The 60269-nt window shown below is 41.4% G+C and overlaps 3 protein-coding genes across 3 annotated transcripts; 2 read left to right on the plus strand and 1 right to left on the minus strand.

Annotated features, from left to right (window-relative positions):
• The first annotated feature begins 1867 nt into the window (after positions 1-1867).
• LOC136768002 (uncharacterized) lies at positions 1868-8981 on the plus strand. The gene is made up of 5 exons (XM_066722065.1): positions 1868-2030; positions 4988-5270; positions 5887-5955; positions 6384-6485; positions 7167-8981. The coding sequence occupies exons 2-5, from the start codon at positions 4991-4993 to the stop codon at positions 8441-8443; spliced, it is 1728 nt and encodes a 575-aa protein (XP_066578162.1). The 5' UTR covers positions 1868-2030; positions 4988-4990; the 3' UTR covers positions 8444-8981.
• Positions 8982-15596: 6615 nt separating this feature from the next.
• Positions 15597-38143, minus strand: LOC136768088 (nuclear RNA export factor 1-like). Its single transcript, XM_066722143.1, has 22 exons — positions 38041-38143; positions 32418-32611; positions 27955-28105; positions 20212-20311; positions 20097-20142; positions 19897-19980; positions 19604-19708; positions 19403-19483; positions 19199-19268; positions 19007-19095; positions 18759-18866; positions 18541-18650; positions 18278-18314; positions 18114-18182; positions 17954-18009; positions 17424-17779; positions 16949-17064; positions 16760-16802; positions 16521-16593; positions 16229-16411; positions 15988-16048; positions 15597-15907 (listed from the first exon to the last, which is right to left on the minus strand). Exons 1-22 carry the CDS (start codon positions 38141-38143, stop codon positions 15872-15874), a joined length of 2271 nt encoding a protein of 756 aa, XP_066578240.1. The 3' UTR covers positions 15597-15871.
• A 7043-nt stretch (positions 38144-45186) lies between these two features.
• On the plus strand, positions 45187-45702 carry LOC136768089 (zinc finger protein ZFP2-like). Its single transcript, XM_066722144.1, has one exon. It carries the CDS (start codon positions 45187-45189, stop codon positions 45700-45702), a length of 516 nt encoding a protein of 171 aa, XP_066578241.1.
• Positions 45703-60269: the final 14567 nt, after the last annotated feature.

Consider the following 60269-nt stretch of genomic DNA (forward strand, 5'->3'; position numbering starts at 1 on the left):
CACAATCAGGAAGGCTGTGTCCATTGTCAACGTTAGAAGGCACAGTCTACACCCCTGTCTGGTGGCCCAACACTGCGTGGAGTTCCAGGACCCTGAGAGTGGGAAACACAGGATTATAGAGCTTCCGGAGGGAGACAACATCCTCACCCAGGAGAAGGACCTTACAGAAGAGTTTACCTTCAAGATGCACTTCCAAATGGGGGTGTTTGAAGACATCACGGAGACAGAGGTAGTCCTACCTGGGGGGGAGATGAAGCACATCACTTACAATGAGCCCTTATTTAAGAAGCTGCTGGAGAACTTCTCAGAATGCATTAGTCAGGCAGTGCTCCCGACGCTGGCCGTCTTCAAGAAGGTTCAGAGGGAGAGAGACTTATTCTGAGCCGTTTCAGGAGATGGCCATTCCTGACTTTGCAGGAGTTCCCCTGAAGACGGAGAGGTCTGGATAGGGTGCACTACTGCCCTTTTTTGACACTAAACATATCTTATAAGAATTCTGCCTAATGGTTCATTTTTCAATTTTTGATTAATTACTATTGTACAATAAATGAACACGTATTTCCGCCCATCCTCGTCTTGTCTGTTACTTAAACCAGGCATGAGAGGCCCGGCAGTGCTTGACCTACCCCCCACACTGTCACACTGTGTTATATTGTTTTTTATTCTATGAAGTGCTCTAAGGTAACCTTGCATAGGGTGCTATAACAAACAAAAATTGATGGATTGACTGATTGATAACAATGCAACGTGGAGTTGTAATCTCAGTTTTTAATAAAGCATTTTAGAAAAGACTTTGCCATACTTCCTCTATGTTGTGCTGTTTGACTGTCTGAGCCATCCATTAGCAGAAAAGCATAGTTCATGTTTATTTGGGACAGCAGAAAATAGGTCCATTCTGAAACATTGTGGCTGTTAAGAACTGATCCTAGTCAGATGATCATATGGGTTAAATGCAGCCCCAGGGCAGTGCATGTGTATCTCAAACACTACAGATCCTGTGACACTGTTTCACTCTCAATATGTAACCTTGAGTCTGTAAGTGAGCAACATAACTGGTTACAAATCGGAGTCGGTGAGAACATTGTAAATACGTAATTGCCACAATTAACACAATCATCCTTGAGATACCTGTGTATGCACAGAGTGAAGAAGCAGAGGAAGGCAAAAATTAAACACAAAAGCTTCTGTTCCCACTCGCAATCCAGGAGCGCAGGTCTCGACACAAAAGCAGATGTAGGCAAATTAGGATGCAGCACAAGAGTGCCCCCTGGAGCCCAGTGTGAGACTTACTACAAAGGCACGGACGTAGTTCTGTCAGTGCTGGCACAGGTTTGAAATATCCCAATATTGTACTGGTTAGTCACAGTGCCGCCCTTACACCCTCCCCTCTACAACAGCACAGCACCCTGCGCGTACACACCCCTAATGACAAGCGTGTCCTCGTATGTGTGGTAAAATAGTGAATATGGTAATTATATACCCAGTTCATCAAATTTAGTATTTTTGTATTATTTTTGATTATTATAAGTTACAGTGGTAATGCTATCAAAGTATAACTGAGTATCGATGAGGAGAGCAGATAAAAAGGTTCTGGTACACAAGAAAGGACAGGTTTTTTTTTTTTTTTTTTTCTGCTGTGGTTTTTGACAGCTGCACTATGTCGCCTCTTCCTGTTTCTCACATTGCCTGTGTGTGAAGGTGGTCTGTGACATCAGAGGCAAAGTCCTGCTTATCTGTTCATCTGCAATACAACTGCCTTCCCCCTAAACCAAAGCGTGTTTTCCAGCCTGCCTACGCGGACTTGCACACGTATTTCCTGCTCTGGTCTCAAGTTATTAACAAGTGTTCTGTGTATTTGTCTGTTAGTTTTGAGTGTCTAAGTTAGTTTTGTTTAATCTTCAAAGCTGATGGGATATTGCTGCACAGCACAAGGAGCCCCGCTCTTCTCTGATGTCATCCTCTGAAAGCAGAAGCTCAGCAAAGACACAGATCTGCGCTCCAAACCTTGTCCAGTTCGTCTCTGAAATCCGGTATTATTTATATTATTTATAAATAATTATTTCCGCACATAGATACTTTTGGGAGAAACTGCTTCCAATAGTACTACTGTTTCTACTACTACTAATTATTATCATTAACATCATAATACATCATAAAACATAAAGCATCATCTCTCTCTCTCTCTCTCTCTCTCTCTCTCTCTCTCTCAGAATTAACATAGTGTGAGAGTGGTGAGTTGTCCAGCCCCAGGACTCTTGCCTGGGGACTATTGCCTTTTACTTTTACAAGACAATAGTATTTTATTTCTGTCTAGAATATTAGTGCAACTATCAGACCAGATAAATAAACCCAGCACGAATCACAATAGGTTTTGTTCTTGCCAAAATCTGTCAGCCCAGACCCCACAGCAAAAATGAGCAGTGCTGGTTATCAACAATGACTATTTTGTGGCTAACTGTCATATTGTATCTATCTATTAATTTGTTTAGATTTATGAAGCTGGAAAGCTGTATTTGTGCATTCCAACAACACCAATAAAATGCACCGTTGCTCAGCCAATTGTATCATTTGTTCAGGTTGCCTGCATGTGTACCTCTTAGATGAATAGCGGTAATCAATACGTTTGTAGTGCTGTGTCAGTCCTAGGTTCTGACTGTCCCGATATAGGATTTTTACATCACATTAAAGTTGTGTATCCATTTATGTGTACAGGTATAGTTTATATGCTGTTTTATCTCCAATGGTTTTACATTAACGCTCTACATGTTGAAATAAATAAATGAATACATACAATTTGAAATACATTACAGACCTTGTTTATTTTTAACGTTCTATCTCTCTCTCTCAATTCAATTCAATTCAATGCAAGCTTTATTGGCATGACATTTGTATAGAAGTATTGTCAAAAGCATGTGATATAGACCGATCAGCCATAACATTATGACCACTGACAGGTGAAGTGAATAACACTGATAATCTCGTTATCATGGCACCTGTCAGTGGGTGGGATATATTAGGCAGCAAGTGAACATTTTATCCTCAAAGTTGATGTGTTAGAAGCAGGAAAAATGGGCAAGCGTAAGGATCTGAGCGACTTTGATAAGGGCCCATCTGACTGGGTCAGAGCATCTCCCAAACTGCAGCTCTTGTGGGGTGTTCCCGGTCTGCAGTGGTCAGTACCTATCAAAAGTGGTCCAAGGAAGGAAAAGCGGTGAACCGGCAACAGGGTCATGGGCGGCCAAGGCTCACTGATGCACGTTGGGAGCGAAGGCTGGCCCGTGTGGTCCGATCCAACAGACGAGTACTGTAGCTCAAATTGCTGAAAAAGTGAATGCTGGTTCTGATAGAAAGGTGTCAGAACACACAGTGCATCGCAGTTTGTTGCGTATGGGGCTGCGTAGCCGCAGACCAGTCAGGGTGCCCATGCTGACACCTGTCCACTGCCGAAAGCGCCTACAATGGGCACGTGAGTAATAAATAAAAAAATTAAATTAAAAATGGTATGATTAGGAACATTTAAATACATGAAAGTAATATATCATAGTAAATAATATTTATGAGAAAAAACTAGACATCGATAAAACGTTCCTTATTCCCAGTAAAGTCCCCCCTCTCTGACCTTAGAAAATAGCTCTAACACTACCCCCCCTCTGATGCGCTGATCCTATATCAGACTATGGGCTGTGTGGCTGCCCCCCCCTTACCTGTAGCAATGGGCCTGTGCGGTTGCAGGCTGTCCACCCACTGTACACACTGTCCCTACATTGTCCACCAATTGTCCCTCCGGCTGTGGCATGCAGACACATATTTGGCTGCTATACCAGCAGTGTTCTCCTCCTCTCCCAGAAGGATGGGGACCTTTTCAGTATCTGGGAGGAGTGTGAATTCTCTGATATGGTTCCGAAATTTGGGGGTGTATTCTTTTCGTATGTCTGTGTATTTCGAGCAGGACAGCAGGAAGTGTGTCTCTGTTTCGATCTCTCCCTGCTCACAGTGGCGCACAGCCGCTCCTCTCTGGTGACCCAGGACCAGCTGGCCAAGAGGGTCCCACTCTGGGGAGAGCTGGTTGCTCAGTAGTGCTTTGTGGTGGTAGGACTCAGGGTCCGCCTGCTTTAGGTGGGACCAGAACTTCACTGCCCTCTTCTGGATGGGATCAGCAGGGGAAACAGATCCATTGTTTTGGGCATTCCTGTGGACCTGCAGAATGTGCTTACAGAATTCAAATTGCAGTTTTTCTATCAGGCTTTTGTCCCAGACTGTATAGGTGGGGTTTGTGAGGGGACCCCACACCTCTATCCCATAGAGGGGGTTTTTATGGTGTAGAAAGCCTGACATGCCTTTTCTTTTAGTGTGTTGGTGGCCTGATTTAAACTCCCTGAGGCACTGAGGGTCAGGCCCAGGTAGCTGTGGCTGGTGCTGTGCTGTAGCACCGTGCTGCCCAGCGTGAGGCAGTATCTGTGTCCCTGAGATCTGGCTTTTGTCTGGAAAACCATGACTCTGGTCTTTTCCAGATTGACTGTCAGGGCCCATTTCTGACAGTACTGCACCAGCAGGGCCAGGTTCCACTGCAGCCCCTGCTCTGTGGGCGACAGCAGCACCAGGTGTAGAGCAGGAACTTGATCTCTGTCATGGAGAGTGAGGCCGGGGGCGTCAGACTGCTTCAACACTGTGGCCAAGTCATTGATGTAGATGTTGAACAGTGTTGGACTTTTATCACCAATCTTCACTGCGCACTTATTTTCCGAGTAAATTGATTTGATGATGTCATAGACTTTACCCCCTACACCACTTTGGAAGAGCCTGTAAAGTAGTCCTTTGTGCCAGATTGAATAAAAAACTTTCTTAAAGTCAATAAAGCAAGCAAATATTTTACCTATTTTTTGGTAGATGTGTTTGTCTATGAGGGTGTGTACGATTTAAATATAGTGTGATGTGTGGTGTTTTGGTAGGAAGCCAATCTGACTCTCTCTCTTTCTCTTTCTTTCAGGAAATGGAGGTTGAAATTACACAGGGAAAGTGGACCCTGGCCCTGTCCAATATTATAGAGGAACTGACAGCCAGTCAGTATAAGAGGATGCTGATGCTGCTCACTGACTTGCCTTCTGGGAGAAAGGAGAGTGACAAGGAGACCATCTGTGAAGTGATCATCTCACACTATGGCCTGCAGCGATCGGTGACTGTCATTCAGGAGGTCATGAGAAAAATACCCAGGAATGACCCCTGCATGCTTGAGATGCTGGAGCCCTTTGTGTCTGCGATCTCCAACAGAGGTACCACCCCCCGGAGAACACACTGTGTTCTGGCAGAGTTGTGTGAGGTCCTGGTTTGGATGCAATTTGGTTCTGCAAAATATGATGTCAGCAAAGCGTCACAGAAGTGTGTGACCCCTGAACACCCCTGAGTTTTCTGTCACACAATAACACTGCTTCAATACACATCATGCACAATTCTGTTATTTTCAATACATAAAACTTGGTTCAGAGTTTCTCATTCCACTTAAATCAACTTATTCTTTGTGTTGAATTATTTGTCAAACACAAATCCTGGAATACAGTTCTGTAAATATAATTTCATAGTGTTACTTTACAATGTTTTGACCACATCCCCTGGAGTCTAGGGAATGGGGTCTCCACACCAGCATGCTGTCCTATGTTCACTTTATTGCGATGTTAACTTAGTTGCGGTGGCAACTTCTGGCTTTCTCCACTACTACACAGTGATGGACATCCAAAGCACTGTGGTGGTTTTGTTGTTAATAACCTATAGAATAAAAGTCACACATCTATGTCAGAACGAACTGTCTGCAGTCTTATAGTGACAACCCTATCTCTCTGTCCAACCCCTTAAACTTTCTCTTTCTTTCTCCATTGGTATTTCTGCTTCAAGAGCAGCAAGGCCCTGTGGATGAATGTGACAGACCCCCTCCTGAGAAACGGCATAAGAGAAACAAACCAGGTCAGTACTGCCACATTGTCACACACAGTCACCCAAACAATGTCTCTCACACACTGTCACACACATCTATCTCTCTATCTCTCTCTCTCTTTCTCTTGTTGTGCCACCTCAACTGTGCACTAATGATCTATCACCTGTGGGGGTTAATCTGTGCATGACTTAGAAATGTCTAGGTTTAGGATTATGATCAGGAGTGTATCCTCAGTTGTCCCCAGGAAGGTATACACCTTCCACTTATTTTACTGGCTCCAGTGGTGCCAGTGGATGGAATTGACGCATGACAGCAAAACAATAACACAATAATACAGACAGACCCCCCACAAATACCCCCTAGCATGTGATCTTTTGAAGAAGACTCTTTGTTTTCCTTTTTTTACATTTTGTGTAAAATGTGCTAGTTTACAATTTGCTTTCGCTCTCACCTGTAGAGAAGAAGTGGACCAGACCTGATATCTCAACTTCAATTGCAGAAGGGCTCCAGAAAACTGATCCCAGTCTTAGAGATGAAGGGGCTACAAGAGCCCAGCTAGGTGAGCATCGCAGGGTCCCGTGGGTGTGGACCAATAAACGATTAAGCACAAGTCAGGGATCCATGCAACTGAGTGGGATGATAAACATGGTGTGGAAGCCTCCTTGGGTAGCATGCAGAACACCTATGGTTTTTAATTGGAGTTTTAAACTGAAGTGGAGGAGGGGAGGAGGGGAGGAGGGGAGGAGGGGAGGAGGCCAGCCCCAATCTCGCACCTGACTCCCACCTTCCCCAGCATAAGTATCCAGCAAGAAGCCTACTTTCCCAGCATTCATTGCTTTGCCTCTCTCCTTCACCCCCCCTCATTCTACTTAGTTGGGGGGGTTCTGATGGCCTCATCCTCATGGCCAGGTCATTGTTCCCTTAGTCAAATCAAGTCTAGGCCAAAATAAACTCTATTAACCTTCTAATACGTACGTCTACTGGTGTGGCCCGAACTCCAGAAGTTGAAGTCAAGGTGTGAGGATAGTCAAAAGGACTGGCTGCCAAAAATGAGAGGAGGCATTTTTTCCAATCTAGATCACTTGGTTTGCATTGGTAAAAAGCCAGTGATCAGGCCATTATCTAGTTATTTATTCAGGGCTCATAGATTTGCTGTTTCAGACTCCCACAAAGCCTGCCTTCCTGAGATGCCACTATCTTTTGTTCCCTCACGACTCTGTTTTCTTCTCCCCCCACTCAGCTGCCTACAGCCTGTCAGAACTAGACCAGCACCTGGAGAACCGCGAGGTATGCCACCGGTATGTCGCTGACCTGCGGGAGAAGCTGAAGGAAGAGGAGCTGGTGAAGCTGAGGTGTACCATCCAGGGCAAGAAGCTGAGGTGGGGGTTTATCTGCACCTGGGAGAGGATGAGGGAGATCTGCATCAACCAGCGGCTGAGGAAGCTAGTGGAAGGCGGCTGCCAGAAGGACTTCCCTTTCAAGATCGTGCTGAATTACATCTTCGAGAATAATGCCAAGTATGCCAAGGCCTGCAGTGGACGACCGGCTTCACTCAGCCAGACCAGCGCATGCTTTCGGTCCATCGATGACCCAACACAAGAGCAAGGGCAGGACCGCTCCTGTCCAGCACCTTCTCAGTCTGCCCGGGATGGAGTCGCTCACATTAATAGCAGCCTTCCCACAGAGGTCAACGTCGGCGGCAAAAGCTCAACTGTGGACCAAGGCGAGGCTGCCCCCTCAGAGAGCAGCAGAGGAGAAAACCCAGAGCCCAGTGGCAGAAGTAGGCTGTCCCCGGGAAGGCTATCCACCTCTCTGGGGGATGCGAGCCTTATCCCAGCCACAGATGCTAAAGGGCCTTCTCTTGAGCTGTGGAGGGGTGACAGCTGGGAAGATCCACAGGGAAACTGCAATGAACCTTTGGGGACCAGAGATCCAGTAGAAATACCCCAACTCCAAGAAACAACCAAGAAAAAGGGCAGCTTGGTAAAAAGGGGGCAAAGGAAGAAGCCAGTAGCGAGGGAGGAGCAGCAGAGGAAGATGGAGAGTCTAAGAGAGTGGGCCAGTGCTAACAACCTCCTGGGGAAGAGGAGAAGTGAAGAGGAAGAGGAGGAGATGAGAGCAGTCAGAGATAGGATCACCTTCGTTAACATCAGGGGGCACAGGCAGTTCCCAACCTTGGTGGCTGAACGCTGCATGGTGTTCGAAGACCCTGACACTGGCAAGAGACGGATCCTGGACATCCAGGTGCCAGAAGGAGATCGAGAGCGTCAGAAGATCCTGAACAAAAACCAGGATCTGACAGACGAGTTTTCCTTCAAGACGCAGTTTCACATGGGCGTGCTGGGGGACGTCTGTGGCACAGACCTGATCTTGCCAGGCCGTGTGATTAAGACCATCCCTTACAAGCCAAGGAGGTTTAAGGCCATGCTGGAGACGTTTGTGGAATATATGCAAGAGGCAGTCCTCCCAGCGCTGGCTGTGTTTAAAGAGAAGCAGCAGGAGAGTGAGCTGTTCTAAGGTATTCGGGACTGGGTTACGCAAAGCCAACTCCTCTTCCCAGCCAGTGTGGCTCCTTATGCATGTCTGATTTCTACTGTTAGTGTGTGATATTGTGTGAAATTACGTCTCTTATGCTACAACTTCTTATAAATCACCCACATGAGGATTACATAAAAAACATATTTCCATTGAAAAAAATATTGTATCGTATCGAACATAAAACTATTCAAAACAAATATACATCCCGTGAAACTGGCACCACTTGCATTAAGTGTCCTGAAATGTCCATAGAGAATTTTACAATCCTAATAATTCTCTGAATGGGGAGACATTTATTAGACAAGATGTATGGACATTGATGTTATGAAATTCTGCTCTGTGATTGGCTGTTTTCTTAAATATAAGATTTATAATTAACATAGTCAGTAGTTTAATGCTAAATAGTGTATTTTTTGGCAGGATAATTGCATTTATTTTCACCACTTCATATCCTTTTGTTTTTATAACTTTTCATACTGTACAACTATTCTTCTCAATAAATGTTTGTGAATCCAAGTCAGAAGTGTGTTTGTCCCTTCCGATAGTGTGTAAGCCACAGCAACACATGTAATGCTCCCTTTCCCGTAGCCCTTGACTGTGACCCTACATCTTGACAGCACTTAGCTTTTACCATCCAGGATGTATGACCTCACTTACTGTACTTAACTGTATAAATTGGAAGTTGTAAAATGTATTTTACTTTGAATTGCTTTGTATAATGTAAATTTGAATTTGTAATGTTTGATGCCTTGTACTGAACTGTACTTTGTATAGCACTTATGCTGTAAGTTGCCCTGGATAAGGGCATCTGCCAAGAAGAAGAAGAAGAAGAAGAAGAAGAAGAAGAAGAAGAAGAAGAAGAAGAAGAATTTTTGTTTGTTTTTAAACACTCCACTGATCATTGGCTACGTATATCTAGATTTGATTTTACTACCTCATTGGGTGAATCATGTTTTGCATTTTGCCTTCATTTCCACTGCAACGCTGAAAGCAAGGGGGCCAGAGAATAAAGGTAACACCATGTTTTAATGCATTTCTTTATATAATATTGAGGTGACATGGTTGCAGAGTTGCCGTAACAGGTCAGTGGGCAGTGATCTTTAATGTGACTTAATTGTCGAGTGCACACTATGCTCCTGTATGGCATTGGGTAAAACCTGGAACGCCAGAACAGTGGAAAGATTTACAAAGACGTCCAAAACTGAAAAATACTTATTTTGGGCTGTCGGAAACTTGTGTTTTAATTGAAAATATTATATTACACAGTGTAAATAATACTAATACTTAACTTTAATACTACTAACAACAACAACAACAACAACAATTATATTGTATACACATTTTCTACAATTTGTTAAACTGAACAGAATTTGTAAATGTAATAGTGGCATTAAGGTACAATGCTGGGGCCCAATGCATAGTAGAAAGGCCCCCCTTTAAACCAATGGTAGTGTTATGCTGGGGCACTGTTTATGGAACTGGGAATAGACCTCCAAACTGGTGTCCCAGTGTATTAGGAACTAATGTACAGATATCGATACAAATGTATCTTTGTTTGTTTCTGACGGCCTGTAACATGCCTTTTGCTATATTATAACTTAATAACTGTCTATATTCACCTGAGCTTTATGGACTATGCCTATAATGGAAGCTTGTTTCTGACATCCAGAAATTAAACTAAAACAATGTACCACTACACACTTTCAGTAATTTAGCAAACAGCCAAAGCTCAAAACTCTACTTCTGTTCCTGTATGTATTTACTGCCCCCCTCCTGCAATACAGGCAAATACAGATGAAGGCTCTGAAGACCCCTACGAATCAGGCTCGCCTTCTGTTGTGTAGTGTAGTGTAGTCGTCTTTTGCACTGTCTGTTTGGATCCAATCGTATAGCCAATGCTGTTCACAGATTTTGTCTGCACTACCACCACTCGCCATTACAGGCAGGCATGCTAAAGAGCACTGGAAATAGGTAGCTGTGTAGAGCATAGATTTGTACAGAGGCAAACAAATAAAATAAAATTGAATGAACCTATTCAAGGTAAAACTCGGTATAGATGCAAAGGCACAGCCACCATGTTAACTGGTGGCAGGTAAGGTGAACTTGGACTGTGCAGTGAAAATAATGAGAAAAAACCCTTACAGCCAGCCAGCTATCTAGTTTAGCAACACAATTAATGTCATCATCATTAAAACAGTTACTTTAACCAGTATGCAAGCAAACCAAATTATATTACAATACCTTTCTCTTGTGCTTGTTTTTCCTTCCCAGTATTTCTATTTTTACGTTTTTTGTTCACGATTGATATGCTATTATAATTTGGTAGTTTTGCAATCCTAAAATATATTTATTCTTATTTTCTGCAACAACCAAACTCTAGCAGCTGGGGGCCAAGCGGCTACTTTTGTTGCTTATGCCTAGGAATGCTTCTGGTGTTACATCTCTATTTTCTCCCCAGACTGACACTCCTCCTAAAAGTCAGGAGAGAGAGTTGAAATGCCTGTAGTGATTATTTCCCACTATGGCGTGAAAAAGTCTGTGGCTGTCATTCAGGATGTATTGAAGAAAATACATAGAAAAGACTGCAAGCTACTTGACATCCTGCAGCCCTATGTGTCTGCGGTCACACCCGGAGGTACAGTCAGCTGGGTGGCACAACCACAAACACGTTAGCCACGGAGAAGCATAAACGGAGTAATGCCGGTTTGTCCACATAATTAGTATTTTGTCCCTCGAACTGCACATTTCGTTAATATAATTCACATTTCGTCAACATAATTCACATTTTATCCCACGAAATGCCCACGTATTTTGTGCTTGGCAATTTTGGACGAAATGTAAAATGTTCTTTGCTTTTCGTGGACGGAATGAACAATTAGCATAATGATCGGACAGGTGACTGATCAAAGCATTGATCCAGAGACCTATAGTAACATATACAGTGAGGGAAAAAAGTATTTGATCCCCTGCTGATTTTGTACGTTTGCCCACTGACAAAGAAATGATCAGTCTATAATTTTAATGGTAGGTGTATTTTAACAGTGAGAGACAGAATAACAACAACAACAACCAAAAAAAAAAAACGCATTTCAAAAAAGTTATAAATTGATTTGCATGTTAATGAGGGAAATAAGTATTTGATCCCCTATCAATCAGCAAGATTTCTGGGACAAGATTGTAGACCTACACAAGGCTGGAATGGGCTACAAGACCATCGCCAAGCAGCTTGGTGAGAAGGTGACAACAGTTGGAAGAAACACAAAATAACTGTCAGTCTCCCTTGGTCTGGGGCTCCATGCAAAATCTCACCTCGTGGAGTTTCAATGATCATGAGAACGGTGAGGAATCAGCCCAGAACTACACGGGAGGATCTTGTTAATGATCTCAAGGCAGCTGGGACCATAGTTACCAAGAAAACAATTGGTAACACACTACGCCGTGAAGGACTGAAATCCTGCAGCGCCCGCAAGGTCCCCCTGCTCAAGAAAGCACATGTACAGGCCCGTCTGAAGTTTGCCAATGAACATCTGAATGATTCAGAGGAGAACTGGGTGAAAGTGTTGTGATCAGATGAGACCAAAATCGAGCTCTTTGGCATCAACTCAACGTGCCGTGTTCGGAGGAGGAGGAATGACCACAAGAACACCATCCCCACCGTCAGACATGGAGGTGGAAACATTATGCTTTGGGGGTGTTTTTCTGCTAAGGGGACAGGACAACTGCACCGCATCAAAGGGACGATGGACGGGGCCATGTACCGTCAAATCTTGGGTGAGAACCTCCTTCCCTCAGCCAGGGCATTGAAAATGGGTCGTGGATGGGTATTCCAGCATGACAATGACCCAAAACACACAGCCAAGGCAACAAAGGAGTGGCTCAAGAAGAAGCACATTAAGGTCCTGGAGTGGCCTAGCCAGTCTCCAGACCTTAATCCCATAGAAAATCTGTGGAGGGAGCTGAAGGTTCGAGTTGCCAAACGTCAGCCTCGAAACCTTAATGACTTGGAGAGGATCTGCAAAGAGGAGTGGGACAAAATCCCTCCTGAGATGTGTGCAAACCTGGTGGCCAAGTAAAAGAAACATCTGACCTCTGTGATTGCCAACAAGGGTTTTGCCACCAAGTACTAAGTCGAAGGGGTCAAATACTTATTTCCCTCATTAACATGCAAATCAATGTATAACTTTTTTGAAATGTGTTTTTCTGGATTTTTTTTGTTGTTATTCTGTCTCTCACTGCTAAAATACACCTACCATTAAAATTATATACTGATCATTTCTTTGTCAGTGGGCAAACATACAAAATCAGCAGGTGATCAAATACTTTTTCCCCCCACTGTATGTAGGTATACTCTCTTGTGTGACTGCCCTTTTCTTTTGGTGTAGTATTTGTGATTACATCATAGTTAAAGATTGTTTATGCACTATTGATTTTATGTGTGAAGCACTTTATATAAATACAATATGTATTTATTGGTATATATGTATTTATATATGTATTTATATATATTTATATATTATATAAATATTTATAGACCTAACTGTTTGTATGTATGATTTTATATACAGTACTGTGCAAAAGTTTTAAGCAGGTGTGAAAAAATGCTGTAAAGTAAGAATGCTTTCAAAAATAGACTTGTTAATAGATTATATTTATCAATTAACTAAATGCAAAGTGAGTGAACAGAAGAAAAACTAAATCAAATCCATAATTGGTGTGGCCACCCTTTGCCTTCAAAACAACATCAATTCTTCTGTCTTGCCATGGTGTATGACTTCTGACCGTAAACTGTCTTCAGCAACCTCACCTTGTTAGCTGAGTTTGGCTGTTCCTCACCCAGTTTTATTCCTCCTACACAGCTGTTTCTGTTTCAGTTCATGATTGTGTTTCTACCTACATATTGAATTGATGATCATTAGCACCTGTTTGGTATAATTGTTTAATCATACACCTGACTATATGCCTGCAAAATCCCTGACTTTGTGCAAGTGTGCCTTGAAGAATTGATTCTGTTTTGAAGGCAAAGGGTGGTCACACCAAATATGGATTTGATTTAGTTTTTCTTCTGTTCACTCACTTTGCATTTAGTTAATTGATAAATATAATCTATTTACAAGTCTATTTTTGAAAGCATTCTTACTTTACAGCATTTTTTCATACCTGCTTAAAACTTTTGCACAGTACTGTATATAAAATCATACATACAAACAGTTAGGTCCATAAATATAGGACAGTGACACAATTGTTATCATTTTGGCTCTGTATGCCACCACAATGGATTTGAAAGGAAACCATTTTTCTCCTCATCTGGTGATGTCTATGGGTTCCAGACTTCAGGCAGTCATTGACTGCAAAGAATTGAATCTCACAATTTAATTAATGATTATGTTAGTTTGCCTGTATACGTTTGAGCCCCTAAAATTGGGGGGAACACATATAAAAATGGGTGTAATTCCTACACCATTCACCCAATTTAAGAACATAAGAACATACAATTTACAAATGAGAGGACATTCAACCCATCATGCTTGTTTGGTGTCCATTAATAACTAAGTGATCCAAGGATCCTATCCAGTCTGATTTTAAATGTTCACAAATTTTCAGCTTCAACCACATCGCTGGGGAGTTTGTTCAGTTTGTGACGCCTCTCTGTGTAAAGAAGTGTCTCCTGTTTTCTGTCTTGAATGCCTTGAAGCCCAATTTCCATTTGTGTCCCCGGGTGCGTGTGTCCCTGCTGATCTGGAAAAGCTCCTCTGGTTTGATGTGGTCCATACCTTTCATGATTTTGAAGACTTGGATCAAGTCCCCATGTTTTAAATTCTACACTTTTGACAAAATACCCTAGCATCCTGTTTGCCTTTTTTATTGCTTCCCCACATTGTTTGGATGGAGAAAGTGAGGAGTCCACATAGACTCCTAGGTCTTTCTCATGCATTACTTCATCTAGTTCTTCCTCCCATAGTGTAATTATAGTGGACATTTCTGTTACCTGCATGTAATACCTTGCACTTGTCCACATTGAGTTTCATCTGCCAGGTGTCAACCTGAATTTTATCTAAGACCCTTTGAATAAGCTGTGCTCCAAGAGTATGGTTTTCATTGAGAAGCTCCTCTATTTTCTGTCTAATCATAGATAAGACTGTAACCTATTGTGTATCTGAAGATAAAAAATGTCTTCTCACAATCCCATCCTTAGATATTTTCACTTCCTGTGAGGGGAGAGCTCTGACTTAACCTGTATTTGTTCTCTTGTAATAAACGTGTTACTACTCCATCGGGGTGTCCTGAGAATTCATGAAACCACTTCACAATTGTAGGGGGAAAATGGACCTTTAATATTTTTTAAATATTTTCAGGGAGTTGTCTGGCTTTGATTGTGGGATACTCTATATGTTTGTGCCTAAAAAGTCTGTTTTTACTTTAGTGGATGAAAGAGAAATCAAAATCCTATGGGGTTGCTCAGTATAGTGTATATTATATCTCTTTACTGTTGGCTGCACTAAACAACTAGTAATATATGATCAAATCATGATTCAAATGTGAAAACATATATAGGAACAGGAAGGAGCAGTACACACAAAGAATAACCTGTCTGTGGGCCAGAACTGTCACAGAGAGGCACATGTAAAAGAGTGTTTCCATCCCGGTGGGGAGAGAAGGACAGTGGCAAAGTGAAAATGGCAGTGGAGGGCAGCAGGCTTTTCCACTACAGTGACAATGACGGATCAGTCTATTACAAACCTTCCCTTACCAACTACAACACTAAATAATTTGTGGGTGGAGAATCAATAAGAGCTCATGCAAATCAGTGGTCATAGAATAAGGAGACGTACATATTGTGTGTATGTTTTATGTCTCCTTATTCTATTACCACTGATTTGATTGCATAAGCTCTCTATGATTCTCCACCCACAAATTATTTAGTGTCGTAGTTGGTAATAGAAGGTTTGTAATAGACTGATCTGTCTTTGTCATTGTAGTGGAAAAGCCTGCTGCCCTCCACTGCCATTTTCACTTTGCCACTGTCCTTCTCTCCCCATCGAGACAGAAACACTCTTTTACATGTACCTCTCTGTGACAGTTCTGGCCCAGAGACAGGTTATTCTTTGTGTGTACTGCTCCTTCCTGTGTCCTATATATTTTTTTTTGTGGGTGGGGACACTGCTATGTTGAGTGCAGCCAACTTAACACAATACACACTGCCGAGGGTAACATACGCACAGAGACCCACCGAGGGGCCGGGGGTGCAGTGGGGCTTCCATGGGAATATCAAAGCAGGGAAAAGGGTTCAAAATATGACATAAAAAAGGTCCATAATAAAAACAATGAGGAGTGAGAGAAGGGGTCTTCATAAAGGGGATCTTCACTGCAGAGATATCATTGCATCTGTCTCTCTCTCCATTTCACTCTTCACTTGAAAGCCACATCTGGGATCTTCCTTTGAGTCTGAAGAGAAAGAGAGAGAGTGAGCAACAAAGAGTATGAGAGGAAGAGGGAGAGGGAGAGTGAGTGTAAGAGAGACTGACCTTGAGCTGGGTGAAGATCTGTGAGGCTCTGTTGAAATCCCATGCATTGTCCTGTAGACACCTGCAACAAGATCTCTACTGTGAACAACACTCAGCACACACAACACACACACTATAGTATATAATCGACACACTGCTGTTAACACACACTATTGCAAATGTCAATGTGGTGCAGTGGTCAGTGCGGTCAGCTGTGTCAGTGGTCCCTGTCCCACTGTGGTCAGTGTCCAGCAGTACATACTTCTGTGACCACTCCAGGTTCATGCGGGACCGCGTGGAGAAGATGGACAGCATCTTTTGCTGCTTAGCAGTCAGTCTGGGCACGGAGCTGCTGGGTGGCATGGGGGCCAACGTGGCGAACGCCCGTCTGATCATCTCCGGCTTCGCATTCCGCACAAACAGCTCATCGTTCACAATACAGAGCCTGAGAGATGGAGAGAGAGAGACCGAGAGCTCATCATTCACTATACATGGCCTGGAGTGAAGGACAGGGGGATGAGAGGCAGAGGTGAAGAGATGAGTGGAGCTCTTACCCAGAGTTTGCTGCAGGGACTGTGATGAACGTGCGCGAGAACATGCGCACTGAGTCTCCAGACTTCTCGTTCACTGAGAGAGGGAGAGGAGAGAGAGAGAGAAAGAGTCAGTGCCAGACACTGCGGGATAGTAGAGTCCTCCCATCTTCCTTCAAACGGTATAGTCCACTATAGTACAGTCTAGTGCAATTTGCTGTAGTCTAGCTCAGCAGAATACTGTCCAGCCCCACCCCACTCACCTTCTTTAAACACTCCAGTGACGGTGAAGGACAGTATCTTTTTCTGGAAGAGAGAGAGACACCTGTCAGTCAATCCATCAATCACTGAAACACTCCCTCTCTCACACACACTGTGACACCCAGAGAGAGCAAGAGAGACAGACAGACAGAGAGAGACACGCAGACACACATGGGTCAGTGGACACTCACAGTGCTGGTGTGGACATCCACCACGAAGGAGCTGGGGTCGTGCTGCGTCTTGGGCAGCTCGTTCAGCAGGGACACCACGCCCTGGCGTGTTTGCTTCTGCAGATGGAACCACGAGGCTGTAGCAGGAGGGGATGGAGGGACATGTTAGAGGGGCGCACAGGAGTCCACCTCACTGCACACGCCATTGGTACTATAGCCACCATTTGCACTATCAATGGCTTGCACTGCAGCAGATCAGCTTGTATTGTACATAACTTGCAACCTGCCATTATGCTGTGTATATTATGTGGAATGCTGACATATTCTACTGAATACATTAGTCCTGTGAATTTGGACTGTGTCCATTTTACTGTATACACACACACACACACACACACACACACACACTATATACAGCTTGCACTTACTGTAAATACTGTAGATCTATTGTAGTGTATTTTGCTGGATTAGTGTTGTTGATGTTGTGGTGTGTGTGTGTGAGTGTGTGTGTGTGTGTGTGTGTGTTCAATGCCTGTGCACTTTCTGTGTTCCAGCACAATCACACTCACTGGGGTCTTTCGGTTCTTTGACATTGGAACTGGTCTTGTAACCTTCCAGACTGCACCTGTACACAGAGCAGGAGAGAGAGGGGTCAGCACTGTCACCCTGACCACAGTGAACTGACTGACAGACACACACAGAGGCACACACACATACAGAGTCGCACACACACTCTTGTGGTACCTGTAGGGGTTCTGAGAGCAGAAGGGGTAGCTGAGGGAGAAGGTGGCTGCGTCCTGATATGCCTCGAGGAGCAGCCATCTGTTCCCCGAGTCGTACACTTTGTAGTACCTGACAGACACACAGACAAACAGATGCATTAACACACTGTAATAGCAGACAGACATATTAACACACTAAAACCAGACTGACAGACACATTGCACTCTAATAGCAGACAAGGAGGACTTTGATATAAAGACAGACACAAATAGCTACACAAACAATATCTGACTTAGTCACTCACTCCTGCAGGAAGTGCTGAATCACTCTTTTCACCTTCCTACCCACAGAAGTACTGCCCTGTAGAGAGAGAGGGGCAGAGTGTTAGGCAAACCCATCCTCACTCGGGGACATCAGCTGTAATCTTTATAGGGGGCATGGAATCGTGGGGGGCTGTCACTCACCTTGCAGGCCAGGAGTGTTGTTGGGGAGTCAATCTCAAATGTTATCAGTCTGGGGAGGACATGACCATCCTGACAGAGAGACAGAGATGTTAGTGTGCGTGTGGTTGTATGTGTGTGAGTGTCAGAGAAAGTGTGTGAGAAGTGCGTGCGAAAGTATATCTTACCAGCCTGAGCAGTTGGGGGAACTTCTTTCTGATGGCGCTGTCAGACAGGGAAACAGAGGAGAGCAGTGTGACTACAGAACCACAGAGCAACACTCTCTCACACACACACACACACACACACATATACACACATATACACACACACACACACACAGCCACAGAGCAACACTCTCTCACACACACACACACACACACATATACACACATATACACACACACACACACACACACACAGCCACAGAGCAACACACTCTCTCACACACCTGATGTACGATGGCTGGTCTTTGAAGTTTTCACACATGGGGTTGTGCTCCAGCCACAGCTCCTCCAGCTTGAAACCCTTCACCTTGTCCAGAACCCTCTCTGACTTCAGCTGGACACGGGGACAGACAGGACAGAGGGGCAGTATGTAGTCAGTGGGCAGGTGTGGACAGGGGCAGCGCGGGGGTGGACAGGTGCAGCTCACGGGTGGGACTCTTACCTCGTTGTGGGAGAGGTTGAGGATCTTCAGGTTGGGCACTTTTCTCACCAGCTCAGAGACTTCGTCCAGTTTGTAGAGTCTGTTGTTGCTGAGGTTCAGAGAGAGGAGCTGAGGGGAGGGGAGAGAGAAGGAATATTAATATGCCCCATCCTTGTAAGCTGAGGATGACTACTTCTCGAGTAAAGGAAACACCCACCCCACCCCACAAACCGCCGTGTCCCCAGTGCAGGCTGGTTGCTATGGCTTACCTCAGGGATGTTCTCCTCGATGATGTCATTGACGTCCTGCATGCCGCACGTCCTGTTCAGAATCACCTCGATATTCCGAGACGCCAGGTCTGAGAGACAGGGGTGGATTAGAAGGGTGACTGTGAGAGTAACACAGTGTGAGAGATTGAGAGTGTCAGAGTGAGAGAGTGGGCAGTGACAGCGTGTGCTTACCTGGGTCAGTGCGAATGCTGCTGAGGTCCAGAGCTTGCGGAGAAGCATCAAAACGCTTACTCATACATTGCTGGAGAGAGAGAGAGAGAGAGAGAGAGTCAATTGGTCAATGGTGGCTATTTGATGACCTGCGTCAGGAGCAGTCGCGCATCTACTGTGATATTGCGCTGTATGCTTTAGTGTACGTCCATCCGTCTGTCTGACCTTCAGTTGCTCCAGGTCCTCCGGCTTCAGTCTGTGCAGCACGCTGGGGGGCGGGGGGCTGCGGTTCATGACGATGTACACCTGCGGGGAGGCGGAGCGACAGAGCGGTCACACCCCTGAGCCGATTAACCCTTAGGATTAACCCAGAGACCAACAGACAGAGAGACAGACAGAGAGACAGACAGAGAGAGCTCTGCTCACCTTGTGTCCCTCAGTGGCAGTGATTTTGCCGGACACTTTGCACAGCGCGTTGGCTGTGGAGGCGTCATCCACGTAGAACACCACCCTATTACCCTTGTAGTGATACTGGAGAGAGGGAGGGAGGGAGGGAGAGAGGTCAGTACACAGTCCCACACACAGAGAACAGCTGTATTCATCGCTTTAAAGCCGCCTCCTCCTCTGTCACATGGTGCAGATGTCGGTTTCTGTCACCGTGACTCGCTGTGCTGTCCTGGGTCACAGACATAAACACAGGCTGAGAGAGCAGGACTCACCTGTACTGGGATGAAAGGCACGGTGCACAGGCCCCGCAGGGCGGTCAGCAGCAACGACTTGTCGTACTTCTCCCTGCAGAGGATCTGGAACCGGAGAGAGCAGCACAGTCAGCGCACAGCAACACACACACACACAGTCACCCACACACAGTGTCACTCACACAGCCACACAATAACTTACACTGCTCTGCTCTACTCACCGTCACTTTGAACCAGCTGCCTCCCCGGTCACGGTCGCAGTGATTCCTAATGAGAGGAGAGAGAGATGGTCACACAAGTCCCACAGTGGAGCCACAGCAGGTTACAGTCACTCACAATCTCCTCAGGGGGTTGCTGCTGTACTCCTTCAGCCTGGCCCTGCGCATAGGGCCTCCTGCGTCCAACAGGTCTCGCTGACAGCCATTGTTCAAGTACACTGGAGGGAGAGAGAGGATGAATCAGAATAATGTGAAATAAAGGTGCTTTCAATATCTGCCATATACATAACAGCAGCCTTGGAATAACACTGCAGCCCTGTATTTCTATCATTCCTGCCATGTGTGATAATTGGGACCAATTGTATCTTATATCCCTAAATATGTTTCACAGCCACCAGCTTCACACAGACTCTAAGTGTCCTCATTATTATAATTATTAATAATTATAATATTGTAGGTTAGTTCCTTCATCAGCTAAATATTATTCATTTCTTGGCAGACAATTTACCGTTTAAACAAACATCACCAAAGTGCAAATCAATACAAATTCCAATTCAAGCAAAACTGCCCCCTCAGAGTAAAACCCTGATCGATCTGATTTGCACAAACAAGCCAGAAAGTGACAAAAACATATCATTTATGAACCGGTTTGTCTGACCATAACATGATCCTGATTGTTAGAAAATGTATGAAAACTGTTTCCCCAATTTATTCTATAATGAACATGAACTGGGGAATGCAGGTATTCCTAAGAATGAAATGCAATTATTTAAATCAAACTAGAGAATATTGATTAACTTAGCTTAATAAAGAAATCCAATGCAATCAATGAAATGTTTCTCTACCATAATCAAATAAGGATATTTGTCAGTTATGCTTATTTTATAGTTAAGATTGAGACAGATGAGATAAAGGAGCTTAATGATTTTTATTTTTTAGGTATCACATTGGATTCTCAATTGAAATTTGATAAACATGTTAAGACACTTGGCAAAACCATGAAGGCAAATTTAAATTGTTTCCGAATGTTAATATATTATATCCCTCTTAATGCAGCTCAGTTGTTTATGCTTGCCATGGTATTCTCACATTTATTATTATTATTATTATTATTATTATTATTATTTTTTTTTTTTTTTTTTTTTCTTTCTTGGCAGACACCCTTACAAGGCAACTTACAACATAAGTGCAATACAATTTATCTTATTTCATTACAGTATGGATCCAAGGATCCCAGGCAACAATTTAACCTTTGGCATTATTATATTAAACATTAGTATTTAGTAAACATATATTGTGCCAACTTGTTTTAAAACTGAGTAGTGATGGAGTTGCCACACGAATCTTGGTGAAGGGCAATTGCAGAGTGGCACAACATAAAAATTTTGGTCAATCATCTTTCTCTATGAAGGCACACATCTGTGGAATACTTTACCAACTGAAATGAAAATACAAACAGAATTCAAGGATTTTACCACAAATGTTAAATGATGGATTAATCATTGATCCATATGGATATATGTACATATAAAATATGCATATGTATGTGCATATGTGCGTGAGATATGATCAGTAAACATGGCTAATGTGACCACACGGTTAGCAATGATAACAGTTGTTTTGTAAGCAAATGCGCTTGTGTTTCAAAATACTTTTACTGTCTTTCTTAGTATTCAAAATCTCTGTAAAGACTCACATTCGGCTCGGCAGTGCCTCTGGCAGTCGGCATCAGTCATTGCAATCCAGCGCGACATGTTTGCAGCTCGTCGGTCGGTCTGTTCTGTGCGCAGAATCAGATCTGCAGCCTCGGCGGCCCGGGTTGCTAGGTTACCGCACACAAGCGTCTTCCTTCATTATGACGTCATTGAGCTAAATAACTTCATCCTCTCCTGTTTTACTGTACTGTGTCTAAAGACAGGGTGACCAGATTTTCAAAAGTACAAGCCAGGACATTTTGAAAAAATATGTATAAAACATATTACAGCACTTAGACGTATGGTATTGTTAAAAAATACATAAAATAAATATTACTTCCCAGATGTCTGCTGCTGTTTCATCAAGTTGCCTTGGCATGGCATTTGCAACAATAACAAATGTGTGTGACTTCTCCCTGCATCATGATCCCGATTATAGTTATTCACAATCATTGAAATTGGTTTGGTGGACACAATATCCCAAACCATTAGTTTAGGTTCCAAAAGAAAGACTATTTCAACAAAAGTATAAGCACACTGGTTTTCACACAAATTTCAGATTCATGAAACTGTTTTTTCTAACCCCCAACACACAGTTCTCTACATAAAGCACAACCTTCATCAGTGACACCTAAGAACAGAAGAAAGTTTACAAACGAGAGGAGGCCATTCCACCCATCGTGCTCGTTTGGAGTCCATTAATAACTAAGTGATCCAAGGACCTCATGTGTTCATGTAGAAAGCACCGCCATTCAATATACCAAACTCCGATCACTAAAACTCAACACTATTAACACACTGTCCTCCAGGTGCAAACACTATTAAACTTACATTTCCAATCAGCAATCAGAACTTTGGCATGGATGAAAGGCCCGCAGACTCCACAGAGACTCCATAATAAAATAAAATCAAACAAGTATTCAGAGCTATTTAAATGCATTTTCACAGTAATAATACATTAATTAACAGGTCGATTTCCTAATTATTGAATGTGTTTCGGTGAGCTCCCCTGTGTTTTGCAGCATCACTCTCTGTGCAGCTGTCAGCCACCATGGGTCCTCCAGCAACATGCCATCCTTGGCCCATATCACACAGGCCACCTACTCATATTCCTTGATGGTCCACTGCATGCTCTGCTCCAACAGGAGCAAAGGGAGCCAGGGGTGTTTCTCTGCTTTTCAACATGTCCTCTGTTTGTTGTTCTTAGGAAGCTGGTTGCTGGGTGTCCTGCTCTCTGACACTGATTTTATTTTCAGGGTAAAGCACTGTAAGAATAAGACGCACACAGTGCAGCTGGAAAACTTCCTCCTGGGTCAAGCCAAGCTGGCCATCCAGTCACCATACCAGTCATGACAGCAACAGGGTAGAAGTCCTTCAGTGTGTTAAAACTGTTCAAAACATGTGACAGAAAAAACACTTTATGGGCTCACCTGTACATACATAAGGACTCACACTAATGTATGGAGATGTGACTGATGAATTTGGGCATCACGACAGGAGACTTGCATTCATAGAAACTGATACATCAGCGTTGGAAACAGCTTATTTCCAATGAAGACGCACATTTATAGCAGGTGCATAAATCGCAAGTTGCACATCCTCCCCTGTTTCAATTCTCCACTGAAATAGATGATTTGGATGACAAGCACCAGAAACCACATCTTTTGTTTGCGTAATGTCGGCTGACGTGATCTGTCCCCGGATGTGTCCCATATGATGTGTGGTTGTGAAGCAAAGATGTGTTTGAGTCAAAATAGATATGATTTTCGATAATAAGTAGCTCATATTCCTTGTGTCTTATATTCATCCAAAGTTAGAGATTTTAAAGCTGCACAAGGACTTTATGTGTTCGATACACACAGAATCACTGCACTATTAACTCGCTGTTTAGCCTGCAATTAACCCTAGACATGTCAGATAAAGTCAAAACTATTTAAACAATATAAAGCATAAACAGTATAATACAGAAGTGCGCTGTAATGTAGGTATACAGTATTACTGCAGTTCTTACACTAACGTGTTGGTGAGAAAAGTATGAATCCGATATTGTAGCAGCAAAGACAGTGCCGCTCGGGCTGATGTGGGTGAGGCTGTCATTATCCATAACAGCCATATATCCATTTCCATATATATATATATATATATATATATATATATATTTTTTTTTTTTCCAATGGCAGCTCAACTCGCTGATTTCCAGAAGCCATTTTCCTGTCACGCTTTACGCACAACTCACGTAATACGTCCGAGCCAGGTGTGCGAGTAAACGCTCAGTGCGCATGTGTGGCATCGGATGTGCGCAGAGAGAGTGAGTGTCTCAGTGGATGAGCTAGTGAGCAGCACAGTATTGCAGTGTGTAGTAGGCCTATATATCGGTTCAGTGTATGGTATAAACTACCGGTCAAGTTTAATTTGTTTTGCTTTATTATTTAAAAATAACTTACAATAGTTATCCAAAGACAATAGCAGACCAAATCTGGAACCATTTATATTAAGGTTCCATGAATTAAGAAAATTGCATTTTTTCTCATAAATGATTCAAAATTAGTGAACTAATTAGCAGACATTTTAAAAGGGTTGAATGTTGTATTACAGTGACAAGATTTAATGTGTGTAGCTGCTTAATCACACTGTTTGTCTACAAACTTCCTTAAGTAAATCTTATATATTGTAGTGCCTTCTCCCTGCCAAATGGCACTTTGCTGAGAAGGGGAGCTGCTCTGGCATTAGCATAAGCGGACAGAGGCATGCTGGGAGCAGCCCTTCAAAGGGAAACAGACCCTAGTGGTATGGGTTGGACTTGGGGGTTCGCCGACTTGTAAATGATTGTGTGGATGCTATTACTTGTCTGAGTTGTCCTGTGAGTCCCCTCTGAGTCCCCTCTGGTGTGCAGTGTGCAGTGTGCAGTGTGCAGTGTGTGTGTGTGTGTGTGTGTGTGTGTGTGTGTGTGTGTGTCTCTCTCACCCTGGATTTGTCAGAAGGAGCCTGGTATATTCCCCCAGCCCGTGTCTCTCTCAGTGTACAGTTCTACATGTTCTTGAAAGAGCTAGTTGAGCAGACATGGCAATAAATTAGTTTTTTGGTTCCTAAGTCAATGTTTTTTGCTTTGAACTTGTTCTGCGGAGTATGTGCTACAATATGTATAATTGCTTTCACTCGTCACACACTTAGCTTTTACAGTCCAAAATGCAAGACCTCATTTATTGTACAGTGAGGGAAAAAAGTATTTGATCCCCTGCTGATTTTGTACGTTTGCCCACTGACAAAGAAATGATCAGTCTATAATTTTAATGGTAGGTGTATTTTAACAGTGAGAGACAGAATAACAACAAAAAAATCCAGAAAAACGCATTTCAAAAAAGTTATAAATTGATTTGCATGTTAATGAAGGAAATAAGTATTTGATCCCCTATCAATCAGCAAGATTTCTGGCTCCCAGGTGTCTTTTATACAGGTAACGAGCTGAGATTAGGAGCACTCTCTTAAAGGGAGAAAATCTCAGCTTGTTACCTGTATAAAAGACACCTGTCCACAGAAGCAATGAATCAATCAGATTCCAAACTCTCCACCATGGCCAAGACCAAAGAGCTGTCCAAGGATGTCAGGGACAAGATTGTAGACCTACACAAGGCTGGAATGGGCTACAAGACCATCGCCAAGCAGCTTGGTGAGAAGGTGACAACAGTTGGTGCGATTATTCGCAAATGGAAGAAACACAAAATAACTGTCAGTCTCCCTCGGTCTGGGGCTCCATTCGAGATCTCACCTCGTGGAGTTTCAATGATCATGAGAACGGTGAGGAATCAGCCCAGAACTACACGGGAGGATCTTGTTAATGATCTCAAGGCAGCTGGGACCATAGTCACCAAGAAAACAATTGGTAACACACTACGCCGTGAAGGACTGAAATCCTGCAGCGCCCGCAAGGTCCCCCTGCTCAAGAAAGCACATGTACAGGCCCGTCTGAAGTTTGCCAATGAACATCTGAATGATTCAGAGGAGAACTGGGTGAAAGTGTTGTGGACAGATGAGACCAAAATCGAGCTCTTTGGCATCAACTCAACTCGCCGTGTTTGGAGGAGGAGGAATGACCCCAAGAACACCATCCCCACCGTCAAACACGGAGGTGGAAACATTATGCTTTGGGGGTGTTTTTCTGCTAAGGGGACAGGACAACTGCACCACATCAAAGGGACGATGGACGGGGTCATGTACCGTCAAATCTTGGGTGAGAACCTCCTTCCCTCAGCCAGGGCATTGAAAATGGGTCGTGGATGGGTATTCCAGCATGACAATGACCCAAAACACACAGCCAAGGCAACAAAGGAGTGGCTCAAGAAGAAGCACATTAAGGTCCTGGAGTGGCCTAGCCAGTCTCCAGACCTTAATCCCATAGAAAATCTGTGGAGGGAGCTGAAGGTTCGAGTTGCCAAGCGTCAGCCTCGAAACCTTAATGACTTGGAGAGGATCTGCAAAGAGGAGTGGGACAAAATCCCTCCTGAGATGTGTGCAAACCTGGTGGCCAACTACAAGAAACGTCTGACCTCTGTGATTGTCAACAAGGGTTTTACCACGAAGTACTAAGTCGAAGGGGTCAAATACTTATTTCCCTCATTAACATGCAAATCAATTTATAACTTTTTTGAAATGCGTTTTTCTGGATTTTGTTGTTGTTATTCTGTCTCTCACTGTTAAAATACACCTACCATTAAAATTATAGACTGATAATTTCTTTGTCAGTGGGCAAACGTACAAAATCAGCAGGGGATCAAATACTTTTTTCCCTCACTGTATTCACTTTTGTAAATTGGAATTTGTAAAATGTATTATGCTTTGAATTGCACTGTATTATGTAAACTCGAATTTGTAATGTTTTATGGCTTGTACTGAACTGTATTTTTGCACTTTGTATTGCACTTATATTTTGTATGTGTCTGCCAAGAAATAAATAATAACAATAATAATTCAATCTCTGCAGCACAGGTTATTCAAAGGGACTTAGATCATATTCAGTTGTGGGCCGACACCTGGCAGATGAAATTCAATGTGGACAAGTGCAAGGTATTACATGCAGGTAACAAAAATGTCCACTATAATTACACTATGGGAGGAAGAACTAGATGAAGTAACGCATGAGAAAGACCTAGGAGTCTACATGGACTCCTCACTTTCTCCATCCAAACAGTGTGGGGAAGCAATAAAACAGGCAAACAGGATGTTAGGGTATATTGTCAAAAGTGTAGAATTGAGAACAAGGGCAGTGATGTTCAGACTGTACAATGCACTAGTTAGAGCTCATCTGGATACTGTGGACAGTTCTGGGCTCCACACTTCAAGAAAGATATCGCTGCTCTAGAGGCAGTTCAGAGGAGAGCAACCAGACTTATTCCAGGTCTGAAGGGAATGTCCTACTGAGAGACTGAGGACCTGAACCTTTTCACCCTAGAACAGAGGAGACTACGTGGGGACTTGATCCAAGTCTTCAAAATCATGAAAGGCATCGACCACATCAAACCAGAGGAGCTTTTCCAGATCAGCAGGGACACACGCACCCGGGGACACGAATGGAAATTGGGCTTCAAGGCATTCAAGACGGAAAACAAGAGACACTTCTTCACACAGAGAGTCGAACAAACTCCCCAGTGATGCGGTTGAAGTGACAATTTGGGAACATTCAGAAATAGACTGGATAGGATCCTTGGATCACTTAGATATTAATGGACACCAAACGAGCATGATGGGTCAAATGGCCTCCTCTTGTTTGTAAATGTTCTGATGTTCTTATGTTCTTATGTATTTCCCAGGTTCCGCCTTGGCCTCCGTGTCCAGGTGTTACACAGGCAGTAGATTTAATCTCCCACAATGGGTAACACACAACTCCTTCACTAATGTAATCCACAAAATCAAAACAAAGCATTCATCAGAGAACAATTCAGACAATCATTTCTATTAAATTTATCAGACCTGGATTTTAACCTTTATTTAAAAACCTTTATTATTAAAACAAAAAACTATAATTACAATGAAATTGAAAGGGGGGTAACTGATGGTTGTGTATGGTTTGGGTATAGGGGGCTGGTGAGGCTTAAATGCCAGGGCTGAATTTTGGTCCCAGTCCACCCCTGAGGCAGAGCATAGAGAGAGAGGGCGGTGCAATATCGCAGTACAGCACCGCAGCCTGATGTGTGAGAGAGCCTGTGTGGGCGAGTAGTCGGGAACGATGGTGGGCAGAGAGAAGATCTCGTTCCCCAGGCTGCCGGGTCTCGGGGTCACTGAGGTGGGAGCTGCCATCCCGGGGGCAAACGTCTCCAGCACACTCTAATGAGTGTTGGCACAGACAGGGAGGGGTCTGAGACCAACGTCTTGCGCAGCTTGGCCTGCAGCTCACTGGACAGAGCTAACACAGAGAGAGAGGGGTTAATACAGAACAGACACCCTGACTGCCTGACACTAAACTGAGAGGGGGGTTAATAGAGGACACACAGATTATACAGTTTCCAGATAAAAACTGGTCTCCCAATACGCCACGCCCCTCCTCTCTAACCCCCCCTCTCACCTGAACACGTCAACGTCAGAGCTGGAGTGTCCCCAGACTCCCTCCTGGGCTCCCCTCACTCGACCCCTATCACCAACCTTCTGTGATACTATTTATACCAGAGACCCCTGCCATCAGCCAACTGTGTCCACTTTCTGTGAATCAGCGCACCCCTCAAGAGCATTTAGGGAGCCTGGACTTGTCCCAAACTGTGGAATATTACCAGGGTGGAATTGTAAAGTTTTATTCTTTACAAATTGGATAATTTGGAATAACCAATGAATATTAATTAAATACTGATTATATTGTCTACTGAATAACCCACAATATAGCTAATGAATAGATATGCCAAACCCTGTGGTATATTTCTACCTCACCACTTCTGTATCCTTGTGGAAAACTCTCAAAAACAACAGCAAGGTTTTTTTTATCAATATATCCATGTCTACCTCCTCAACATAAAGTGTCAAGGCAAGGGAGATCATGTGTTTTGAGAACTGAGTGTCTCTGTCTGCTACAGACTTCTCAAGACACATTCAAAAAATCAGATGCACACAGACCCTGTATGAGCCAAAAAGTTCAATATACATGCTGATCAATTCTAGTAATTCTTATACCACTGGAAGTCTTTGGGGTTAGTCTCTACCAACCTTACACACCGACTTGGTGCAATGTTTGCTTCTTGGTAGATTTGCTCAAGCTCTTTCAAGTTGCCTGGGGATTGCTTATGGACAGCAGTTTTTAAGTCTTTCCACTGATTTTCAATAGGATTCAAAGCAGGACTTTGACATTCACTTTCATATTCTGAAGCCACTCCAGTGGAGCTTTGGGATTTGGAAAACTGTCCAGCTGAAAGGTACATTTTCATCCCAGTCTTTAGCATCCTGAAACAGGTTATTTTTAAAAATTGTTATAAGTGTTAACATGGAGATGCCAGTTTGAGTTGCACTGCTGATAAAACTGTCCATCTGATTCTTGAGACATTGTTTGTTTTATCTACTGGCTTTAATGGGGTTTTGTTTGCTTCTGTCTTGCCCCCTATTATACAGGCTTGTTTTGTGAAGTGCTCTGGATATTATTGACTGATGCACATTTTCTCCCATCTCAGCCATTGAACTCTGAAGCTCTTTCAAAGAAATGTACTCAGCAGGACTTTACGCTTGCAGAACAACAGAAAAAGCCAGAGTTCTCTTAAGTTATCCTGAAAGTTATCCTGGCCAACTCTGTTATTGTAAGATTTGTTTTTCCTCTTCCTCCCCAGCAATGGCAAAAATTGAAACTTTAGTTTTGAGGCTATTAAAATAACCAAACCTGCTGCAGGGATTGCACTCAAACTTCAAACACTATGACAGAGGGCAGAACTCAAGAATCTGGCTAAGTGTGACGTCACGCCCTTATATGAAACTGTGTGCGACACGAACCAGCACAATAATTGTACCTGTTACAGGGATTCTGGTAATGGCTCCATGCATACCAACATTGATAATAATGGTAAGAAGAATATAATTAATATCAAGAAAAAAATAATAATAATAAAATATATACTGTATAAAGAAAACGATAATAAATCTATTCTGGGGCAATATTGTAAGTACATTAGTACACCATTTGATTATTGTTGAAGTATCAAATTGACTGCAAACCAATTAACCATTCCTTCAATTTAAACAAAACTTAGATTATTACACACATATAAAGTAAATAATAAGCAGATGCATTTCATTAAAGTCTCTTAAAGCTACATCTATCCTGTCTTGACCCTTAAATATTATTCTCAACTGCAAAAACGTCGTTTCTTCAGATCAGATTCTTCAATTTTATATAAATGTGTCATGTAAAAGTGTATATTTCTCTATGTAAATCAGGAGACCTGATGGAATGTTTAATTATCAAAACTTATCAATTAGATATATACGAACTAACCACCTTGCTTAGTAAGGCAAGAATTGTAAACCTGTCACGGTCTCCCTGCTCCTACCTTAGTTCACCACCAGAGGTCTCCCTCTCCCGAGTACTAATCTAGTGCTTCTCCTATTCTCTATCCAGCACAACCAGTTTCTCCACATTCTTTCCTTCCAGGTGCACCTGTTCTGTCTTCCTCTTTTACCATTGGCTAATTACTCCTTCACCTAGTTCAAACCCTCTCCCCTACATAGTATTTAAACCCCTCTGTTTCCCAGCATAATTGTGAAGTCTTGCATTCTCTCCTGGATCAATTCTGAGCATTGTTTCTTGATTGCCTTATTGTGTATAGTGACTTCTTGCTTCCTTCTCTCGTTTACCCCTTTTTGGATCTCCCCACTAGCCTGTTCGCTTGATTGATTGACCTGGACTGTCCCTGTTTACTCTCTATCGGTTGCCCTTATCGGATTATCTGCTTCAACTCCAAGCCTGCACTTGGATCCTTTCCTTTGGTCCTTGAGGACGTTGCAAAACCTAAATAAACTCTGGGAGTTTTTTAAGTTACACACCAATTGCAAGTCTAAAGTAGCTGTATGTGAGTTGAGAAAATACAACTCTCAGAGTTCATTTCAGCTTCTTGCATCGTCTTACAAGAGCTTTATCTCACACCCAACAGAAAGAACTGCAGCAAAGTAAAGGTACATTTTTACTATAGATTTTAGAAAAATAAGTGATTAATGCCATAGATGTGAAATCTACAAATTCAGTACCAATTCAGATTAGAATACAAATATGACTCAAATATAAACACTATAAGAGTTATCAGTCACATTTTAATAGCACTGTTAGAAACTGAAACTAACAGTTAATAATCATTCAAAAAAACATCAGAACACAATACATTGGAAAATCTATAAACTAAGTCATCCTGAGTAAGAATTCTGGAAGGGTCTGCTAATAATAATAATAATAATAATAATAATAAAGTAACAATAACTGCATCAGTATTGCACTGAAGTAGTGTACTTAATGTGTGGTACAGATTAGTGCCGTTCACTGCTGGAGAATGGAGTCAGACACAGAACTGTGTGAATTTCCAGACAAACACTGATGTCTAACTTCTGTGTCTGACAAAGATCTGCTCTGATCAGCTGCTTCACACTCCTGTCACTCAGTAGACAGAATGGACAGCTGACCAGTGTTTCTGATCAAAATGAATGTATTTCTTATAATCTGCACATTAAAAACTGACTAACATATCACCAAAAAAACAACTGTTTCATGGTAGTACTTTCTAGCAGTCGCAGGTGTGTCAAAGTCAGCAGCTGTCTTCTGGAAGTTCTTAAGAATGCTTACAATCAGAGCTAATTAAAATTACTGTGGTAGAGACTACTTTGTGGTTTGATTTGGACTGCCTTTTCTGGGGTGTCAAATGGAGATGTAGTCGTCCATGAATTACACCCCCACCACGCTGATTCAGAATTGTATTTTTCTGTTGACTCTGAAGAAAAGAGAATATGAGCTGGCTGACTGCTACAATACAATGATACACAGAGCATACAAGGAACTATTAACATAACTGTTTGTGTAATTTTAATTTACAATCCAATCCAGTACAGATTCTCTGTATTATGAATATACTGCTGAGATTTAAGGTTGCTTGCTTAATTGAAACTCATCCCACTCTGGGAGCTGCTGTGCAGTTTCTCTCCTGTGTGAATGCACTGGTGATATTTAAGGCTTGCTGCATAACTGAAGCTCTTCCCACACTGGGTGCAGCTGTGCGGTTCCTCTCCTGTGTGAATGCGCTGGTGAATTGTCAGACTTCTTGCACAATTTAAGCTCTTCCCACACAGGGTGCAGCTGTCTGCAGTGTGAAGATGGGCTCTCACCCCTCACTGCACTGTCACTGCCTCCACTGAGCTCCGTCCTCAAGTCAGTGTCACACAGTCCATCTACCAGAAGCTGTGGCTCCAGTTTACAGAGGCCTCCTGTAATAATCTCTATTCTAAGATTACAGAGTTCATCTTTCAAATCTGCATGCATTTCCCACTCCAGCTCACTGTCCTCTGTCTTAATGTGAACAGACGCAACACTGGGCTCACACTGTGTACTGGTAGAGTCTGGCTCAACACCAGCTGCACTGTGTCCACACTCAGATCCCAGTGCACTGAGTCCCTGTGTTGAACCCACAGTCTGTGTCTCAACCATGTGGCCAGACTCCAGTCCACTGAGCTCCATTTCACCGTGTCTGCTCCCGTGCTGCTCAGACAGACTCTTGTTGTCTTCAGTAGCTGTGGGCTCTGTGTCCTGCCTCAGACTGGAGCCCCACTCCTGCTCACAGGGCTGCTGCTCAGAGTCAGGGAGAGCACTGGCCTCTACAGCTCCTGAGGGAGGACAAGACAGGAGAGCAGATTAGAATAGGGGCATCCCGGTAATTCATCACGTACAATAAGTCACCGACATATTGCACATTCACTTGAAAATTACATAAATAAATCCCCAAAAAAGCTATTAATAAATCATACATAACAGATACAGTACGTATTTAATTAAGAAAATTAATCCCAGTCACTTACTGTCTCTTTTGATTTAGTTAACCATGGCGGGACACGCCTCTGACAAATATCCCTATTATATTGGCAGGGGATTTCAATCAGCTATTTGATCCAGTGTTAGATGCATCATACTCTTCACCCACACAATATCCCAAACTTACCCAATTTGTTAAGGAGTTTACCTCTGATTTATGTGTTTGCGACCCCTGGCAAGTTCAGCACCCCTCTGACAGAGATTATACTTTTTCAGGTAGACTTAAAACATAGCAGAATTGACATTATATTAGGATCTTGCAACATGTTGCACTACCGACAGTCCACATACATTTTAAAACAGGCTGAACAAATTGCTTCTATAGATGCAATCAAAGACAAAACAAAAAGGGTGGTTAACCAAAGTTAACCAAATTTTCAAATCATTCTACTCTCAACTTTATTCATCAGTCAACTTCTTTGAAATGCATTTTTATAGATTTTGTTGTTGTTATTCTGTCTCTCACTGTTAAAATACACCTACCATTAAAATTATAGACTGATCATTCCTTTGTCAGTGAGCAAACGTACAAAATCAGCAGGGGATCAAATACTTTTTCCCCCACACTATACATGTGCAGATAGTCTTACTTACCTGGGCGTTAAAATGTACAAAACCTTGTCACTAATCAGGAAACAAAACTTTGATAGTATGTTATCTAAACTGCAGTTAGACCTGAACAGATGGTTACCACTACAGATCACTCTTCATGGTAGAACATCTGTAATTAAAATGAATGTGTTGTCGCATGTCAAATTTGTATTCTCTGTGTTGCCTCTGTCACCACCCCCCCCCCCACGACTGAATACTTCTTATTGTCCTACAACATAAATAAAACCCCAATAGAGCTCTTAATCAATCATACTTAACAGATATAGTACTGTGGCAAGGAGGGGGTTAACATTCCCTCCCTGCCTGCTCATGGACTGCAGGTGCTTGGGGTCGATTGACACTAATTGATCAATCAACCCCAGCCACCTGCTATAAAAAGATGTTTCAGCCTCACATTAGGGGAGGGGAGTGTAGGAAGCAAGAGGTGTGCTGCTGTTTTGGGGGGGGGTTGCTACACTGCAGAAGTCAGGGACCAGAAGGTGTATGTCTTGTATCTTGTATGTCTTCCATTCACAAGTATTCATTGTCAGATCATACAAAAAATGTGGGATCATCGCATGGAAGCAACATGGAGGCGAACTCAAACACTGAGTCAACTGAGCAACAGGAGCAGCTTGTACCAAAGACAAATGCATTGTCCATCGATTGGACACATGTTGGCTTCAGTATGAAGACACCGAACAAAATGAAGTTAAATGTAAACACTGCAGAAAAACCTTTTCAACGACCAAAGGTAATACCACTAATCTGTTTCAACACTTGGAGCACAATCACGTTACCGACTATGAACAGTGCATGGCTCAAAAAAAGAGAGAGACTGACAAGCGCACAGCAACAAGAGCCTCCACAAGCAGGTGTCGATAACACAAGCATTTACAAATGCTACACAATATGAAAAGGATTCAAGAAGACCAAAAGAATTAACTGACGCCATTTGTTACTACATTGCAATGGATATGGCTCCCATAGCTACAGTGGAGCGCAATAGGTTTAAACGCCTCGTTAAAAATCTTGACATAAGATACACTGTGCCATCGCGACCATATTTTTCCCAAACTGCGCTGCCCAACATGTACAAAACATGTCGTAAAAAGGTAGCTGCTGAACTGAAGTCTGTTCAGCACTTTGCAGCCACATCTGATCTCTGGTCAAGTAGGACGATGGACCCATACTTGAGCCTTACTTTGCACTACATTGACGCTGCACAACAGATGCCTTGATGCCTATTTTCCAGTCGATCACACGTCAGAGATGATTGCATAGGGCCTGAAAGACATGCTTTCAGCGTGGGAACTCACAGAAGAGAGCCTCGTGGCCATTACAGCGCTAAAGTTGTCAAAGCTGCAAAGCTCAATGGATGGACATGACAGCAGTGTTTTGGAACTGCACATCAGCACATTTGGTAAATGCACATCAACTTAACAGACACAGTGCTATAATATCAATAATCTAATTGGGCATATCTGGGTGGTGACTGGCTGCTATATTCTTTGTTTGTATATGTCATAAATGATAATGTCTATATGTTTTTATATGACTTGTTTTTTATTCTCATTTTCTTTTCTGTGCTGATGTTCTTGTTGAGCACTTTGTTACATGAGTTTAAAAAGGTGCTATATAAATAATATTTTACTTCAGCACACTAAATAAATACTGTGACAACAATAAAAAACTGTTCATATAGCGCCTTTCTTAATGTTACAATGTGCTTCATATTACAATGTTACAATGTAAACTTCACATTACAATGTAACAAAACACTACATTGAGTCATCATTAGAGTAGACATGAAAAAATGCTCTAGAATTGTTATTTATCTGATATTATTTAAGTAGTTTAAGAAGTTTTTCAAAGAAAGTGAGTCAACTCCTTCAACTGTACCCACTTTGTAACTTCAGCAAACACTAGAAGCAGAGCTGAGCAGCTACTTGGTGTCCCCCCATGCTGGAATGGTGGAGAAAGCATCATGTACACTTTCCCACTCTAAGTAAGGTGGCAAAAAAGTATCTCTGTATACCAGCCACTAGCTCCCCATCAGAGCGGGTTTTCAGTTCAGGAGGAAACATTGTTACATGCCTCAGATCCTGCCTGAAACCTGAAAAGGTAAACATGCTAGTGTTTCTTAATCATAATCGAGGTAAAATGTTCAATTAATTGAGATTTAGATTTTAGGTCATATTGTCCAGCCCTAGTTATACATTACTTAGTGTATCACACTGATCAATCAAGCTATAACAAAATATATATTATTGAAGTGTGATGAATACATACAGCTGTGGAAAAAAATTTAGAGACCACTTAACGTTGATTTCTGAACTTGGAGTGGTGTCTTAATTTTTTCCAGAGCTGTATGTTGAGTTTAAATTCACAAGAAACCAAAAATACCAATTAGATAATTTTTTGTGACAGAACTTTTTCACTTCTGAAACCCTATCTGTCATCTGCTCTACTGCAGGGATGAGTTTAAGGAAAACATCAAGTTCTTTCAAAACTTACTTTTCTCAAAGCACATCTCTTATGACTGGGTCAGATGTTCATATACAGGGGGAGTCCTAGAAGTGCTCTTGGAAGGAATGAAAACAATGATACAGTTTTTAACAAAACAACAAGACTGTCTTGCAGCACAAGAGGCACATTTCAATTTCTCACAGAAAAAGACTAGTTGCAGCAGCTCACTATCTACTACATCACACTTATGAGTTTTTTCTTTACCTGAACTTAGAACAAGACTTGTAAACAATATTTGCCAGATGTACAAGCATGTGAATGAGCTCGTGGGTGAGACGGTTGAGTGTAGCACTGCAAATAAACACAGATGTACAGAATTCAAAGAAAAACAGCAAGGATAGGATCTTTGGTGGAATTGAGTTTCCAGCAATACAGTGGAGCCTCTATTTCCTCACGTCTTATAGAAAGCAACTCATTTACTAACTGTTCTGTAGCAGATCTTGCAGAGCTGCTCCCAGCAAAGACCTGAAAACACAACTAACACAGGAATCACAGGAGTCAGTGGCGTCATGACATTGGGGCACGGGGGGCACCTACATCTAGTGATACTAACTAGGCCAACAGTTGCCTCCAGAATTATTCACATCCTTAACAGACTACAGTGGGTTTTAGTGACACAAAGTGTGCATTCAGTAATTGTTACTTAAATGAATGACAACTACTTATTAAATTATAACATATATTAGAGCATATTCAATTTATTTATTTTTAACCCTGAGACTGTAGTATCAGCAGTAGCAGCACCAGTGAGGTTCAGAAAGGTAGGAGTGGTGATTATTGTTTAGGGTGACACAGTTAAAACAGAAACAGTACATCAAGACCAAATAAATGCTTTAGTAATAAAGTAAAGTTGATTATGCAAATGTAGCAGATGAGACGGGGTAGTCCAGGGGCATAAGTGGTTGCACCGGTTTGTGGACGATTGAGTCAATTAGGTCCTGATTGCCTGCCTTATAAAACGTGCAGTGGTTTTAGTGGTAGAGATTGCAGCTCGTAGCTAAATGAGGCAGTCCCTGTTGCAGCGCTTTCCCAAGTTTTCCAGTCGGTATTTCACCTGCGGCTTGGACGGGTGTGTGCAATATTTCCTGATCGATTGAGGAATCCAGGCGTTTAGTGTTTTATTTATTTTAAGATTGTATTTTGTGATCTCTTTGCGGAGTTAGTGAAATCCTGCTCTTGAAACCTGTATACTTATGTATACCCTTTAACGGGTTACTTGAGAAGTTTAGTGCTTGGTGTCTCTGACCACTAGATTAAGTTAATTTTATACTTACTTGAGATTTATGCACGGTGTGATTGGATTATTATGGTATGTGGTTTCTTTTTGAAGTTGTTTGGTTGTAGTGGTGATTGAGTTATTGTTGTTTTTGGTTGTTGTGTGTATCTTTTGGTTTTGTTCTTTTATGACCTGGGGGTTGACGGTTTTTTCGCCGGAGTGTGCCAGACCACATTTTACAAATTGTGGGGGGGATTTTGCCGCGGACCCCCTAGCACTCCCTCACGGACCCCTAGTTGTCCGTGGACCCCAGTTTGGAAAACTCTGCATGGCTGCGGGGAAACAGCAGCTCGTCTCTAGTGCAATAAACTGAGAGAGAGAGAGAGAGAGAGAGAGAGAGAGAGAGAGAGAGAGAGAGAGATTTCATCTGTGACTGAGCACAGTGAGGTCAAACACGCGTGTCAGGGATATGAGTGATACATGTCATGTACATATGATGGATACAAGTTTATGAGGAGAATGTCACCGGAACTTTAACAACCATTTTGTATATTCCAAGTAGTGACTTTAAAATGTCATAACTTTGAGCTAGATTATTGCTTTATATATAATAGTCAATCAGGAGAAGTAATCATCACATTTTTGAAAATGTTGGTGATATGACTGGTTTTGTCACTTTGATAACTTGCCTACTGCAGTTGCCATCCAGATGATGATAATGATTAGTAGTTAACTAATCTACAGTAGTTTGCCAGTTGTCCGCTAATGATGTTTGAGAGCCGAGGACAGGCGCTGTGTGAAGCGCTGGGACAGAGACATGCTGCTCGGGCTGCTGGGCGGACGCGGATGAAGCGCTCGGTCGCGCAGTGCGGACTCTCTCTGTATTACGAGCCTCAGAGGCGCTGTGTGGAGTCGCGGCCGAGTCTCTCTGAACAGCAGGTTGCTGCCGCTTTTCAGGATCAGATGAGCTGCTCCGCAGCTTGTGTCCCATCACCGGCACAAGAGTGAGCTCTGCGCTGTATGAGCGCCGGGATCCTCCCGAGGAAACAGATGCACCGTTATCTTCAGTGCGTCTGGAGAAACACAAACGGATCTCGCAGAACAGCTGTTTGCAGATCAGATTAGTTTGCTGACCATTAACATTAACTGGATTATTTTTAATGCTAATACAAAAAAATGCAGTACAGTATTGTGCTGTGCAGTGCAGTAGAGTACAGTATTGTGCAGTAGATTACAGTACAATATGGAGAGGTACAGTGCAGTAGAGTGCAGTATTGTGCAGTAGAGTACAGTATTGTACAGTACAATATGGAGAAGTACAGTGCAGTAGTGCTCTCAATACCCCCACTGTACTGTAATCTGCTTCAGCTTTCCTAGACACATTGTGTCTTTAACTTGATATGCAATCTTGTCGTCTCCCTGTTTGGGGCAGAGAGCTGTGCCTATCCCACCTGGCCTTCATCTCTGTGTTGTGTGTGTGCTCCACCGGCTGCCTCTTCTGAAACATCTGACCCTAGGCTACAAATGCATGTGTATTTTGTCAGATAGACACCCTGTTAGTGTTTGTTGTAGTATACACTAACTTGCAAAATAAAACGATTCCTAAATTGGCTTCATAAAGTAATTTTACCATTACAAATAGTATACATCCACGAATAAACACAACTTCACTGTAGTGCACACAGTAGATGCTATTTGCAGAAACATTCTACCACCTGTTGGATTTGTGTTTTTTTTCCCCTCACTATAGTTTTTCAAATGTTTAAACAAGTGAAATTCTATTCAAGATTTGTTTTTCTTCATACATTTTTCTCAGCAAACTTCTGCCATTAAAAGAAAAAAAAATGTTGAATCAATCTTCTACTTTCAAAATTAAAACAGGATAATGCACACACTTAAATACAATATATGTGCAATTGTACAGAGATGTACAGTGGCTCTCAAAAGTATTCACCCCCCTTTTCCACGTGTCATTGTGTTACAACATGAAATCAGAATGGATTTAATCAGCAGTTTTTGCCACTGATCAACACAGAAAATGGCCATTATGTCAAAGTGAAAAATATAATCTGCAAATCGTTCTCAATTAATTATAAATACAAAACATAGAAAATAAAAGAATAATGCATAAGTAATCACCCCCTTTGCTATGACCCAGATAGCACAGGACGTTGGGTCGACGTTGGCATATGGACAGCAGTCGACTAAATGCCGACAGATACGATATCAGTGCAACTTGTTTTACTAAATGGAGCTATATCACTTTAAAATGTCATACGTATGAATAATAATTATTATACATATATTTGATACTGTCAAAAATGTCCGCAGCTTCATTACTTGAAAGCGCTCGTGCACTCAGATGACGTCATAAGAACATAAGAAAGTTTACAAATGAGAGGAGGCCAATCGACCCATCGTGCTCGTTTGGTGTCCATTAATATCTAAGTGATCCAAGGATCCTATCCAGACTATTTTTAAATGTTCCCAAACTTTCAGCTTCAACCACATCGCTGGGTAGTTTATTCCAGATTGTGACGCCTCTCTGTGTGAAGAAGTGTCTCCTGTTTTCTGTCTTGAATGCCTTGAAGCCCAATTTCCATTTGTGTCCCTGGGTGCGTGTGTCCCTGCTGATCTGGAAAAGCTCCTCTGGTTTGATGTGGTCGATGCCTTTCATGATTTTGAAGACTTGGATCAAGTCCCCACGTAGTCTCCTCTGTTCCAGGGTGAAAAGGTTCAGGTCCTCAGTCTCTCAGTAGGACATTCCCTTCAGACCTGGAATAAGTCTGGTTGCTCTCCTCTGAACTGCCTCTAGAGCAGCGATATCTTTCTTGAAGTGTGGAGCCCAGAACTGTCCACAGTATCCAGATGAGCTCTAACTAGTGCATTGTACAGTCTGAACATCACTGCCCTTGTTCTCAATTCTACACTTTTGACAATATACCCTAGCATTCTGATTGCCTTTGTTATTGCTTCCCCACATTGCTTGGATGGAGAAAGTGAGGAGTCCACATAGACTCCTAGGTCTTTCTCATGCGATACTTCATCTAGATCTGTACCTCCCATAGTGTAATTATAGTGGACATTTTTGTTACCTGCATGTAATACCTTGCACTTGTCCACATTGAATTTCATCTGCCAGGTGTCGGCCCACAACTGAATATTATCTAAGTCCCTCTGAATAGCCTGTGCTGCCAAGATTGTATCTGCTGAGCCACCTATTTTAGTATCATCTGCAAATTTGACAAGTTTGCTAACTATCCCAGAGTCCAGATCATTAATATAGATTAGAAAAAGCAAAGGCCCTAATACTGATCCCTGTGGACCTCCACTAACAACCTCACTCCAGTTAGAAGCGACTCCTCTAATCGACACCCTCTGTTTCCTAGACATCAACCAGTTCATAATCCATCTACTTACATTACCCTGAATGCCTGCAGCTTCCAATTTGAGGATCAGTCTTTGGTGTGGAAGCTTATCAAAAGCTTTTTGAAAATCTAAGTATTTCATATCATATGCTCTCACATGATCTACATACGCGAGTCAGACATCGTTTGAAAGTTCCTAGTCTCTAGTTTGATCTATATTTTATTTTATTTTATTATTTATATTTTGATAAATGTATCTGATACATGTATGCCCAGTTTCCACTGGCTAACCATCCAGACGTGTCCATGTTTTGTGGACGGTTAACAATCTGGTGCTGGAAGGGGCCGTAAGCGTCCGTCCCGCCGCTAAGGACATAATTCGCTTTCAAAATTGGAGGTGTGAGCTCGACAGGGAAATTATTATTATTATTATTATTATTATTATTATTATTATCGTCATTTAGCTGACGCTCTTATTATGCATCCAGAAAGTATTCACAGCGCTTCACTTTTTCCACATTTTGTTATGTTACAGCCTTATTCCAAAATGCATTAAATTCATTACTTTCCTCAAAATTCTACAAACAATACCCCATAATGACAACGTGAAAGAAGTTAGTTTGAAATCTTTGCAAATTTATTAAAAATAAAAAACAAAAAAAGCACATGTACATAAGTATTCACAGCCTTTGCCATCACACTCAAAATGGAGCTCAGGTGCATCCTGTTTCCACTTTCTACAACTTGATTGGAGTCAACCTGTGGTAAATTCAGTTGATTGGACATGATTTGGAAAGGCACACACCTGTCTATATAAGGTCCCACAGTTAACAGTGCATGTCAGAGCACAAACCAAGCCATGAAGTCCAAGGAATTGTCTGTAGACCTCCGAGACAGGACCATGAGAAACAAAAGATTGAACTCTTTGGCCTGAATGGCAAGCGTCATGTCTGGAGGAAACCAGGCACCGCTCATCACCTGGCCAATACCATCCCTACAGTGAAGCATGGTGGTGGCAGCATCATGCTGTGGGGATGATTTTCAGCGGCAGGAACTGGGAGACTAGTCCGGATCGAGGGAAAGATGAATGCAGCAATGTACAGAGACATCCTAGATGAAAACCTGCTCCAGAGCGCTCTGGACCTCAGACTGGAGCGAAGGTTCATCTTCCAACAGGACAACGACCCTAAGCACACCGCCAAGATAACAAAGGAGTGGCTACAGGACAACTCTGTGAATGTCCTTGAGTGGCCCAGCCAGAGCCCAGACTTGAACCCAATTGTACATCTCTGGAGAGATCTGAAAATGGCTGTGCACCGACGCTCCCCATCCAACCTGATGGAGCTTGAGAGGTCCTGCAAAGAAGAATGGGAGAAACTGCCCAAAAATAGGTGTGCCAAGCTTGTAGCATCATACTCAAAAAGACTTGAGGCTGTAATTGGTGGCAAAGTATTGAGCAAACGCTGTGAATAATTATGTACATCTGCTTTTTTTGTTTTTTATTTTTAATAAATTTGCTAAGATTTCAAACAAACTTCTTTCACGTTGTCATTATGGGGTTTTGTTTGTAGAATTGAGGAAAATAATTAATTTAATCAATTTTGGAATAAGGCTGTAACATAACAAAATGTGGAAAAAGTGAAGTGCTGTGAAAACTTTCCGGATGCACTGTACATTGTGTCGGAAGATATAATCTTAAGTGCCATGTGCGATCACGAAGAATTTACAGTTTTATTAGCAGCGTGGAGTGAAATCCACATACAGAAACAATTACTGCTTACAGTTAATATCCAAGTGTATTAAAAACTTGGATTTCACAGGACCGGTGCAGTGCCATGACTAGTTAAAAATCAACTGAAGGATAATAATCGGATCATAGCAGCCGATTGTATTAATATTTTATGAATAACTGGCCGGTGTTTCAGGCTGTGTTTAATGAATGGTGTGCAGGACAATCCGCAGAGACTCACAGTAGGAAGGCGAACACGATTTAGATAATGTGTGCCCATTTACAAGTTAAATTAATGAATAAATAAATACAGCAGATCTGGGTTTCCCTCTAAAACATTAAGACTGGTTTAATAAATGTGTCCATAAACGCCATGACTGAGACGCGCACACTTTACTTCAATTATAACCCGTTATATTGTAGCTGGATGATTAATCGTTAAACGTGTGTATTTTGTTTCAACTGTAACTTGCCCGGGTTAAGGACGTCTGATAAGTACATTATAAATAATACGACAAAAAGTATATGTTTGCAGTTACAAATTTGTAGTAAGAGTAATAAATTAAGGGAGTCACGCGGTGCCGTTTAAAATACATATATACTAGCACAAATGATGATGATAATACTAATACATATTTGCTATTTATTTTATTGTTGCACATGGAAACGTATGTGAACATGCTTGTCTGAATATAATGTTGTCTACACGTTTAGCTCTTCCTAATAGCTCTTAACAGAAATGTGTATTTATTACGCTGTTTACAATCATGTAAAGCACAAAGAATAAAATACACACAAAAGTCCTCTCCTCGTCAGGCTGTGTCGCTCGTAGTGTTTCCTGTCTCGGTTTTTAAAACGAAACACAATGTGTCCCATCAGAGGGACGGATCACAGCGGCCTGGTTTTGCAGTAAAAGCTCTGGGACGCGTCTGAGGACGGCATGGCACGACACGACGCTTAAGCCAGTGGAACCGAGGCAGTATTTATAATGATCTGAAAATATTGGGTCGGAGTGTAAAGGGTTAAGTTACACGTCAACGGATGCTAATTAGTATGCATTTTTGATATCAAGAATTCAATTTCTGATGTCCAAAATAAAATTTCTGATATCAAAAATACAAATGTTGATATCAACAATTGGCAGTTAATTATTGATATCAAGAATTGTATTCTTGGTATCAAAAATGCATATTAATTAACATCCGGTTAAGGATTTAATGTCACAATGACGTGCCTTGGTAAACTTATTGTCAAACCTCAGGAAGTGTATTATCTCCAGGCGTGGCAGTTCGGCTCCGATTTGCTAATTGTTAAGGACCGGGCAATGGAGCAAAAACGTATAAAAACGTAAAGTTAAGGGAGTCACTACAAAATCAATTTCCACTGCCCTTCAAAACATTACAGGTTAGGTTATTCCCCAAACACCTGAATAGTCTTTCCAACACTCCCTAATGAATGTAAGGTAAAAGTAACTGACATTAACTCTAGCTAGCTCTTTAAATGAGCGACGTTACTAGTATCCTCCAAAATAAGCTGTCTAGTAGTAAAACTGCTCCAACGGTAACTGTGCAATCAGATAAACTATTCATTCACATCACCTATGTCCTTATCCCGTTTCTCTTCTTCTTTTTCCTCCCTGCGCACCAGAGGGCCTTGGTCTTTTTGACATTGTTTGAGATGGCTGCTGATGCTAACTGCTTCAGATATCTGCCTATTCTGCTTAAACCACAGGCCGGCCCTGGGCATATACCTTTATATCTGCATTTAAAAGGGACGGGGCGAGAGCTGGAGCATTCTAAGGGATCCTCCCTCTTCTTTAAAAGAAAGGAGATCAACACAGATTTCTGGTCTCTGTGAAATGAGCCAATTTCTAAGGAATAATTAATGTAATTTAGAAGGATGGGGCCAACCTGTTTCCATAAAAGTAACAAAAGTTCTGGAGGCAAGTCAGCTAAACCTGGGGCATGGCCTCAATTCATTTCTGTTTTGTCTTTGATGGCATCTACAGAAGCAAATTGTTCAGCCTGTTCAGCAAATTGATCCTATGTTGCATGATCCTAATGTAATGTCAATTCTGCTATGTTTTAAGTCTATCTGACAGTGTAACACAGATATTTAAATATTTTCTTAATTAAATACATACTGTATCTGTTATGTATGATTTATTAATAGCTCTATTGGGGTTTTATTTATGTAATTTGCAAGTGAATGTGCAAAATGTCGATGCCTTATTGTCCGTGATGAATTACCAGGACACCTCTATCGTGATCTGCTCTCCTGTCTTGTCCTTCCCCAGGAGCTGTAGAAGACACTGCCCTCCCTGACTCTTGGAAAAGGTCTCCCACTGAGCAGCATCCCTGTGAGCAGGAGTGGGGCTCCAGTCTGAGGCAGGACACAGAGCCCACAGCTACTGAAGACAAAAACAGTCTGTCTGAGCAGCACGAGAGCAGACACAGTGAAATGGAGCTCAGTGGACTGGAGTCTGGCCACATGGCGGAGCCACAGACTGTGGGTTTAACACAGGGACTCAGGGCACTGGGGTCTGAGTGTGGACCCAGTGCAGCTGGTGCTGAGCCAGACTCTACCAGTACACAGTGTGAGCCCAGTGTTGCGTCTGTTCACATTAAGACAGAGGACAGTGAACTGGAGTGGGAAATGCATACGGTTGTGAAAGATGAACCCTGTGATCTTATACTAGAGAATATTACAGGAGGCCTCTGTAAACTGGAACCACAGCTCCCAGTAGATGGGCTGTGTGACACTGACTCTGTTGCCTTAAAGACGGGGCTCAGTGGAGGCATTGACAGTGCAGTGAGGGGTGAGAGCCCATCTTCACACTGCAGACAGCTGCGTCCTGGACCCTCCAGGTCTGACTCTCACCCCTCAAACACAACTAGGAAAACTCGGGGCTACCATCGCTGCCCCCAGTGTGAGAAAATGTATAGGAATTTTGGATGCTTAAAAAAACACCAATGCATTCTTACGAGGAAAAGAGTGCACAGCTGCAGCCTGTGTGGGAAGAGCTTCAGTCAGGCAGCAAATTTGACAATTCACCAGCGCATTCACACAGGAGAGAAACCGCACAGCTGCACCCAGTGTGGGAAGAGGTTCACTAATGCAACAAACCTTAAATCTCACCAGCGCACTCACACGGGGGAGAAACCGTACAGCTGCACCCAGTGTGGGAAGAGCTACAGTCGGGCAGCAAACCTTAATGAACATCAACGCATTCACACAGGAGAGAAACCACACAGCTGCACACACTGTGGGAAGAGGTTCACTAATGCAACAAACCTTAAATCTCACCAGCGCACTCACACGGGGGAGAAACCGTACAGCTGCTCCCAGTGTGGGGAGAACTTCAGTCATCCCGGAAGCCTGAAATCTCACCAGCGCACTCACACGGGGGAGAAACCCTACAGCTGCTCCCAGTGTGGGAAGAATTTCAGTTAAGCAAACAACCTTAAATCTCAGCATCGTATTCATACTAGAGAGAATCTGTACTGGAATGTATTGTAAATTAAAATTACACAAACAGTTATGTTCATAGTTATATGTATGCTCTGTGTATCATTGCATTGTAGCAATCAGCCAGCTCCTCTACACCAGAAAAACACAATCCTGAGTCAGCGTGTTGTTAGTGTTATAGAATATATGTTTATATTCTAATCTGAATTGTTACTGAATTTGTAGATTTCACATCTATGGCATTAATCACTTATTTTTCTAAAATCTAAAGTAAAAATCTACCTTAACTTTGGTATGTGAATAAGCTCTTGTAAGATGATGCAAGAAGCTGAAATGAACTCTGAGTATTTTCTCAACTCACATACAGCTACTTTAGACTTGCTAAGAAACCATACATTGTGTCCATATGTCATTGCTGTCAGTACTAACAGTGCACCATACCCTTCTGTTTTTGTACAGCAGGTGCGCTATCCAGATTCCCCGCTCCTTTTCCCTTATGTTGGGCGAAATTGAATGACACCAATGGCACCTACACTGCTGTTGGAAATCCTCCCCCAACCCTTTGTAACCACACCCGCACCCCTCCGGTCCTCAACAGTAACAGTTCCAGGCTTACCTGTAACACCACCTTCCCACTTTGGGGAACTTTTATCATTAAAGACTGGTATTGGGTCTGTGGTAACAAAGCCTACTCTCAGCTGGCCACTGATTGGTTAGGATTATGTACTTTTACACACTTAACAGATGGCCTATACATAGTTCATAAAAATGACACTACAGGTAATGGGCCATCTCCAGCTAAGCACATGAGGCAACACAAGAGGGCCGCCTCTGTTGATAGATATGTATCTGAAATACCTGAGGAGCACCGTCTCACCACTAGGGCGCGATGATTTTGGACTTCGATGTTCTCTTCATTAGGAACTGTACTATAGAGCATTTACACTATAGACTGGCAATGTACAAAAGCCTACAGATTTGCTATAGTTTGCGTCATTCTGCTTAAGAACTGTAGCTCCGCCTTTCTGTGACGTGAGTGCAGTGTGACTTCTTCCCAGTGCGACCAGCGGTGAGTAAAGAGAGAGTACATTCTGCTCGATCCCATTTAAGTTTAAGTAACCTCTGCAAACTGTAGTTAGTTATTCCCTTTATTTGGTGAATTATTACACTGCAAAGATAACCTGTTTAAGTCGCAATGTGTGCGCGATCATTCAGACTCCGGCTATTATTATTATTATTTCTTGATTGATAATGTGTTACTATTTCTGTTATATCGATATATATTCAGGTTCTATACATACAGCTGTGACCCTGATGGTAAACAGGCAGGTTGCTTACCTTCATGTCTCATTATTGTTTGATTATCGCTGCTCTAGAAGCAGTTCAGAGGAGAGCAACCAGACTTATTCCAGGTCTGAAGGGAATGTCCTACTGAGAGACTGAGGAACTGAACCTTTTCACCCTGGAACAGAGGAGACTACATGGGGACTTGATCCAAGTCTTCAAAATCATGAAAGGCATCAACCACATCAAACCAGAGGAGCTTTTCTAGATCAGCAGGGACACACGCACCCGGGGACACAAATGGAAATTGGGCTTCAAGGCATTCGAGACAGAAAACAGGAGACACTTCTTCACACAGAGAGTCGTCACAATCTGGAACAAATTCCCCAGCGATGTGGTTGAAGAGACAATTTGGGAACATTTAAAAATAACATGGATAGGATCCTTAGATTACTTAGTTATTAATGGACACAAAACAAACACGATGGGTTGAATGGTCTCCTCTTGTTTGTACACTTTCTTATGTTCTTATGTTCTAAATAATATTAGTTGTCATTGTAAATCATCTGTACATGCCAGTCCTGAATGTAGACTGCTGTCCCCTCAGCTTTACTGTACAACAATAGCTGTAATGCAGGTGTGATGCAGTTTCTTTCTCAACCATTGAGACTGCAACCACGTAAATTGACACCCCCCCAATAATGTATGCCTGGTTCTATAGCCATAGGGAACGCATCCCCACCCAACTCAAAATGCACTTCCCAGCGATGTTTATATGGTGCCAAATGTGAAACAGCTCACAGTTTTTTTTTAAGTGTCTTTTTCACACATTTTACTTGAATCTTGTGTGTTTTTCCATATTTGTAAATACTTAAGTCGTTTTTCCCACATCTATATACACCGATCAGCCATAACATTATGACCACTGACTGGTGAAGTGAATAACACTGATAATCTCGTTATCATGGCACCTGTCAGTGGGTGGGATATATTAGGCAGCAAGTGAACATTTTGTCCTCAAAGTTGATGTGTTAGAAGCAGGAAAAATGGGCAGCGTAAGGATCTGAGCGACTTTGACAAGAGCCACATTGTGATGATTAGACGACTGGGTCAGAGCATCTCCAAAACTGCAGCTCTTGTGGGGTGTTCCCGGTCTGCAGTGGTCAGTACCTATCAAAAGTGGTCCAAGGAAGGAAAAGCGGTGAACCGGAGACAGGGTCATGGGTAGCCAAGGCTCATTGATGCACGTGGGGAGCGAAGGCTGGCACGTGTGGTCCGATCCAACAGACGAGCTACTGTAGCTCAAATTGTTGAAAAAGTGAATGCTGGTTCTGATAGAAAGGTGTCAGAACACACAGTGCATCGCAGTTTGTTGTGTATGGGGCTGCGTAGCCGCAGACCAGTCAGGGTGCCCATGCTGACCCCTGTCCACTGCCGAAAGCACCTACAATGGGCACGTGAGCATCAGAACTGGACCACAGAGCAATGGAAGAAGGTGGCCTGGTCTGATGAATCACAAGTTCAAGGTGTTGACTTGGCCTCCAAATTCCCCAGATCTCAATCCAATCGAGCATCTGTGGGATGTGCTGGACAAACAAGTCCGATCCATGGAGGTCCCACCTCACAACTAACAAGACTTAAAGGATCTGCTGCTAACATCTTGGTGCCAGATACAACAGCACACCTTCAGAGGTCTAGTGGAGTCCATGCCTCGACGGGTCAGGGCTGTTTTGGTGGCAAAAGGGGGACCTACACAATATCAGGCAGGTGGTCATAATGTTATGGCTGATCAGTGTATATAGTCTATAGGAAGCCTATGCACTCATACAGTGTCTATAGGAAGTCAGTACCCTACAGTGTTAGGAAGTCTACACATGCATGCACATGTCCACCACACACACAATCAGTAAGCCATTTAGTTTGCACTATAGGATGTCCACACACCTTCTGTAAGCCATTCAGTCCCTACTGTAGGATGCGCACACACACACACACACACACAGTCAGTAAGCCATTCAGTCTCTACTATAGGATGACGTGTCCATAACAGTAAGATTTTTCCCATGTTTTGAGACAAAAGTGGTACCTACAGAATATTAGGCAGGCGGTCATAATGTTATGGCTGATTGGTGTATATTTAAATAAGTGCAAAATCTCCATTTTGAAAAATAAATATTTATCATCTGACAAAATATTTAGCTAAATCCTAAACATGGGCTTTGCAAACTAAGCATTAAACATTTAAATAAATATTTAATTTAAATCTTAAATCTGTAAGTCACATAATAAATATAAATACAAAATAAATGTACAATGCAGTCCTGTGGTCAACCAATATATCCAGTCTCAGTGCATATCCAAAATTAGGGCACATTCTGTTAGGCCAATGTAATAATAACAACATAGGCATTATTTTATGTGGGGGATTGGGGGACACGTCTCCCCCAGTTTTTTAAATATGGCAATTCGTCCCCCCTACTTTTTGAATGACCTAGAATCTGGGTTATGTGTTATGTTATGCCTATGTCTTTAGAGTATTGGGAGAAATACTGACAGACAGTGTTATGTGATACAGCTACCAGTCTAAGCAACTGAACAGAAAACATTGTTCATGGTTTTGTACATCAACTGAACACCAGCAATGTGTCAAAGATAGATGCTTCAAGACATGATTGCATGTTGCATGTAAACCATCCACAGCCCCAGCACGATCAGTGGGATATGTAACTTCCTGTTTATGTGACTCTCAGAAAAGAAGTGAAACTGCAGGTTGTGGTCTAGTGACAGATGTATATGTCTTAAGCACGTATCTTTGTGCTTGAGGTGTGAATTCAAAGAATGCATTTAGAGAGAATGGTTGTAGGGTCCAAGTGCAAAACTCAAAGATAAAATATAAAACACTTTAGATATACACAAATATATTGGCCTTCATGCATATAGTGCCGTGGCCTAAATCAAATTAATATTTCCCGAATCTAGAATTGCAATTGTGTCTTTTAACCAACTGCCATCATAGAAGACATCTTCAGACTTTCTCCTTTACTATGAATACTAAATGCCATTACTAATTGCTGCACTGTTGGGTGTTTCTCGTGCTTGAGACCTCGGGATGCAGGATTCCAGAGGATGCAGAATATTACACATCATCATCTCTACCTTTAGTATTTTAAACAGATAATACATTTTTAAACGTTTTCATTTTTATTGGACAATGCAGCCACATTCAAGGTATACATTTAATCATTGAAATTGGCCTACATGTATTATCTGTACAATTCTCTAGTTTGAGCCTAAAATAAATAAATAATACCAACTTTATCATTTAATCTATAGTTTAGATGGGTAATAACACTGTGTATTCTACTGTGATTATTCATGCTGGCACTAACGATATTAGAGATAGACAATCAGAGATTTAAAAAAAAACTTTACATCACTTTGCAAAGAAAAAAGATGTCAGAATCTATTTGTCTCTGGCCCTCTGCCAACATTACACAGAGGGGATGAGGCCTTCAGCAGGCTTTCCTCGTTAAATAGCTGGTTGACATCTGGTGTGCATCAAATAATTTCACTTCTGTGAACAATTGGGATTGTTTTTGGGAAAGGCCTGGCTTATACAGAAGAGATGGGCTCCACCCCAACTGGAGAGGTGCCCTAATGTTATCTGATAATATAGCTAATTGTTTAAAAGCTTGACTCTTCAGAGCACCGGCCAGGCTGCTGGCTCGCAGTCCTACACTGCAGTCTGCATGTAACTCCCAGCATAGCCTGATCCCGATCCTAGATCCCTGCCTGGGTGCATCCAATAAAGTACATAGTCCTGAAATTAAATCTTATACAAACAAAATGAATAGTTATCCTATTAAAACAGTCATTTGTCCCAGGCTTGAATATATTCCTTCCTTAACATTAACAATCTAATAAAAGTTAAAACTACACAACAGAAATTACCTGCTCACACTACTTCTCCTATGTATAAGCTTGCTGTCTTAAACATCCGCTCGCTACCTAGCAAAGCAGCACCATGTCTGGTGTGAAAGCTGAAGACTCATCGTTTTAGTTTCTTTTTCTAGCACATAGTGCTGCTGGCAAATGTATTATTTTATTTTGCTGTACGTTTGTTGTATGTTTACCACTCTGTAAAGTGCTCTGTGGCTACCCTGCGAAGGGCACTATACAAATAAAAATGTATTGATTGATTGATTTACATGTTTCCTTCAAGACTTAATCAATTCTGAGTTCAGACACTAACTCCCCAGTGATGTGGTTGAAGCTGAAAACTTGGGTACATTCAAAATAGACTGGATAGGATCCGTGGATCACTTAATAATTAATGGAGTCCAAACGAGCACGATGGATCGAATGGCCTCCTCTTGTTTGTAAACTTTCTTATGTTCTTATCCTTTGGAACAGCAAATACCTTCAGAACCTTTGCAGAGTTCTGCCCAATGATGAGGTTAAAAGGAAGATTCAGACTGGATTGAGCTGCAATATTTGACCAGCGGGAAGAGCTGAAAGGAGATCTCGTGCCATACCAGTGCTCGTTAAAGTCCAAATGGCACTGGGAATTTACAATACTGGATCATGTTATTTCTGTTAGACCGATTTGGCACACACAAGGAACATCTGTCAGTTTTATTTTTGAGTGCAATAGCTCTACATGAATTTGAGACTTAAAAAAGAAGCGAAGCTACAGACCTGAACCGACCACAGAGGTGTCATACCACGTGCTTTCAGCTTCCACAGAAGCATGGTTTGAAGCACGTACCTTTGTGCTGTTTGTGGAGAATTCCTTCTGCGACTGCCATTAAACAGTATTACATGTGTGTGTGAAAAAAAAATAGATGCAAATCTGAGAAGTATTGGATGGTCGATATTTTTTATTTGGGTCTCGCAAAACAAATATTTATCTCAATCTGAATCCAAATCTTAAAATCTGGGTTTTGCAAAACAAATATTCAGTTAACATGCAAATAAGTCCCACACCTGTTCTGCCTTCTTAGAGCAGTGGGGGTGTTGCAATAAGCCTGATAATTGTTTGATACCCTTTAACTCCACGATCCATCTTATTGTTTTCAATCCATAGACAAGAAACCATTTCTGCACATCAGGAATCAAACCCACAACACCAGGCTCATAGTTGTGTTCCTTAACCACTATGCCAACTGAGCTAAAAGCTTTAATTTGAAACCTGTTTGAAGTAGCCTACAGCTGCCACAGCCAACTGTGCTGATTAGTTAAATAAGACTGAATTATTGGAGTTATAGTCTCAAATGAATTGATTAATTAAGAAAAGGAAAACATTATAATAAGTAATAACAAATTTGTGAATGTGTATATTTTTGTGATAGATTTATTTTTCATTATTAAGTGTATTTTATAAGCACCAAACAAGTTATTGTTGTGTTTGAGTGAGGCGAATCTGCTGGAGAGCATAAAAAGTTAGTTGGGACAGTGACATCAGGAAGCAAGGGTCAGAGTGAAAAGGAGAAAGAGTTGAAAGTGAAATGGAGTTGAGTGTTGAATTGCATATTGTTCCTGTGCTAATGTGTATAATAAACTTGCTATATTTCTCTGGAAATGTTGCTTGCATTTCAGTTTCAATTTATATATCCTACATGTATATATAGTAGGCCTATATGTGTTCTATGGCTCCACAATAAATTGATGCACTCATGGTTACAAATGCAAAAGTGGTCAACTAATCAACTGATTAAGCCAGGTATAAAGGAGGGTTAATCTTCTAATTTTCAGGTTAGTCCAGTGCCACCAACCTAGTGGAGCAAAGGAAAAGACAGACAGATCCTGACTCCCCCCTCAACCGTGTTCTTTAACAGTATAGCTTACACTTTCCTGAAATGAAAGCCCACCTCAAATGAAAAACAATTATTCAAACCATAGATTTCCTCTGTTACTGAAATATAATTATATAAAACATAAATGTGGGTCTATGACCAATCATCACGAGCTGTTCATCACCAGTGACAACCAACAATTCATCACAGACAATAAGTCACTGACAAAAATGTGTGATCAACAACTTTTCTGTTAGATATCACTATTTATAGTCAGCATTTATGGCCAAAATATATCATACGCTGTGATAAAAACAAATAGTGCTATAATACATCATAAATTACACATACAGTACATAATAACTTACAAATGACATAAATAACCTGCCAAATAGAACTATTAATAAATCAGAAATAACAGATACAGTACATATTCAATTCAGTAGCTACATAAATAAAACACTTACTGTCTCTTTTAATTTAAAGATAATATTTCTTAATGTCCTTCATTGTGTGCTGTGGCTGTGCTGTGGCTCTGAGTTTGTTTGCTTGTGCTGTGAATTTGAGTTTGCTATTTTGTGCTGTGGCTCCGAGATAGTGTGTGCTGTGCTTTTTGCACTTCAGTGCCACCATAGTACAGGATTAAGGATGTATTGCAAAGGTAACGTACTCAGCTGGACTAAGCTTGTTTCAAGGAATGGAAAAAGACGGACTTCTGTCAAACAATTCTGAGAGTTATCATTTAGCCAAGAGGAACCAGGCCCAGGTCGGCAGTGACTTATTAACCAATACGTCATGGCGTATGACAAACGCTCACTTTAATCCCTGCTTTCCTTTCTTCTCGTTCAATTTGCTCTTGGTTTGCATGTATATGGCCTTCTCCTTCCCATTAACTTCAATTATACAGCAACCAGCTAAATACGAATCCTATGTCATAAATTACATGCTACGCTACATTAAACTAACAATATCTAGTGGTTATAGTAAATTCAAGGATACACGGTCAAAGAAGCAACAAATAAATATTTAACTTGGACATCTTCTCTCACATGAAGTGAAGAAAAGAAATAGAGATGTGAACTGGAAAAAGCCCCTTTGAATATTTTGATAGATAATAGGATACAGTCTTCTCAATCAAATCCAGTTGGAGGAGTTTGAGTTTCCCCATGCATACTAATACCGTTGTTGATTAAGTAGTCAAAAGACAATAGCTGTATACAATTCAAGAAACAATTAACCTTAAGGAGGAGGCAGGGTAACATGACTTTGGTACAGTTCTGTAGCGTCCTAGATTTGGTAAGAAGCTAAACATCAAAATGTTTTAGTAAAATAATAATTAAAGTAGTTAAGGGGTTAAATACAAACAAATGATTGCTTCATAGACAAAACTGAAACAATGAATACTATAACAACATGAAACAATGAATAATATAAAATAATATACAGAAAATAATACAAGTACATTTTTACCACTACAAATATTACGTTTGAATGTCACTATTGTGCACTGGACGCAGTAGAACCCATTGGTTGCCACTCCTAGAGTCCGCCGGACAATCCCTAGAGCTCTCTCTGTAGCTCTTCACCGCTGGTCTGTGGTCCCTGGAGTCCAGTCTCTGGCTCTTCATCTTCCTTCAGCTGGGGCTCTTCGCTGGCACCCTGTTTGAACTGCGCCTGGACCAATCGTGCGGTCTGCTCTGTGCTCGCTGTGAAAGCTGAATGAGCAGCTCTCCAGATCTACCCTATGAACTCATCAGATTGATCAGGCCACTAGAACAGCCTGCTGAACCACAGCCAGCATAAACCACCCAACCATCCTTAGGGCAACCGCAATAGTCAGGTCTCCGCTGTCCCACTCTCTTCGTTGCACATGGCGAATGCATTTTTTGTTTTCGAAAGGATAGAGGGGTCGTGGATTCTATCGCTCATTTCTTGACCGGCTTTTTTGGCCTTCATCGTGATACCGCCACACCATGGAGCAATAACAGAGGAGGCACAGGGTGCAATCAAACAGGAACTTTATTTCAGTACAGGAACAGGATTTGACTGGAGCAACACTCTATGCTGACTGACACTGACTCGAATCTTAAATCATCCTCTCAACTAAATCTCAGAACTCACTCGAAGGAACTGGGGCACCCCTATTTATTAGCTCTTGCCCCAAGACTGGATCCCCCAATCACTGCCTCCCCCCCATGTTCCCAGAAGTTACTAAACACTAAAAAGTTACACAAGCATAACATGCACAGAATACATGCCCCACATGACCCCCCAAGTCCCAGATCGCTACGGTACTTTTACTCTGTACTTCACTAACATAAAGCTGTGTCTGCATCTAACCTGCCCAACTACATAAAAATGTCCTTGTAAAAAAGGCTGTGATTAAATACAGAAAGTGTGACTTTAATCTGTTTTACAGGCTGTTAAAAACTAAAACTTAAAAACACACATTGATTAGACTAAAGATCAACGCTATCTGATCAGGTGATAAACTCAAAACATTGGTCAATAACACAATAAAACATGAATATCCTGTATAAAAAGGTTAATTATCACCACCAATATTTAGTTCCCCCTAACTTCAAATTCAGAGTGTAATACAATCCAGCAGTAAATATTTTTCTGCCACACGGAAAAACCAACATTATTCAGAAACTGTGTATCTAATCCTGGATTTAAAAAAAAAACACACACACTCACACACTTTAGGGAATAGTAAAGTGAAAATTTGTTACAATGACGGTCAGGAAATGTATGGGAGGTGATGTGGTTTTTCATTACCCCTCACTACCACTATTTAAGCAGCCTAATACAATTGAGCGCCAAGTCATTCTGTACAATTTATAAAACACTCTTCTCTCAGCAGAAAAGGTATTGTACGAATAATGGTCTTTGCTTTTCTCACTCTTTTACTGCATTATTTTGTGTAATGCTTTGAAATAGAAATAGAAATAATACATGTTTCTGTCTTTAATAGGTCCACAAAGGACAAAATAAGTTTGTATTTTTCTAATGTGGCCTATTTATTTATGTACATTGTGTAGTGTAGGAAATTATGTTTGTTAATAATCATAGTGGATCTTGCCATTATAATATAAATTAAAGCTGGACTGTACAGTGTGGAGGTTAATTGGTGCTAAAATATAATTAATCATAATCAATTAACCCACAAAAGTAATACATGTATACAAAAGTAAGTAATATATATATATATATATATATATATATATATATATATATATAAATTTCAGCATACCATATCCATTTCACCATATACCAATATTAACTATATATATATATATATATATATATATATATATATATATATATATATCGTGAGCTGATGTCTTTGATAACTGCGTTTGTCATTCTCTTAAAATGTAATTCCATTCGCCTCTAATCCGTTTGATATTGCTGTATATCGATGTATTTGTAATTGTATTCTCTTAACCATTGTCATAAGTGGTAATTGCATGTGAATTTGTCACTTTTATATAAACAAATATATAAAAACGAAATAAACCAAATTAAAAATAAACAGAAAAAATAGATTAATATATTTTTCGATTTATGCCCAGCGATGGACTGGCGTTTCGTCCTGGGTGAGCCTCACCAGGATAACCGGTTTCGAAGATGGATGGATGGATGGATGGATGGATGGCTATTTCGATGTATTTAGTTTTTTATTCATCTATGTATTTATTTATTTATTTATTTATTTACATATTTATTAATTTATTTCATATTTTATTCAATTATTTCGCCTTTTAATAATTTATGTATTTATTTATGCACAAATTAACCTCAATATATTTCAGCATATACCATAGCCATTTCTGCATATCATATCCATTTTACCATATAAAAAACATGTAATTTTGACTCATACGTAATCACATAACATATGGACCGGACTGAAAAATGACTGGAAAGCCAGGGCTGTGGTGTAGCTATACAGCGTCCCACGTTTAGGTATAGAACCCATTTCCACAGAAGACATGAAATAAATGTTTCTTTCTGTATACCTTCTGTTTAAAAGTAGGCTAGTTATTTTACATGTTTTTTCAAAAGAATTCACATTCGCCAAAGAATGTTCATGACAGTTTATATGTATGTTTTAAACTCAAAGTGATTACTGAATGTATCGAAAATCGTACAATATGCAAAAAACCTGGTATAGAATATGCAATCTTAGAACAAACGTGTTAAAAACAACACATGATGTGTTGTATTTTTTAACACATTACTGAGTGTGATTAGGGACAAATCATTTTGTGCAGGTTTTGTGTAGGAATATTAGCACTAATGTGTTATTTCATTAACACAGTTATAAGTTAGGTTTACCCAGAAGATGTGTTGGTTTTGTGTAGGAATATTAGCACAAATCTTTTTTTTTTTTTTCCATGGGCACTGTAATGTCTGTAACGTTAGCCTATAACTCAGCTAAACAAAATATTAATTTAACAAAGAAAACTATTTGGTAGTTGTTTAATGTAAATCGATAAACATTAATACACATTGAATGTAAATCATTATTTATATTATTTATCAAATCATGGATAATACTATTGTTTTAAGTTATATACAGCATATTATGCATTAAACATCTGTGAAATAATCCACTGTTTAGATTAAGTTAAATACCGTTAAACCGTTAACACAGGGATATATATTTGAACAATGTAATAAACAATGTAACAATGTAATGAAACAATCTGGACATAAGAAGTAACATCCACACATCGGACCCGCAGCCCTGAGCTCCAGCTGCTCATCCCCGCCGCGCAGAGGAGGATCATCCGACACTGGGGCCCCGCAGACGGGTGTCCTGATTAGCTGGATATGATTGAATTATTGGAATCTCCAATTAATGTATTAATTCAGAAAAAGGCAACAAAATGTGTGTGTACATATTTATATAGCCTACCTATATGTATGTGTACTCTACACAGCTATAGCCACTATAGTTACTTCAATCTACCCTATAGCTGTGTATACAGTTAACTACATTATATTAACTGTATCACCCAGCAGAAAAACATCTTTGGGTGATCCACTGCTGGGTGATATAGTTAATATAATTCAAAAACGAAAAATAACATGAACACACTGTATATGCACAAATGGTGTGGAGACACTTCATTGACAGTTTGATCAAACACAGTGCTGAGTCATGAGTCTAGATCGGTTTCACTTCTTTATTAGCCGATTTGTTCTGTCAAAGTGATGCCGCCTGCGTTTGTTATAAACTTGAACAGCATCACATTGGTCACCACCAAATTACATTACAAAATCAAAGTTATTAATACAGAACAAACAACAAATACAGTAATGATCCTCTCCTGCTCGTAGCCTGTGACCTGTGAAGGAATATATATTTTTTCTGCTATATGATATATCCATTTTGGTGTATGATTTCTTTTTCTGTTAATTTTGAATTGAGCGGCCCCTCATACATACAGACTCAGTGCAGTGTATCTTGTCGTCGCTGGCGCTGCAGGGCTGCGCAGCTCAGATGCGGCTCAATGCGCTTCAGCGTCTCTGCAGTCCCGTGTGCAGGAGACACTCTAGTGCACAGCAGGTCTAGGACAGGTCGACAGTGAAGTAACATGATAATATATCCGTTTCTATTTCCTGTTTAAACCACACTACTGTGCCTCTTTATAAATTACATTTCCCCTAAAGACACAATGTCTACCAAAATACATTGTAACGTACTGGGGGGTTGCGGGCCACTGCGGGGCCGGGACTCAAACCCCGTTAGTATGTATGTATGTTTGTATGTTTGTATGTTTCTTAGCAGACGCCCTTGTCTCGTTCTCCTTCACCACCCTGCACCCACTGAAACGTCTAGGCTTCGGAATCACTACAATATCATACATATTGAGGCTACTTTCATATTATTGTGTAACAGTGGGTATGCAACGATTACTACTACTAAGCTGTCCTTCAAAACAATGTCCAATCGTCCTCTTTACACAATAATCATTCAAAAACTACACGTTATATCTAATAAACGGAAGAGCCCTGGGATCATGTCAAAGAAAAAATAATATATATAATTTTAAACAAGAACTTCAAAGATTACATGTTTAAATGTCGAGTTTTTAAGTGGAATTTCGGAGTTTTTTCTTTCATATGCCCCTAGGGGTCTTCCGCACTAAATACATTAATTTATTTTTTACTGTTACAATTCTACAATTCACTAAAACAGAACAACAAATGAATGATTCAACTAAATTAAAAAATGATGCTAAGCTCTAGTCATTTGGTGGCCACACACACAGAACACGTTGTGTAGACAGCGCTGTCCTGAGTGAAGGGCGTGGAAGCGATCGGTTAGAAGAAAGACGGTACTCTGCACATATTGTCTAGAAAAGAACATACAATGTGTCATAGTACTATTAACACATTTATTGTGTAGAATTTCAACACACTACTTCTGTGTGTATATGTGTATTCAATTAAATAGACATTATTTGTACTCTTCCATAACATATAGGACATGTATCCCAATACCTACCGCCCCTGTTTTAGGAGAACCTGCTAAATACAATATTAGTAATAAACAGGATCGTTATGCATTTTATTATTATTATTATTATTATTATTATTATTATTATTATTATTATTATTTTGTAGTGCAGAGCATTATTAAAGAAGTTAACATATTAAAAACACTAAAAACAAAAACATAATTATGGTGAGTAGTTGTGCACATTCAATACATATATGTATACACACACAATTTAATGTATTGACTTATAAAACGTAAAGTTTGTGATAATTGCGTGATGTTTCAGTTAGTGATTGTAAGATAATCCTATATTGCCCTCTAGGGGCTGGAATACATGTTAGCGAATCTAGTTGTTAAAAGTTGGACAACTCCTTACTTAATTTAATTGAACTGAAAATAAACCAGTGTATATTAAACTTAGCTGCACTGTCTTCACAATGATTTCTCTGAAATGCATGACTCTAACCCTCCCCTCTGTTTCTCAGTTAGTGCTGCATTGCCACACCGTGTGTCCAGTAGAGCAACATCAGCGCCATGGCAGGTGAGTGCTGTGTCCCAGGTGTAATGACTTTCTGGTACCATTGGTTCTGTCAAAGGGTTGAGAGTACCTTACATCAGTATTTATTTAACCGCTGTATATAGGTCTAATTTTACAATGTATATGGAGTAGCGCACCTTTGGTGCCAAGTTCAAATGGTTATCTTTCAGTTTAAACAGCCACTAGTGTGAGTTATGTCCTAAAATCTCACTGAGCTGTATGACAGAGCTGCCAACAGGTCAGTGTGGAAACCCCTCTGCTTCTCAGGTTTATCTGTGCAGCTGAATGTCCTCTTTGCCTTATAACATGAGAATGATTGAAGAACAATTGAGGCTATTTTCTTCTTCGAGAACAGCCATTAGTATAGGATAGTGATGTGTACCCAGGCATGTGGAAATGTGGAGAATAGTATCAGAAA

This window comes from Amia ocellicauda, chromosome 14, assembly GCF_036373705.1.
Source record: "Amia ocellicauda isolate fAmiCal2 chromosome 14, fAmiCal2.hap1, whole genome shotgun sequence".
In the NCBI taxonomy this organism is placed as follows: Eukaryota; Metazoa; Chordata; class Actinopteri; order Amiiformes; family Amiidae; genus Amia; species Amia ocellicauda.

What these genes read in the sequence shown, in the direction of transcription:
- LOC136768002 (XM_066722065.1), top strand. Translation starts at nt 4,991, where the DNA reads ATGGAGGTTGAAATTACACAGGGAAAGTGGACCCTGGCCCTGTCCAAT. An exon ending in GCATAAGAGAAACAAACCAG is followed by an intron (nt 5,956 to 6,383) that starts GTCAGTACTGCC and finishes TCTCACCTGTAG; the next exon opens with AGAAGAAGTGGACCAGACCT. An exon ending in GGCTACAAGAGCCCAGCTAG is followed by an intron (nt 6,486 to 7,166) that starts GTGAGCATCGCA and finishes CCCCCCACTCAG; the next exon opens with CTGCCTACAGCCTGTCAGAA.
- LOC136768088 (XM_066722143.1), bottom strand. Translation starts at nt 38,143, where the DNA reads ATGGGACACAAGCTGCGGAGCAGCTCATCTGATCCTGAAAAGCGGCAG. An exon ending in CAGCATTCGCACTGACCCAG is followed by an intron (nt 19,096 to 19,198) that starts GTAAGCACACGC and finishes CCTGTCTCTCAG; the next exon opens with ACCTGGCGTCTCGGAATATC. An exon ending in AGATCTTCACCCAGCTCAAG is followed by an intron (nt 15,908 to 15,987) that starts GTCAGTCTCTCT and finishes CTTTCTCTTCAG; the next exon opens with ACTCAAAGGAAGATCCCAGA.
- LOC136768089 (XM_066722144.1), top strand. Translation starts at nt 45,187, where the DNA reads ATGTATAGGAATTTTGGATGCTTAAAAAAACACCAATGCATTCTTACG.